Genomic DNA, 72,089 nt, shown 5'->3' with positions numbered 1-72,089 from the left:
GCTAGACCAGGGCCTGATCCCAGACCTTCACACCCTAAAGGCTGAGCTTGACCTAGGAGGCTTGAAAGAATATGTTTTCTGAATAAATTTTTGTGACCCATGATCTGACACAGGATCTTTTTCTGTAGAACGGAATACTAAAAAATGGAACCAACCTAGAAAACTATAGATGTTGCATTATATATATATATATATATAAAACATATATTTTATATGTAAAATGCAACATATATAATATACATAATGTAATATCTATAGTTTGCATAATATATACACATATGTACTATATATACATTATATAATAATTATATATTGCATATATAATGCATATATAAATTATATATTTATATAATTTATTTATATATAAAATACATTGCACATATATATAAAATGTATATCTATAGTTTTCTAGGTTGGTTCCAATTTCTAGTATTCTGTTCTACAGACAGAGATCACGTGTCAGATCATGGGTCACAAAAAATACATTTTATATATATAATATATTGCTATATATCATACACATACTATAATATACGTGTGTGTTTTTGTACCCTTTAACCAAAACTGTAGTTAGAAGGAATATGTTCTAGTATTCAATAGTGCAGTAGGGAAATTATAGTTAACAATAATTTATTGTATATTTCAAAATAATTACAAGAGAAGAACTGCAATGTTCCCAACACAAAGAAAAGATAAATGTTTGAGGTGAATATCCCAAATACCCTGATTTGATCATTACACATTGTATACATGTATCAAAATATCACATCTACTTCCAGAATATGTACAACTATTATGTATCAAGAAAAAATTTAAAATAGCCAGGTGTGGTGGCTCTCGTCTGTAATCTCAGCACTTTGGGAGGCCGAGGCAGGCAGATCAAGAGGTCAGGAGATCGAGGCCATCCTGGCTAACATGGTGAAACCCCATTTCTACTAAAAATACAAAAAATTAGACGGATATGGTGGCACACGCCTATAGTCCCAGCTACTCGGAAGGCCAAGGCAGGAGAATCTCTTGAATCTGGGAGCTGGAGGTTGCAATGAGTGGAGATCGCGCGACTGCACTCCAGCCTGGGTGACAGAGAGAGACTCTGTCTCAAAAAATTAAAAATATATATACATGTGTGCATGAGTGTGTGTGTGTGTGTGTGTGTGTGTTTTATCCTTCTTATCTACCATCTATTCACGGTCAGGTTTTTAGAATGGTAGTTCTGATATGATAAGGAGAAAATTTTAAACTGTTTAATGTTTAATATGACCAAATATTGGAAACATCTAAAATCTAAATATCAACAACTTTGGATATCTTAATATCATAATAGGTGCCAGGAAGATTTATTCAAAATTTGGATAGCCATGAAGACATATGGCTGCTTGCTACATTACTAAAATCTTCAATCTGGTTGCGTTCTAAGAATAACATAAAGTCTGTAATTCACCAGAATGTTTCCAAAATTATCCTGAGTGCCAAAATGAATGCCCTTTCCATTTTATTAATCTGAAGTCTTTTGTGATTCTTGATAATTTGTTATTACATTATTGCAATGATGGACTTCCTGTTATGGGTCTAGTCAGCTGATCATTCAATCTCTGAGTTTAAAACCAAACCGGTTGGAGATGAGAAGAGAGTGGGTAAAAGAGTACATAAACGGAGAGGGAAGAATGAAGACGCTGCTGGTTTTGACGAGATAATATTGGCTACCTCATGAAATGTTACTTCACGGTCATTTGGAGAGATATATCTATGCTCTTTGTGATGACTGAGCACTGATTTCACCTCAACAGACTCTTTAGGGCAAGAAATATATTAACAATCTTATCTTAGACAACTTTAGCTTTGTAGGCTGTCTGTTGCTATGATGACTCAGAAACACCTGCACTATGAGGGTTGCTCCCAACCTCCTTACTGTCTACAGAGAGCTCATTCTCCTAAGGGTGGGGAGCCATGGAGATCATCCATAGATTCTCTAAAGAATTCAGGCACCACTTTTGAATCTTACTGACTAAAATAACTACTGTGTGTTTCATTGTGAATCTGGTTGGGGCATGTTGCTTTTGTTTTGTGTTGGTGGTTGTGATAGGCTTAAAAAAAATCTAATCCGAATGAATCTTTTGTCTCTCTTCTACTAAATAGCATAATAGGCAAAATATTTATTTGTTGACTTTTTTTTTTAAATAATTAGGTGAGGTAAGGAGTCCCAGTAAGTTTGTAGTTATGAAGGCACGAAATCTGACCACATAGATAATCCACCCTTGCTTGGTCCCAGGAGGCCGATTCAGGTCACCTCACTGGCTGGGATGATTAGAAGGAAAGGGTGTATACAATGGCGTGGTACATTGCAAACTACCCACTTCCACGGCTCCAGGATGGCGAGCAAGCACCACCGAGAGGATCTGATATTAACAGCACAGGATGTAAGTCTCCTGCTACTTCCTGGCCCAAAATGGAAAACATAGGCTGGTCTTCATGGGTTCTTGCTGAAGGGCCACTCGTTCCTATTATTTTTCCATTGCTGGCTTAGCCTGGTAAAGAGAACATGGTAGAGAGAAGAGAAGGTGAACTATAAATGTATGCATGTGAGGCTACGAGAATGTATGTGTGTGTGTGTGTGTGTGTGTGTGTGTGTGTGTGTCAGAGAAAGAGAGAGAGATAGCGACCAGAAAAAGACCTTTGACAAAACGGTAATGTAAACATTATTTAAAACTTTTTTTTTTTTTCCCTGAGACGGAGTCTCGCTCTGCCACCCAGGCTGGAGTGCAGTGGTGCAATCTCGGCTCACTGCAACCTCCGCCTCCTTGGTTCAAGCAATTCTCCTGCCTCAGCCTCCTGAGTAGCTGAGATTTTTTAGTAGAGACTGGGTTTCACCATGTTAGCCAGCCTGGTTTTGAAATCCTGACCTCAAGTGATCCACCCGCCTCGGCCTCCCAAAGTGCTGGGATTACAGGCATGAGCCACCACACCCGGCCACCACTATTTACAAATTTCAAAATAAACTGTGTACAGTATCCTTAATCCAAAAATTTGAAATGTTCCAAAATTCAAACCTGTTAGGCACCGATATAAGATAGTGACACATTTGCTTTCTGATGGTTCAATTACACGAACTTTGTTTCACACATACAATTATTGAAAATATGGTATAAAATTGCCTTCAGGCTATGTGTTGAGAGTGTCTGTGAAACATAAATGAATTTTGTGTTTAGACTTGAGTCCCATCCCTAAGATACCTCATTATGTATACACAAATATTCAAAAATCTGAAAAAATCCAAAATCTAAAACACTTCTTGTCCTATGCATTCTGGAAAAGGGATACTCAACCTGTACGACTGAAGTGCCATCTGAAACTGTCTATATAGTAAAGGAATAAATAGGTACGCCTGTGTATTTCATTTGTTTTTATTCTTCATACTGGATATTGTTTTTCACTCTTTGGCAGCTAATGTCAACACCTCTGGAAACCATGTTTAAAAAATGTACCTAAGAAGCAAGTTTTAGGCCGGGTGTGGTGGCTCATGCCTGTAATTCCAGCACTTTGGGAGGCTGAAGTGCGTGGATCATGAGGTCAGGAGTTTGAGACCAGCCTGGCCAACATGGTGAAACCCTGTCTCTACTAACGATACAAAAAATTAGCCAGGCATGGTGGCGCAGGCCTGTAATCCCAGCTACAAGGGAGGCTGAGGCAGGAGAATCGCTTGAACCTGGAAGACAGAGGTTGCAGTGAGCCGAGATCAAGCCACAGCACTCTAGCCTAGGTGACAGGGTGAGACTCTGTCTCACACACACACACACACACACACACACACACACACACACAAAGCAAGTTTTAGTTTTACAAGACATTGGACACATCTACACACAGAGTGATGCGTCATGTATTAATGAGACTTCACTCTGTATATCACACCAAAAGCAATAGAATCTGTTTCTAGGATATTAACACAAACTGTGTGTGTGTTTGTGTTTGTGTGTATTTAAACAGATTTCCCCTTTAAAATGCCCACCGCTCTTCCCTTTAACTTAATTAATCTGGCAACCTGATAAGAAGACTAATAATAAGCAGAATCACAAATGATTTCTGGGAGGCTGGAAAAAGAATGATGGTAAAAACTTTTCAAGGAACTATTCAACTTAATGGTACCAGCAGTTAAAAAAAAAAAAAAAGTACAGGTATAATTATTAGACTGAAAATTTTCCAGTTGGTAAACATGGACCCTGAAGACTTAGTAGCAGGTTACTCAAGGTTAACTGGCCCATTTACCTGTAACCAGTGCCCCACAGGGCTCTGTCCTTTACCCTAGAGCCCCTGAAGCCATCCTGCTGGAAGACTCCTTTTCTAATCCCTCACCTTTACAAAATACCCTAAAGCAGGGCCCCTAAAGCAGGACTGGCTACAAAATTTGTGGGACCCAGTGCAAAATGAAAACAAGAAGTCCCTTATTTTAAAAATATTAAAAATTCCAAGATGACAGCAGAAAATTAAACCAAGTATGAGGCCGTGTGTGTGTGTGTGTGTGTGTGTGTGTGTGTGAGAGAGAGGCCCGGTACAACACAGAGTCTTGCCCCACAAAGGGTGTACACCCACGAAGCCTGTTTTACCTGGATGGTTTTACTGTTTTTCCATTGGATTATGTTCCATTTAGCTCTCAACTCTTTTTGGCTATTGGTCACAACCCATACCTCATTTTTGTTAGTATGCCTTGACTATTCTGCCTTATCTCTTTTAATAAGATTCAATTCAGTCTTTGAATTATACTTGCTAATGGGTAGCTCTAGATCAATGTCTACAGCCAATCTGTTTGGCCTCCCAAGATCCAAATTTAATTCTAATGGACCAACCCACCAACACATCTCTCTCTTACCCACTCAATAGAAAAAAGACCCCCCAAAATTTTCACTTATATGTGCTTTGTCATATCTCTCAATCAATTTCCAGTCACATGCAAATCATGAAGGAAGCAGAGAACTTAGAGTTTAAAAAAAAAACTGTGCAGATTGCTTTGGCTGTTTGAATTTGTCTGAATCTTATTTTAAGTGAAAAGATTTTCGTCAGTTCAATGATCTCAACTTCAAAAATATTTTGGGGTTATCAAGTAGATACCAGTCTGGAAGTTTCTTTTCATCAATTTGAAATAAAAATGGTATTTAATGAGCTCTAAATATATGCTGGAAATTTTTACATCATATCTTGTTTTCTCACAACAATACTGTGAGTTAAGATTTCAAATTGTCCATCAGCCTGGAAAAGTATAATACAGAGCTTGCAGACAGTTCCACTGTTGGCAACAAAACCAAGTTTGTTAGGGAGCTCTTACTGGAAAGTGTCAGGTGAATGACCGGCTCTCCTTCCAAGCCTCTCTCTTCCAGGCCATGGGAATGTGGCCACCACTGCCCTCATTGCTGCTACATTTGGTACTGCTTACATCGTTGTCAACACTTTCTGTTCCTGCTATCTTGACCTTGAAACTGCCTTTGCAAAATTATGACAGTAAGAGAAATCTGACATAGTTGACTCCTTCTGGCTTCTGACCTCCAAGCTGCTTTTGGTCATTCCTGGGCATGGGCCAAACTAACTGTGGGAGGAATTTATAGTTTAACCTTTGTGAACCCCAAATATCAGAGACAGTTCTCAGTCAATTTAGGAAGTTTATTTTGCCGAAGTTAAGGACACATGCCCGTGACACAGCCTCAGGATGTCCTGACAACACGTGCCCAAGGTGGTCTGGGCACAGCTTGGTTTTATACATTTTAGGGAGGCATGAGGCATCAATCAATATATGTAAGATGAACATTGATTCAGTCCAGAAAGTCAGGACATCTGGAAGCGAGGAGGGGGCTTCCAGGTCATAGGTAGATGAGAGACAAATGGTTGCTTTCTTTTGACTTTCTGATTAGCCTTTCCAAAGATGGCAATCAGATATGCATTTATCTCAGTGAGCAGAGGGATGACTCTGGATAGAATGGGGAGCCGGTTTGCCCTTGGCAGTTCCCAGCTTGACCTTTCCCTTTAGCTTAGTGATTTGGGGGTCCAAAGATTTACTCCCCTTTCACACCTTAAAGCAAGGATGATCCAGGTAAAACAGGCTACACTGCTGTTATAAAACTAATGAAAGGCCACAAGGTTAGGATTATGGGAGGGGGCTGAAATCTGTTAAAATGAAGGTCTGGTTTCTATAATCTCTTACTACTCAGGAGTCACGTAGCCAGAGGTCACAAGATCTGTGACTTCCCCAATTACTTCTAAAGAAAATATCTCTATTGTCAAACCTAAGATTTTTTTTTTTTTTTTTTGAGATGGAGTCTCACTCTATTGCCAGGCTGGAGTGCAGTGGCATGATCTCGACTCACTGAAAGCTCCGCTTCCCAGGCTCAAGCCATCCTCTCCCCTCAGTCTCCTAAGTAGCTGGGACAACAGGCTCATGCCACCATGCCCAGCTAATTTTTGTATTTTCAGTAGAGACAGGGTTTCACCATGTTGGCAAGCATGGCCTCGATCTCTTGACCTCGTGATCCACCCGCCTCAGCCTCCCAAAGTGCTGGGATTACAGGCATGAGCCATCGTGACCAGCCAGTTGTTCTTTCCTTTGGGATGTTTTTCAGGCTGACTTCACTCTGACCCATAACTCATGACTCACCTGTCATATGGCCCCACCCAGAGGCCCACTTTGTGCACAAGGATCATTTTCCACATCTCCAACCAGTCAGCAGCATCCATTTCCTAGCCCCCTGCCCACCAAATTGTCCATAAAAACATTAACTTTCAAGCCTTCTTCAGGGAGACTGATTTGAGTGATAACTCCAGTTCTCCTGCCTTGGCCAGCCTTGTCTGTGCAGAGGACAAGAAGAACACCTTGGGTGATTACAACCTCCACCTCCCAGCTGAGGTGTCCTGAGATGGGCAACTTCACATTCTGGCCTGAGTCTGCTCTGGAACTACAGTGCAAGTACAGATTCCTTTTTTACCCTAGGCTGGGTAAGAAGCAAGGGAACAAATTTCCATGATCCTTAAAAGCTGAGAACGTGTTATAATTTACCCTCTTCCCTTTCCTGCAACTCAAACTCCTTTGGCTTCTTAGCATCCATCTCTGTATTCTGAGGCCTGAGGGTACCAATGGCACTTTCATTTTCGGTAGAAAGGGTGAGTCCCTCTTCCTGCCTTGTCGCTGCGATCTCTACAGCTTCCCAGGGGAATGATTCACTCCATCTTCCTGCTATATCACCCTTATCTTCATCTATAAATTCCTGCATTCACACAGATAATCACCAGATCACCCCCATAGGGGCTCCAGATTTGGCTCCTCTCCTTTGGAGATCCCCTTGCCATACTGAAAAATGCCTATGGTTATATAGATATAAGCTGAAGGCCCAGAATATAACTTCATGGTTGTGTTGAAGGCCAAGGCCTTGTCCATCACTCTACAGTTTCTCACTTAATGGGCTAGAGGATGTAGCAGACAGACTTGAAGGTGAGTCTCAAGATTCCTGGTGCCCTGATGTTCACACCCTTGTATAATCTTTAACCAAAGAATGTGGGTGAGGTCTGGGACCTGCATCTAGTTAATAGAATATGGCCAAGGAGATCTGACGTCGCTCTCTTATACACTTCTGTATGTAAGATGACTCCGTCTTGGTCGCTGTCTGGCTCTAGAGTCCCTCTGTTTAGTCAGGGTCTTCCAGAGAAACAGAACCAGTAGGATTTGTATACATACAGAAATAAATTTATTGTAAGAAATTGGCTCATGTGGTTATGGAGGTTGGTGAGTCAAAATCTACAGTGTGGACTAGGAGACTGGAGACACAGGAGAGCTGGTGGTGTGGTTGAGGTCTGAAAGCCATCTGCTGGAGAATCCTTTCTCACTTGGGAAGGTGGGGTTTTTGTTCTCATCTGATGGGATGAGGCACACCCACATTAAGGAAGGCAATGTACTTTACTCAAAGTCCACCAATTTAAATGTCAATCTCATCCCAAAACACCCTCCAAATTGACACGTAAAATCAACCATTACACTTTCCTATGTCACTTTGAAGAAGCAAGCTGCTGAGTCCTACAGCCACAAGGAAATTAAGTCTGCCAATCACCAAGTGAGTTTTGGGTGGGTCCTTCCCTAGCTGGGCCTTTGGATCAGAACCTAACCCCTGGCCAACACCTTGATTGCAGCAACGAGAAGGACGTGGCTAAACCATGCCTGGACTCCCTGTCCACAGAAATGATGAGAAAAGTGGGTGTTGTTTAAAGCAGCTAAATTTGTGGTCAATTTTTATACAGCACAGAAAATAATACAGCATATAATTTATTAATTAGAAACTAATTGTCTTTAAAGAATCTCCCATCTCCATTCTAGAAATAATTTTGATATTCTGCTTATCAAAAGTGTATGCCCATTGGTCTCAAATAACCTATGGTATGTCATAACTATTAGTATAACCAGTGCATTTATTTTGTCAATTTTGCTGATCCTAAAGTATAATCATAGTGTTACAGTTCTCAATGTAACATTAATAAAACACATACACCAGTGTTTGATTGTGTGTTTTCCGACTTTTCTCATCTATATCATGAGACAACAATGAGGAAAAGACACCCAAGATGGCACAGAATTCAACCCGGTGATTGTGAAATGCCTTCTCATCCTTGTGTCTATCATCAGAGGGCTGGACCAGAGGAGCCCTGCATATTCATTCTCTTTGGCTTTGACTCCTGGGATAAGCATTTCGTTTCTACCTCATCCTGCACCCCAACAAATAAATTAATTCTGAAAATCAATCCCAGGCAAGTACAATAATACAATACTAGATAGTCTCTCCATGTCAAAAGGGTGGGGTTAGACCGAGTGGTGCTGTAGAAACTTGTAACACTATTTTACAAAAACACACCACCACTCTTGGGAAATACTCTTCTATGAGCCACAGCTCAACAGAATTCCTTGAGATATTTTGAAGCCTTATGTCATTGCACTCTAAGCCAAACTTTCCAACTGATAAAATCAGATTATCCCACTGATAAGTATTGTGAATCTTCTTTAGTTGTTAATGATTCTAAAGCTCTGGGCATATAATTTACTGTCTTTCATAATCTTAGACAAATATGCAATCTAGGAGCTTGCTTATCCATTCAACCCACGGGTTGGCTCTGTTGATTTTGAAATAGAATTTGTCTGTGAGTCTGCCTTTTTTCCTTACATTATGCACAAATTCAGGTGACAGGAGTAGATTTATCTCATACTGTCTATGCTTTTAACCATGCTGGTTAATTCATGTACCAAGTAACAAATAAAAATGGACTATGGGATTTTCAACTCTTTGAAAGCCATCACCGGGTAACCATCTCACTTTATCTTAACATTGTACACCTTTGTCCTTCAAGGTTAGGAATCAGCAAGCATGTGCCTGGAGCACTAGCAGCATCTGCTTTAGGGGATATTGTCATTGAATTAGACTCCATGTTTCCAATGAAGACGGGGCTGGAAGTGAGAGATGCCATGTGACAACACACAACCATCAGAGAAGGTAGATGTAGTTTCTGTGTTTGACACCAAGACCAAAGTGATCACCACATTTTAACCTTCAGAATTTGTGGCAATGATTACATGAATTATAAATTCTTAAAAGTGAATTAGATATTAAGTAGCCTTAGGTCTCAATTTATCTCAGTAACTGCGACTATAAAACCTCTAAATCTACTTAATGAAGGTAATATTTGAATCATAATGACAGAGAGGCCTAACCCCATACCTAATTTCCAGATTTATACTTCAGAACTCATCCGGAGACTAGTTATGGATTACAGTCTCCATACTTCATGAATAAAAAGAAGCTTGATACCCTCAAGGACCCTGTGACACAGCCACAAGTATGCACTATTGATCTTTCTTCTGGTCTTTCCCAAAGATACCTAGAACTATTTATCAGGGTGAATATACAGCAGTAAAGATAAATACCCATAACTTTGGTGATTTCTAGTATGTGGTTCTGAACTAAGGCCAATCTCCATAAATCCACACCCTGCCATAGTCCAGTAGAGTTGCAGTTTATGAGCATTCTGACCAAGTCCATCTTACACTGGGGCCAGGAGTTCGGTGAATTTGCTCATTTCATTCCATAGGAAGAAGTACTTAGCTCCTGAATGCACAGAGGAAAATAAAATTCCTAGTCTCCACTGGCTCCTTGAAACATGGAGTGGCAGTCGTTATGGTGGGAGGGCTCACAGAATTCTATTCCACTCCACAAGATAAATAACGTAGAAGCAATACTACATTCTTGAAAGTCTTGAGAGATGAAGCTATACTAATTCCTCTACATTCTCACTTAACTTGCTTGGAAGGCATACACAGTTGAGAGTTGTGACTTGAAAGATGAAAGCAGATTTACTTTAAATGAAGTTAAATAGTGACTTCAGCTGCAATATCCAGATTTTGTCCTTTTACTGTAATAAATCAACAGTATATAACTCTTCCTATGCAATTATTGTTTCTCTGTATCTGTCAGATATAACATCTAAGTCACCAGAGTGATTTCTTTTCATTTGTCCACAATGGCAATGCATCTTCCCTATTCTGGACAAGGTTACATCAGTTTTTGACTCTTACTATTTATTTCACAAGAATCTTATTGTCTCATATCCACAGGACATAGGCCAATAAGCTGTTTCACTCTATTGGATGAAAGTGGGCCAAAAGTGCCTGATGATCAAGAAGTAACGAGTTTCATGGCTCTGGTAAGACAAACATACACGGAGAATAATCTCACACATAAAAAAATTAGATGTGTGCTACTTTAGGAAAGTGTTAAAAAGTCCGAGGGTCTGGGGAATAGAAAAATATCCCAATACAATGGGAAATCAAATTTATTCTATCTTGTACTCCTTTCCACTAAGAAAGAGGAATAATGTTCTTTTTTGTATTTAGCAGGCAAATAATTTTGGGTAAGCCCTTTTGACCCATTTACCAAGCATCCTGTAAGAATGGCAGCTTTCACTGTAGGCCATATCAAGAAAAGACTTCTAGCTGGTTCAGGCTAAAGTGCAAACTGTTCTGCCATTTGGGCTTCATAACCTAGCAGATAAAACAGTGTTCAAGGTGTCTATGGCAGCTTAAGATTCTGTGTGGAGCTTGGGGCAAGCCGGGATGAGAGTCACAGTGTAAAACCCTAGGGATTTTGGAGAATCCATGCTCTTTTCTGCAAATACTCACACACAGCTCCTGGCTTACTACTGAGTCCTTGAAGAGCCTGAATGCCTCACCGTAGGATTTACATGACCATGTGACCTGTTCTCCCCATCATGACCTGGCTCTTATCTGGTCCTCTAAGTCACAAAATTGAGTGTGATATAGCAGCATTCCATCATGAAGGAGCAAAGTTATAAACAAGATCAGGACAAAACCAGCTCCAAACGCACGAGTAATTTTTATGAGCAGATTGTTCATACTTCTACAACTCCCACATCCACTACTAGAACATCTCTCCCTAATTCCTAACTTACAGCTGCATGGTGCATTCTCCGTGACCAGTTAACTGTTCTCCATGACCAGTTAACATTTCAGGAAGAAAAAAATTGGAATCTAGTTCATAAATAGTCCAACACTGAGAAAGATAGGGACTTCTGTGGAATCATAGCTATCGTTGAGGAGACAGGGCAGACAGAATAGGATTCCCAAGGGTTCCTATAGTTGTATACATTGAAGAAAAGATGGTCGAAATTATACATCTATACTGATTCAGGGACAGTAAGTAATGGTTTGACCGAATAGTTAGAAACTTGGAAGAAAATCAAGATTATATTTGTTACAAAAATGTCTGAGATGTAAGGGGGTATGGACTTTTAAGAATCTGCCCAAGGGAGAGTAATGGTGTCTCATGTAAATGCTCCCCACAGCACACTGACTACAAAAGAACTCAGTGCAGTGTTGCACAAGATGACCTGTTCAGTGGATATAAATTAATCCCTTTCCCAAGCTGGCCAGTGCTTGTTTAATAAGTTATGAACAAAGTATCAATGATGCCGAGCCAGAGGTTACACATGGGCACAACCATATGTATTTCCTCTTTAAAAAGCAGATATGACTACCACCAGTTCTCATTGTCCAAGTGACCGGTAAGAGAGACCAAAGTTAATTTTTAAAACTGGCACCATAAGGAAAAGGCAGCAACCAGTTAACTAGTGGAAGCTTGACGACATTGGATCTCTTTCATCATGGAGGAGGCTTCAGTTTGTTCCCATATTAACAGACTCGTTCTGGATGTGGATTTTCCTCCCCACCCTCTGTGCTACTTTCATCAAGACCATCTGTGAACTTAGTCAATGCCTCATTCATTATCACATAGCTGAGCTCACCTCACAATGCTTCTGGTCAACATTCTTTTTACAGCAAAAAGGACCCAGTCAATGCACTTATGTCTATGGAATTTTTGTACCCAGAAGCAACTGTCTGAAATGAGATTGAATGACATTGCAGTATTCAATACTAGCATGCATAAAGTTACTATAATAACAAAAATAATAAAGAATAAAATAACAAAAATAATTAAAAAGTGCTATAGAGATGCTGGACAAATGTTCTCCCATCATCAAGCTCCAAAATAGAAAATTCAAAGTTTAAATTCCCTTGCAAATTAAAGCACAAAGATGTTAAGATCTAAAGAAGCTAAAATCCAAAATCGAAAAATCTTAGTCACACAGGTTAAATTTCCGTGTTCAAAATTTCAATTTAAAAATCAATAATTAGCCTCTCAAATTTCTTATCTTTCTCAGTTTCAGGCACAGCAGTTTTGTTGTTGTTGTTGTTGTTGTTTGTATCCTGTGGGGTGGTGAAATACCTTTCTCAGTGGAATGTGTGCAAACTTTTTAAGAGCTTCACAGTCTGGGTTAGTTCAATGCCAGACATATCCCATGAGCCTCATTTATTAAGGATTTAAAGATTTAATAAGAGACACAAGATTATCCCAGCATTAACCCCACACAAGCAACATTTAGAAAACAAGCTATCCCTAGTTCCTCAGTTACTATCCTAGCCAAAATTATCTTCCTATTGTCGAGTACTTAACGTTGCCAACAATAGCAAATGCACAGAATGTCAGTGGAAAAGAGAAAAAGATATTGGCTTCAGGTTCAATGAGATGCCAGTTGGTCATTGCCAGTGGTCAAGAATACAGAAGCTGAGAATTTACATTCAAGAAGAAAATAATTTTTCCAGCTTGAGATTAATTCATAGAACATTTACAAATTTGGTGTTTTTTTTTTGTATATTGGCCATGTCTGGAGGGAGAAAAGCTCCTTGTGCATGCAATACTTCTCTAAGTCATATTTGATTCATTGCTTCTTTTGGTCCAAGATGAGAAATTTGCTATGGTGACCACCTGTGTTACCAGTTCCACACTTTCCCTTCAGCGTATGTTTTCAGTTCTGGGCCTTGTGTCTGATTTTACCATCTCTTTATAAGAAATTGCTTAGGTCTAAGAAACTTGATTTCTAAGGAAGATTTTTTCCTCCTGTGCATACATTTGTTCAACCTCAAGTGCATATGGTATATCGCTAGAGCTCGTGGGCAAGCCATATAACTCCAAGGCCAGCCCTTCCAGTGTCCACTTTGGACCTTAACACAAATCCAGAATTTGTATTTGTGGCAGGCAATGAACATACCACTGTCCCACCCCGGGCCAGGGCCTGATAATATAAAGCTAGTATATTGCTGTAACACCATAGCACATTAAAATCATGTAACTTGAAATTGCAACTCAGAAGTGCCAAATATTATTCTTTCTAATAATATCTAAAAAATTGTAGAGACTTTCTAATCTACAAGTGCATGCCACAGCTGTGCCTGTGGAATGAGTTAAGCAGCCAGCAGCTGCCTTTTGAAGCAAATCGTACTTTCTAATGGCCATTTTCTTTTTTCCAGACCCTCAGAGGTGAAGTCCCCTGAAGCATGTTGCAAGCCCATGTTTGTTTGCCAGACCACTTGTCTCTTTGCTGAGTCCTAATCTTTGCATAACTCTCAGCCTCTACAGAAATAGTCATTTCATAATTTCATATTTACACACACATACATATATGCATACATATAGACACACACAGCTTTGAAAAATGATAATAAACAACTTCTTCAATTCAAAGCATGGTGTCTACCTTCTAAACAGCTAAAGATAACAATGAGCAAAAGCATTTACATAGTAAAAGCAGAAAAATCACAAACATTAAAACCCAGGAAGTATAAAGCAAAATGGCAGAAGTAAAATCTACCATATAGTTGTGATAGCACATTTGGGTTGCAGAACATGTTGCCATTTAAAGGAGTAAAACTTGAGAATGAGATTTTTTAAATCTAATTAAATGTTTCTTAAAATCATATGCATTAAAAATTATACACACATAATTCAGAAATAAAGTAAGAAGCAAAATATCTACAAGGAAACCACTAACAAAGGAAAGCAATGCTAAAATTAATAACGGAAATAACATTTTAAGTAAGAAATCATTAAAGGGAGTAAGGTGAGTCATTTTTATATTGTTAAAAGGTTAAATCCATAATAAAACCATTATTGTAAAAAATCTTTTACGTACCAAGTAGTGAAATTTGACAATACCCCATGCAAACAGCAGTAACAGACAAAAAATTCTTTGCGTGCCTAGAATATTTGTGGGAAGCCATTCTTCACCTATTCTAATTTGTATAATTCACAACAAATGGGAAAAAAATATAGAAAATAATACAGTTAAATTTTAAACTAAACTAATAATACAAAATCTTTATATCTTCTACTCAGACCAAGAAACTGAATATTGCTATAGCTTAGTGACTCTCTATTTGTCCCTCCAATAGGTTTTAACTGGCTGGGCCTGGAGGTGACATACATCACTTTTCTTCATGGCCCATTGGTCAGAACTAGTCACATGGTTCCAGCCTAAGTGAAGGGATCTGTTGTGTGGCAGCACATGGATACGCAGTGCATATTAACATCCCTACCACACAAGCAACATTGCTATGTCTAGATCTATGCATAGAGTGTTTCTGAGTTCATTATTTGTTCTGTTGATCTATGTGCCTATCCTTGTTCTATGACTGTACTGCATTTATTACTATAGCTTTAAAATAAGTCTACATATTTGGCAGAACACACGTCTTTCCAATTTGTTATTCTTCAGGATTCTCTTACCTATTGGTAGATCTTGGAACTTACATTAAAATTTTTAAATCAGCTGGACAAGTTCCACTAAAAATCTTAAAATTTGGAATAAGCATGAATTGACTCCATAAATCATTTTGAGGAGAACTGACTTTTACAGTTCATGAATACAATATATCTCATTTAATTCTTTTAAAAGTTGTATAACTTTCTCCATAAAGGTTTCACACATATTTTTTAGAATTTTATTGACTATTTTTATTTTGTATATATTTGATATTAATAAATGAATAGAATATAAACTCATGTGGTACAAAAATCAAAATAATATACAAAAACATGCATTGAGAAGTCTCTCACCTATCCAGTCTACTTCTAAGCTCTTCCCTTTTTTTCCACCTTTAGAGACTACTTTTCTTATTTTCTTATTTTTTTCAATGTTTCTTTATGAAATTACAAGAAAATACAATATATTTATTTTTAATTTTTCCCTTTTGCACAAAAAATGGCTTGTTATATTCACTATTCTGCATTTTGGTTTATTCACTTAACAATATACCTTGGATTTGATGTTATCAGGAAGCATTGCCATGTTTTTCTTTAGCTACATATTATTCAACAGTAATAATAATTTCATTACTAATGCACACTTCCAGTATTTCACGTTATAAACAATTTCATAATGTTATATGTAGAGTATAGATATCTATAGGATAGATTTCCAGAAGCAGAAATGCTGAGTCAATCATAATTAATGATTTTTTGCATTGAAGATTTTTATATTAATGTAGTTAAAGTTAATTTATTTGCTGCCTTGGATTTTAAAACAGTTTAAAAAGCCTTGTTCACTCTGAGGTTATAAACGAATTGCCTCATGAATTTTCAGAATTTTTATTTTTGTTTAAATATTTAAGTATTTGTTCAATTTGCAATTTATTTAGATATAAGTAATAGAGTGGGTAACTTAAATTTTAGAAAAAAAGGAATGTAAGCTGAAAGAAAGATAAAAGAAAGAAGCAGAAGCATAGTCACCAACTATACAACAGAAAAAATCAACAATGACAAAAGTATGTTCTTTTTACTATCCTACATATATTAAGAAGTTTGCACAAAAAGCAGCTGTAAAAGACAAATGATAATATAAAATAGAAATTTATGGATAAGGAAAATTGAAGCAGCATAGTTTTAATATATGGAATAGTGAACAAAAAAGCAATACTTAAGAAAAGAAAAGATTCCTGGAAATTCAAAAAATATGATGGCAAGAATAAAAAAAGTCAATGAAAGGAATGAATAATAAAATCAGGTAAATTTTCCTTAAGATAAAACATAAATAAAAAGAGATGCAAAATTGTAAAGAAAAGTTAACAAAATTAGATGACCAGTCCAGGGAGTCAAATGTCCAGTTCAAGATAGGGAGAAGACAGAAAAAAAATACACTAGAAAACAATATAAGTAAAAGTTTTGGAACTAAAAAAAACATGAAACTTCAGACTTAAAGAGTCCATCAAAAAGCAAAGTACAATATAGAAAAGAGTAATCTCACTAAGGCATATTGTGAAATATCAGAACCCTGGAATAAGGTCATATAAAAAGGATGAAAAATTATGACATAGAACTTTCAATAGCAACGCTGAAATCAAGAAGTGAAGATCATGATATCTTCACAACTTAGAGAAAAAATATTTCAAACTAAATTTGATATCCAATCAAACCATTAAGTATAAGTATGAATTAAAGCCATTTTTAGACAAAAATATTCTAAAACATTACTGTGTTTGCATCCTTTCTCTGTAATCTTTCTCGATGAGCCCCCAGAAGATCTGATCCAGCAAAACAAACAAGTAAAACCAAAAAAGAGAGCAACGTGGGGTCCAGGAAATAAATAATCCTACATAGAAAAGTAGGGAAGGGAATTTCCCAAATGATACATGTACTTATTCCATATCACTGGACATCGAAGTTATTCCCAGTTTTTGTCAAATACTAAGAATTCTAGGCTGGGGACCGTGGTTCACGCCTATAATCCCAGCACTTCGGGAGGCAAAGGTGGGAGGATTGCTTGAGCCCAGAAATTTGAGACCAGCCTGGGCAACATAGTGAGCCTTCGTCGCTAAAATAAATAAAAATAAAAAAAAGAATTCTACTATAACACATTTTGCATATAATTTTATATAGATTCCTAGAAGCAGAATTATTTAGACAAAACAGAAATAGTATTGACAGTCTTTGTATTGTTTAATGGCTTCTCATAGTTTCCACTTCTGAGTGGCTAAGGGTTTGTCCACTTCCTCTTAATATTCTGCATGTTCCTGAAATTGATTGCTTAGTAGAAGATAAGCTTTCTAGACAGTGTGGTATAATTTTTCTCTCAGGAAGGTCACAAGACTGTCTTTTTTTTTTAATTTTTTATTTTAGGTACAGGGGTACATGTGCAGGTTCGTTATCTCGGTAAACTTGTGTCATGGGGTTTATTGTACAGATTATTTCATCACCCAAGTATTAAGCCTATTACCCAATAGTAATTTTTTTCTGATTCCCTCCCTCCTCCCACCTTCTACCCTCAAGTAGACTCCAGGGTCTGTTATTTCCTTCTCTGTGCCTATGTGTTCTCATTAATTAGCTCCCACTTTTAAGTGAGAACATGTGGCATTTGATTTTCTGTTCTTGTGTCACTTTGCTACAAATAACGGCCTCCAGCTCCATCCATGTTCCCGCAAAATACATGATTTTATTTTTTTTTATGGCTGCATAGCATTCCATGGTGTATATGTACCACATTTTCTTTCCCCAATCTGCCGTTGATGGGCATTTAGGTTGATTCCATGTCCCTGCTATTGTGAATAGCGTTAAAATGAACTACACGTGAGTGTGTCTTTATGGTAGAATGATTTATATTCCTTTGGGTATATACCCAGTAATTGGATTAAAGAAGCTTTATTTCTAAGCAAGAATCTTTGTGCAAGCCCTTCGGGCTTGCTCAATGATAACAAGCTCAAGAGCAAGGAGAACTCTCAGTTCCTCCACCATATTTCAGTTCATTCGCTCCTTTCATATGTTTGCAGTATCATTGGGAATGCAACCAAACTGTCACCAAAAAACATTATATGAATTAAGTTCAGATGTGGCTCCAGATTTAGTGGCACATATTTAAATTTAATAATTCGGGGCTAAAATGGTACATTAATTCTTCTAAATTAAATATGACCCAAAACCCCACTGATTACAATTTATAAGAGATCTAAGCATCTGGCATCAAAGCCTGTGACAATTATCAGGACAATTTTCTCTTATGCCTATTTTATTGTCATGTATAGTAGGGCTTGATTGATTGGTTCTGAAAATAAACTCTCTCTCTAGCTTTCTATTTTAAAAAATCGCACCACCTGGCAACTAGCTAGTCTGTTGAGAAGGGCTCAAAACACATCTGTGAGTCAGGAATTGTCACAGCGAATAAGCCTTCAAAGATGGTATAAAGAGAAGGCAGAATACAGATGTCAAGCTGAGAACAGCATCGGCCTCAATTTTTGGTTGCATCCACCTGAGGTCTTCTCCATCATCTCGGGTCTTTTGCTTTATATTGGGTTTTCTACAAGTGTTAATCCTAATGGCAATGTCAACGCAGGGAAGCTCCACATTGAAATGCCCTGAATCCTACAAAGACAGTTCTGACCAATTATTCATGTATTCTTCCTTTCACATTTTGGATACTTCAGGAAAATGTCAAATGAATTGCTATAGATGACAAATTATAAAAGAATGCCTGTATTAGACCAACCCTAACAAATGAAGCAAATCATTGTGAAGAGGTTAAAAGGGAAAAAAAAAACTGACTATATTTATAAATTCATCCTAGCCTAATTCTTTTTTGTTTTGTATGAAGCTAATTTTTTTTGTCAGAAATGAAGTATACAAAACATACTGAAATATTAAAAATATGGAGAAGAACATCTAAAGCTAACTATGTTTAATCTATCTTAGAGATAAAGTTTAGTTAAATTACCAAACTGAAATTTTCTATGCCCTACTCATAAGTCCACAGAAATAATATCAAGGTGTATGTCAAAGTTTTGTGTAGAGTTGAGCATAACATCACAAGCCTTTTGACCGTTGTAACTGCCTTTAGATTTCACGAAATTTCATGTATTATTGAAAGGAGGAAAGAGACCATCATCATGTTTTTATATCTCTTACAAACAAGACTTTTTAGCATCTGGAAATGTCTGTGAGGGGGATTGCAGTGGCCTGCTCTCTATTGCCCAGGTTAGATGGCTGCTGATTTCTCTCTTTCATGAGAGGGACCTATGGCGTTGAAATTTTAGAAGACAGAAAAATTTTTTAGGTTTATACAGTTCTCATTTTTAATGTTCATTTAAAAGAAAACAAATTGGCTGGAAGCAGTGGCTCACGCCTGTAATCCCAACATTTTGGGAGGCCAAGGCGTGTTGATCACTTGAGGTCGCAAGTTCAAGACTAGCCTGGCCAACATGGCAAAACCCTGTTTCTACTAAAAATACAAAAAATTAGCTGGGCGTGGTGGCAGGTGCCTGTAATCCCAGCTACTTAGGAGGTTGAGACAGGAGAATTGCTTGAACTGGGGAGGTAGAGGTTGCAGTGAGCCAAACTGGAGCCAACACACTCCAGCCTGGGTGACAAGAGTGAGGCTCTGTCTCGAAAAAAAATACATGTATATATATCATAAATTTGTTCTTTTCCACTGTAAAACAAAAGGATATAAAGGGAGTTATTGGAAAAAAGAAGCACGATAAAAACAACAACATAGAAAAGGAAGAAAACAAAATAAAAAGGAGAAAAGCAAATATACTACACCTTAAGTTAGCATCGATACAAGCCGTAACTATACATCCTAGAATCCAAAGTGAAGGGGAAAATGTGACACCTCATTCTCGCTTTACCTGAGAGAAGAAATACATCAGTTCCTCGAACCATACAAAGGCTCTGGTGTTCCAAATGTTTAGATACATTTTCTTCTGGGACATGAGGTTGGAGCTATAGAGTGATGCAATGCACGATGTTCATAAAAGTGGTGTTAATAACAAATCCAGTTCCTCAATTTGTTTGGCTTTGATAAAAACCCCAAGGTGCACATTAGAATACAGTCCAGTGAAGGTAAATTTATTGCATGCTGAGGTGCTGCGATTGACTTTTGCAGCCATCATATGATATTTTAATCCAAAGATTACATTTAAATTACTTAGAAGAGTGGCCATAGAGCGTGTCTCCTAAATCACCCTCTGGAAATGTCTTTTCTTTTTAACCAGAACTTTGATAGAAGCTTTATGCCAGACTAAGCAGCAGGATGATTTTATCCAAGGCTGGAAAAATAAGTATATTCTACTGCTAATCAGAGATAGCAGCACAAATTCCTTACCTTTGGAGACCAAGCATGCACTGTCTGAAATGCCAAAACAGGTGAACTGCAGGAGTGCCCGGGGGCGCAACCAGCCTCTGAGAAAGTAAATTATGTCTCTTCCAGCTCCTGTACTTAACACTTGTATGAAGACTCAAAGTTCCTCACCATGGACCGTGATAAACACAGCTTTATTCTGAAAAAGGTTCATTGCAGCTGTTGCCAGATGCACACCAGGACAGTGGAAACACCTGTCATGCAACAAACAAGAGCCGAGTTCTAAGAACATCATCCTCCTCGTGTGCCTTCCAGGTGGATTTACTATGAAAGAAATTTTTATGAAACTGACCAAATAAATTTGCTAGAAAGAGTGATCTGATATCGCCTACTTAAATGAGTACCGTTCAGTATGCACATAAAACGTCTTTCCAAGACAAATTTTCAAAAATGTTTGGAAACGAAAAGATAGCAAAATCATTGTTTCTTCCAGCTGTTCCTTTTTTATAATGAACACAGCAAACAGGAAAATTCTTTTCCTTATCTCTATTTTAAGAGAATCAAACATCAAATTAACCTACAACTCGTGTCAAGAAATTAAGATATATAAGGTAAAATAAAAAAGGAGGGACAAAGTCCATCCTTGCTTTCGACTGCGGAATTTTACAAAATTTACAGACACACTAATTAAACTTTTTACCTCTTATTTATTTATTTATTTATTTATTTACCAGAGCTCCAATACTTAAAATGTCTTAAAAAGTAAAGTCTTTAAGGAGTCAGAAGAAAATGTGCTGTATTAGCGCAGGCTGCCATAACACAATACCAATAGACTGGGTGGCTTGAACAACAGAAATTTATTTCTCATGGTTAAGGAAGCTGGAAGTCTGAAATCAAGGTCCAGAAGGGTGATTTCTAATAAGGGTTTTGCTTGCAGATGGCCACATTCTTGCTGGGTCCTGACAGGAGTTGTGGGGAACTCTCTGGTATCTTTTTTTACGAGGGCACTAATCCCATCATGAGGGCTCTGTTCTCCTGACCCCATCAAACTCTTCTGACCTTCCCAAAGCCCCATCTCCAAATACTGTAACAAGGGATTAGGGCTCCTAAGATAAATTCTGGAGGACACAAACATCTAGTGCATACCAAACTGAGATTCTGGAAAGAAGAACACTGGAGTAAAAACCAAGTAATGGCAAGCAGAGAAATGGAAGCAGAGGTGACTAGATAGGGAGGAGTATTTAAGAATGCTTCTGGCCGGGTGCAGTAGCTCATGTCTCTAATCCCAGCACTTTGGGAGGCCAAGGTGGGAGGGTCCCTTGAGTCCAGGAGTTCAAGACCAGCCTGGGAAACACAACAAGACCCTATCTCTATAAAAAATAAAAAATTAGCTGGGCATGGTGGCACATGCTTGTAGTCCCAGCTACTCTGGAGGCTGAGGTGGGAGGATCACTTGAATCTGGGAGTTCCAGGTTGTAGTGAGCTGTGATGGGTGCCACTCCAGATCCCATCTTGAAAAAAAAAAAATTAACAGGAGGATCAATGAATTGGGGGGTAGCTGGGTCCCTTAAGACCATTCTCAGAGGAGAATAAAATGTACTTCTGGGTCCCAAAGAGCCTTTATGCCTGTGCCCCAGGATGTCCTCCTATTCTACCTACCTGGTTTGCACGACGTGAATTGCAGAGCTGGTTCTATCTTTTGCTGCATATTCTCAGTGCTTGTTCATATTTGTAATGTGAATTTGCTGTCAGTCACACATTGTTCCAGAAACATCCTTAAGTATTTTTGAACCTGTCTTTGTTTAGTGTCCCCAGGTAGCATGAAGCCTCTTGAGGACAGGAACTGTGTTGCTTATTTTTTATGTACACATGTTAAGGACCGCATTAGCAGCCTACTGCATCCTATAATGCAGAGTTTTTCAATTATTTACCAAAATTGTTGCTCTTCCCTCGTATTCTTTCTCATAGGAAACATTTTTCCAGCTTCATCCTCTAAAAATTAATCTTTCTTTCCTTCTCTACAAGTTCTTGTAGCTTTCAACATTTTCTTTGCAAAAGTTATAAGTATTTTGCATTTAGAGTTTTTACATAGCACTTGAGATATTCTTAAATTATGTTTTAAAGAAGATTTTTAGATTTTTTAACCTAAAGGTTTTTTTTTTTTAAATTCTGGGGAGTCATAAATGCAGTGGCAAGCATTTTATCCTGTCTTCTTTAAAGATATATCAGTGTTGAGTTATGAAAAATTAAGATTTTGTCTTTGATTCTGCTGGTAATTTTACTCCAGTGCTATAACCAAATGCCATCAGAAAGTGTCAGTCTTATCTAGAACTAGAAATAACATTTGACCCAGCCATCCCATTACTGGGTATACACCCAAAGGATTATAAATCATGCTGCTATAAAGACACATGCACATATATGTTTATTACGGCACTATTCACAATAGCAAAGACTTGGAACCAACCCAAATGTCCATCAGTGAGGGACTGGATTAAGAAAATGTGGCACATATACACCATGGAATACTATGCAGCCATAAAAAAGGATGAGTTCATGTCCTTTGTAGGGACATGGTTGAAGCTGGAAACCATCATTCTGAGCAAATTATCGCAAGAACAGAAAACCAAACACCGCATATTCTCACTTTTAGGTGGCAATTGGACAATGAGAACACTTGGACACAGGATGGGGAATATCACACACTGGGACCTGTCATAGGGTGAGGGATGGGGGGAGGGGTAGCATTAGGAGATAACCTAGTGTAAATGACGAGTTAACAGTTGCAGCACACCAACATGGCACATGTATACAAATGTAACAAACCTGCAAGTTGTGCACATGTACCCTAGAACTTAAAGTATAATAATAAAAAAAAAGAAGGTGTCAATCTCTGACATACTATTCTCTTGTGAAGGTGATCATTATGTGTCAAAAAAGACACCCTTTTCATAATCATTAATGTGTATATGTATAATATATATTTCCTGTGTCCTCTGTAAAGTATGATTACTTTGAAAGAACCCAAAAGTTTTTTTCTATTTAACAATAAAACTATGTCACAAAAAATTATAATACTTAGAATATTTTTGTAACGTATTTCTGACTATAAGTAATATCTTCTCATCATGGAATACTTGGAAAATAGGAAAACTGTGTAATTAAAAATAAAAATCACTTGAAATGCAGCTAAAATAGCATTAACATTTTAAGGCATTTTATTTTAAACCTCTCTGTCTGTCTATAAATATACTTCACATCACATTGTGTAGTCACTTCTGTGTCTTCATATTTTGCACAACTTTATATTAATAATGTGCTTTCATGTCACTAAAAATATCAAAAGTACATCTCTAGTAGATACAAAATGCTGTATTGATGGTTATTTTGGGGGTAATAGTCTTATTGAATTACATGTATATAAGGATACAAATTATACATATAATTATATGTACATAAGGATATAAATTATACATATAAATTCATACAAATAATTATATGAATTATATACATATAATTCACCCATTTAAATTGTATGATTTATGGGTTTTAGCATGTTCACAAAGTTGTACAACCATCACCACAAAAAATTCTAGAATATTTTCATTACCCCACAAAAAATTCATGCCCTTTAGCTATCACATCCAATCCTTTTATCCCCCAGCCCTAGGCAGCCACTAAACAACTTTCTGTACAGATTTTCCTTTTCTGGACATTTCACATAAATAGAATCATATATCAAATGGTCTCTTGTGACTAGCTTTTTTCACTTAGTATAATGTTTTCAAGATTCATCTCTGTTGTATCAGGTATCAGTACATACTTCATTCCTTTTTATGGTCAAATAATATTCCATTGTAGTGGTTATGCTTTTAAGGTAAGTCTTTATAAAGTAAGGATGTTGATTCTAGGCTTGTCAAACTTTGGCATAACTGGTTTATACAGTATTACATAGAAAAGAAGATCATTTTAAAAAATTTTCAAGTCAAATATATTGTGTTTTTCCTATTCTCAGATTTCCTTTAATCCCCATTCATTCTACAAGTATTTGTTAACAGATTTCAATATACCAGGCTTTGCAAATGCAAAGTGAATGAAATCAACACAATTCTTGCTGTTATCATCTGTAAGTAACCCAATGTTAACAAATAACTAAAAAAAAGAAAGATATAATTAAAATTAAGAATTGAGATAAGAACTATCAATGTCCTCTAGTCAGAGTCTACTAGAAACAAACTGGTAGTCAAACAAAGGTGAGTTTAATTGCTTCTTGCTGTGAGGAAGAACACATGGTGAGCCATGGGGCATCTCTGTGTTGAGGGTGGTAGCGGGAGGTTAGAGAACTGGAGCTTATGTTCGATGATTTTGTAGAAGATTTGAGAACACGTGGCTTTGCTCTGAATTAAGTGCTGTCAAAGTAAGGGCTGTTCTATGTTTGAAGTGTATTAATTATTTTTATATAAAGGCAGGAGAAATAAAGTAGAGCCATGCTAGAATTGGTAAGGAAGTACCAGTTACTCGTATTAGCTAAGGGAGAGGGATGTCTGGTTATTTCTTAGTTTGCACTGTGTTCTTGATTTTGGCTGTGCTCAGTCAGATATAAATATGGAGTGGTTTGTTTTTGTCTTGTGCTATCATAGGCAGAGTGGCCTTGTCTGATGCAGTGTTATGTGACATTCTTTATGTTCAGCAGAACACCGTGGCCTAATTGTTAGAGCCAGGCCAGCTCAGCTGATAGCCATCAAGAGTACTTTTGTCTCTCTCAACACTCTCTTTTGGCCAAGGGTAGAGACAATCACTGTGAAGAATACGAATGTACAATATCCAGGTCATTAGCATCCGCATAATTTTGCCAATCAAGAGTTTGTCTAGAGAAAATTGCAATTGGATTTGGGTTAGTCCTTTTTGCTCCTTTTGTTAGAGAAGAAATTGTTGAATCGTCTGATGTGACAGTGGTCGTGCAACAGCACTTAAGACCCTGGAAATCATCCCCTGGCCAAATGTAACTCAGGCAATCACCAGGTAAAAAAAGGTAGTTATTAGTTCTTGAAAGAGTACCTCAAGACAAGAGTCTAAATTACCAAAGCGAAGCAATGAAAATATATCTCAACATTGAACATCTTGGTTCTTTCCAGAGATCTGGTTGGCTTTTCCCCTCAGTCATGAATTTTTTACTTGAACTATCATATGCAATATTTATTTAGGCACAGTCAGATGTGTTCATTATAAACTGCCCTGTAGCTAAAGGAAATAAAACACTATGCAATTGACCATGACAACCCCGGCTAATGAATTTAAACTGTTTTGTTGCAGAAGTTGTGTTCTTATAAACAAGCAGTGATTTAAAGGGGGATAGAAGTCACTGGGAATATAAGCATTGAACATCTCGATAGAAATGAGCTGATAATTTGTTTCTTAAAATGAGAAATATTTTGGAGTGGACTTAAATAGCAGTCGCAAAGCTGGCTGGAAAATCTCTAAAGAGAACAAACTGAATTATTTCAGCAGTGATAATCCTAATATTTGTCCTCATTCTTGATGGGTTAGGTTTTGCTGGTAGGATTGACAGGTCTGACTATAGAATTTGTGGGGCCCAGGAAAAAATAAAATAGTGGGGCCATTCATTAAAAAAATTATTCAGGGCCGGGCGTGGTGGCTCACACCTGTAATCCCAGCACTTTGGGAGGCCAAGGCGGGTGGATCATGAGGTCAGGAGATGGAGATCATCCTGGCTAACACGGTGAAACCCCATCTCTACTAAAAATACAAAAAATTAGCCGGGCGTGGTGGCAGGCACCTGTAGTCCCAGCTACTCATGAGGCTGAGGCAGGAGAATGGTGTGAACCCAGGAGGTGGAGCTTGCAGTGAGCCGACACCGTGCTACTGCACTCCAGCCTGGGTGACAGAGCGAGACTCCGTCTCTAAAAAAAAAAAAAAAAAAAAATTATTCAGAATTTTAAGATGGCAACAGCACAGTATTAAACCCAACGCATTTAACCCAAAGCATTAAACCTCAAGTACGGAGCCCTTGTAAGAGCAGGGCTATGTGAGACTGCACAAGTCACATACCAATGAATGGTTGAATAACTTGGGTAGAAGTGTTTATTGATACTGCACCCAGGCTCTTTTTTTTTTTTTTTTTTGACAGAGTCTTGCTCTGTTGCCCAGGCTGGAGTGCGGTGGCATGATCTCAGCTCACTGCAACCTCCACCTCCTGGGTTCAAGCAATTCTCCTGCCTCAGCTTCCCAAGTAGCTGGGATTACAGGCGCACGCCACCACTCCCAGCTAATTTTTGTATTTTTATTAGAGACATTTTTGTTGGCCAGGATGGTCTCAATCTCCTGACCTCATGATCTACCTGCCTTGGCCTCCCAAGTAGCTGGGATTACAGGCATGAGCCACCACACCTGGCCCAGGCTCATTTTTATAAGACTGAAATCTTGGTTAATTATATGAGGCAATCATCAGGCAGAACCTATATAAGGATATTTTGGTGACCATGAGAATCCACCTTGCAGAACTCTAACTAGAGGCAGTGGAACTGACTGAGGTCCCTGGCTGTTCTTTGAAATCCATCACCATGTTTGAGCCAACACCATGCTTCCCATAGACTCAGTGATGCTAAGGCAGTTTTGACCCTAGGATACAGGGAACTCCTTCTGGCAACTCTGCCTCATGGGCTCCCCAGTGGTCTCTTGCTGGACTTCCATTAGACTGCACACTGGTCTGTGATGCTTCCATCCAACCTTCCTTTTCTCTTTCCTTCCTTCAGGCTCTGACTTGCATGGGGTATGATGACTCTCCCAGCCTCCCTGCTCTTCTTCCGTATGTTTTATCATAGGCATTTCCCCTAGTAAAATCTTCGAGGGGGCTTGTTGGAGGGCCTGAACTAACTATCACAAGTGGTACCAGCTGTGATCTGAGTAAACAGGTGGTAAGAGGGACACTTAGGACTGGCTTGCAGTCATGGTTCTATGAAGAGTACCATTCCAACAGCTGAAAGATGAGGAAAAAGTGGCTGATGGAGGGGTTGGCTCAGTACATGGGCCAACGTGGATAGTGACTGCACTACAGACACATAGGAGTGGCCACGCAAAAGAGCAAAAGGGGAAATTCTTTCCAATGGGCAGAGCTGTGAGTAGTGCTCTTAGTCATTCACTTTGTATGGAAGGAGAAGTGGCCCAAGGTGAGAATATGTATAGATTTCCCTGAAGTGGCCACAGGCCTGGATGTCCGGCCAAGGACTTGGAAGGAAAAGAACTGGAAGAACAAAGACAAGAAATTCTAAGGTAGAGGTCCATGGTTGACACATGAGAGTGACATTGTCATATAACATGTGAATTCAGTGTTAACATCATCTAAAACATTCACCATGGAAAAGGCACTGAGCAACCAAACACATACAACACCTTAGCCAGGAGATATCAGCCTGCCTTTGTCATTGGCCGCTCCAGTACAGTATGATGGCCAGAGTGGTCATAGTGACAAACATATAGGCTGCCTTTGGGGCCTACAACATGGATTTTCATTGACCAACACAGATGTAGCTACTGCTGCATCTGAGAGTCCAACTCATCAGCAAAGGAAACCAACAAAAAGCCTCGAGATAGCATTGTTCCTCAAAGGAAATCAACAAGTCACTTTCCATCATGGAGGATCAGTATTTGTTCTCACCAAGATAGGCACCTGTGGGTTATGGGTTTGCCTTTCCTGAGCAGAAGTTCAGCCAGAGCTCCTATTTGGGGGCTTATAGAATGCCTGACTTACAGCTGTGAAATTCCATACAGCACAGACACCAATCAGGAAACACTTTTCATAGTGAAGGAGTCCAGAAGTAGCCCATGACATTTCTTTGCCCATTCAGAAGCAACTGGCCTTGTGCAATACTGGAATGGCCTTCCAAAAGGGCAACAGAAGCCCCAGCTCAGAAGTCACTCTTTTTGCCATCCTTTAGGACAAAGTGTGCCTATTATATCAGAGACTGCAGGAAAAGCCTCAATCCATCCTGAAAATAAACAATTACCAGAACATACTCATAGCCCACGTGGTTCCTACTCATTTCTTACATCTACCATCTTGTAAGAATTATGTTGTTGGTAGGTAGGTGCAATGGACTGCACATTTATTGTCCTCCCAAAATTCAGATGTTGAAATCCTAACCTTTGTTTTGATGGTAGCTAGGAGGTAGGGCTTTTTGGAGGTGATTATGTCATGAGGGTGAAGCCCTCTTGAATGGGATTAGTGCTCTTGTATAAAGCACCCCAGAGAGCTCACTCACCCTCTTTTCACCATATGAGGATACAAGAAGACAACAGTGAAACTCAGAGGAAGGCCCTCACCAGAATCCGACTATGCTGGCAGCCTGATTTCACACTTTCAGACTCTAGGACTGTAAGAAACAAGTTTCTGTTGGTTAGAAGCCACCTAGTCTTTGATGTTTTATTGTAGCAGCCCACATTGACTAAGATAGCAAAACATGCAAACATCCTTGGAAATACTCTTTAAATTACCCACTAATGTTGAATCAATATCACTGCCAATTTATCTCTGCTATTGTGGATAAAATCCTGAAACATTTTTGTTAAACTCCATTACTGTTGTGTCTATCCCCTTAGGTAATAGCGAAGCATATACAAAATTTTTCATTTGTTTTCATAGGATTTTCTGTGGCAGTTAGGAAGTGCTATGGTGTTTGAAGTCATGTACTAGTTAAAAATCATATGTACTTTTAGTACAAACATTTGATCTTTTATCTTTTGCTAGCTGGCAGATATGGGCAAGAACAATTAATTTTTCTACTTGAACTGATTTCATTTCTGGGTGTGGCTTACATATTTCAAGAGCCTATTCAGGTTTGTTATAACTTGCTTGGAAAATCTCTTTTTCTTTTGAGGTTGAGCCATCAACAAACAAATTTTGTGAATAGCCAAGGAAATTTCTAATAGCTCCTGGTAGGGCTTAGGGCTTGGATAGTTTCCTAAGAGAGGTAAGCAATTACAGTCTTCTAGAGAGTGGCTGGCTCTAAAGAGTGTTGTGCAATGGATAGTAATGTGTGTGAAGGGGAAGGAATGCGATTAGCTGAGAAATACTGAGTGCTTGTCAGTAGAAGAGTCTGCATGGGAAATCATTAACTTTAAAAGAGACCCTAGAAATAAATGAGTTGCAACTTTCATAAGATATGCTACTGCTTCTATAGCTTCTTGATGAGGTGGCTTTGCATTGACTGCTGGATCAAATGAAAGACTGAAATGGGCAATGGGCCTCAGATGATTTCTGTGTATTGAGTCAGTACCCCAGTGACCTGTCTGGGCTTCCCACAAATAAAAATGAAGGGAGTTTTATAAGTCAAAAATCCTAGAACAAAATCTTCTTATATTCATTTATTATACCACTCTTAAACACAAGCATTAACAGAAGATTTAGAAAACACAAGGAACCCCTGCTAACCTGGGTATAAATTAATTTAGTCATTGTATTGAAAAAAACAAATTTGAATTTTATGCCTTTTGTACATTATTCACTTAACGATTTGTGGTAAAAATTTATTTATATACATTTATATGCTTTAGGCATACACAAACATATAAACATAGAAATAGGTGGTGCATTTAAAGCATTTACCTTTAAAATGTAGCCAACATATCAGGATGTTAAATAAAGTATATATTGTATATAATTTGCCATCTTACTATTAGGTTGCTGCAAAAGTAATTGCAGGTTTTGCCATTAAAACCTTTTGCGGTCTTTGCAATTACTTTTAATGGCAAAAACTGCAATTGCTGTTGTGCCAACCTAATACATGGTAATAAATGAGTGGTTTGCCTTTCCTGAGCAGCAGTTCAGCCAGCACTCCTATCTGGGGGCTTATAGGATACCTGATTTACAGCCATGAAAGTCTACACTCCAAAGACATTAATCAGAAAAACATTTTCACAGTGAAGAAGTATAGGAGTGACCCACGACATTCCTTTGCCCATTCAGAAGCAACTGGCCTCATGTACTGCTGATGACTCCCTAAAACCTGCCCAAATGTAGTATTTTATACATATGTACATTTATATAATGATTAACCATTATTATCCATAATGTTCAAGTTCATATATACCAGTTTCATTCCTTCATTTACTCACATACTCAATAAATATTAATCATCTAATATATGCCAGTTCTGGATGCTCAAGATAGAATGATGACTGAAAACAGATGCTGTACCTGCCCCAAGGAGCTTATGGTCACATACAGAAGACAGCTATAGGCCGGGTGCCATGGCTCACACCTGTAATCCCAGAACTTTGGGAGGCCGAGGCAGAAAGACCATTTGAGGTCAGGAGCTCGAGACCAGCCTGGCCAACACGGTGAAATTCTGTCCCTACTGAAAACATAAAAATTAGCTGGGCATGATGGCATGTGCCTGTAATCCCAGATACTCGGGAGGCTGAAGCAGGAGAATTGTTTGAGCCTGGGAGGTGGAGGTTGCAGTGAGCTGAGATCTCACCATTGCACTCCAGCCTGGGCGACAGAGTGAGACTCCATCTTGAAACAAAACAAACAAACAAAAAGAAAACAGATAAAATCAAGTCATCACACGAGCAAATGTGGACATACCACTGAGAAAGGGCTACAAGGGAGAGAGCGTGGTGCTCCTGGTAGCAGGGAAGATGCATTCAATTGAGTTATCAAAATCAAGGAAGTGATGCATGAATTGGGATCTGTCAGAGGAAGTGGGTGTAGCTAAGCAATGAGGGGAAAGAAGCATATCTCAGGCCTCCACAAAAGCAAGTGTAAATCCCTGCTCTGGGAAGGGAATGGGAAATGTAAGTGGAAGCCACAGTTTGCTGAAGCAGTTGTTAAGGTTGGCATAAAGCCATGCAGCAGAAAGGATAAAATGTGGGTGGGGGTACCAAGGGACTGGTAGACCATACTAGTGAACTTCATTTTTTTAATCATAAAAGCAATTTAAAACAAATCCTACAGGAGAAAGGGAGGGAGTTGGAGAGAGCAATAGTAACAGGATCACATTTACATTTTGAAAACCCCATGCTGGCTGCATCGAGAGGGGCACAGAGTGGATTATAGCAATTTAGTTTAGGAGCTATAGCAGTAGCCTAAGCAAGACACAGTGGCTGCTTGTATGTTGATTGGAGGTGGCTGAACAGAACGTGTCCAGTACCCAGATCAATTTAATCAAATCTATACCCAGCAGAATAGAAAGTTGCCTTTTCTACGAACCCAAGAAAGAACACATTCACTTGGGGTCAAATAAAAATAAGAAGCAGCTCACAACTTCTTAACTGAAAGCTCTGGAGAACAATCTGTCAACCGAAGAATCACAAGATCCATAAATTTGGAGAAGAGAGATTTATTCCTCATAAAGGGTTGAAGCCTGCAGGATGGTCATCCTACAGGCTGGGAAGTGTAGCCTCCATTAGAGACCAAAAACAGGTACTTTGAAGGAAGAAGGGTGAGACAGAAATTTATGCTGAATGAGTTGGCTAAGTATACATATTTAACAGGTTGTAGAAGGAGCTATGAATATTCTCACAGGTGGACACTAAACAAGCATGCATGTTCCATATTTCCCATGTTCACTTTGGGGCAGAGACTTAATGTGTAAATGCATTAAAATTGGGCTCTATGTGTCAAAATATGAAATAGAGGACAAAGAGGAAACCTGTGCTCTGTCAACTGGCCAGAACCAGTCTGTGGTCAGTAGTCAAAAGTCAGGAAGGGATGTGTTGTTAAACTGATCAGCTGCTTGTGGAAACCACAAGGAGGAAGGCAGGTCTGGCTGCAGTACCAGTCAGTTGATTGAAATCAGTGGCGGAGCAAGGCTGTCAACTGGGTTTGCTTCTGTTTAGCCCTTAAGGAAGAAAGTCCAATGGTAGTTATTGAGAGAAGGGTTGTAATGAGATGTGTCATACCTCTCATCCTGTTTTGGCAGGAGATGTAGCTTTTAAGGTTTCTCAGCAGTCCCCTTGGCAAAGAGGGGTTTCATTCAGTTATTTTGGGGGTTTAGGGTCTCATTTTCATCACACATATCAAATGAATATTGACAAAGAAAAAATCAAGCTTTTAAAAATTAAAGAAAAATGCTCAACATCATTAATCATTAGATAAATGAGTGAAATAAAGAAAATGAGAAAAAGAATGAGATCATGTCCTTTGCAGCAACATGGATGGAGCTGGAGGCCATTATCCTACGCGAACTAGTGCAGGAACAGAAAACTAAATAACACATGTTCTTATTTATAAGTGGGAGCTAAACACTGAATACACATGGAAACAAAGAAGGGAACAACAGACACCAGGGACTACTAGAGGGTGTAGGCGGGGAGGAAGTTGAGGATTGAAAAACTACCCGTTGGGTACTATGCTTATTATCTCGGTGATGAAATAATATGTACATCAAACCCCCACGACATGCAATTTTTCTATAGAACAAACCTGCGCACGTAACCCTGAAACTAAAATAAAAGTTGAGAAAAACCTACAGTCTTACTGAGGACTATAGAGTACATCTCCTTATAGATTCTAGAGGTCAGTGGCATGATCTTGGTTCACTGCAACCTCCACCTCCTGGGTTCAAGTGTTTCTCCTGCCTCAGCCTCCCAAGTAGCTGGGATTACAGGCACCCGTCACTGCACCAGGCTAATTTTTCTATTTTTAGTAGAGATGGGGGTTTCACCATCTTGGCCAGGCTGAACTTGAACTCCTGACCTTGTGATCCACCCGACTTGGCCTCCCAAAGTGCTGGGATTACAGGCGTGAGCCACCGTGCGTGGCTCATTTATTTTTAAGGAATATAGTGACTCAGGCAAGAGACATGAAAGTCTTTGCACTCTATCCTATTTTATCTACAAAGAATCCCTCCAAAAAACTACATATCAACACATAGGGGCTTATGAAATCATGCTGCCAAACAGAAATGAGGAAGCATGGCTTATGTTGTTACTTTGTCTCACACAGGTAAACACACCAAACAACAACAACAACAACAACAAAACATTTTTTAGACTTGGGGTGTCTTGTAGGTTCTATAACTGGCTAAGAATTACTCATTCAAGAAATGGCCTTAGTCACTAATTGTTATCAGAGTCAGTAGATAAACTTCCTCTCTTCCTCAAAGGAAGGACTTTGGGATTGTATTTGGATTCAGATTTCATTCTTACTATTTACTGTGTGAGAAGACAGGCAATTACTCTTCCTTCTCAGCCTCTCTTTTCTCATTGTAAAATGGTGATAATAGCACCTATCCTCCAGGACTGGTATAATGATGAAAATTAACATGCGTTAAACGTCAAGCATATTCTACGCTGTCAGTTGACGGCAACTATTAATATTATATTCCATTGTCTTCATCAATAGTCTTCTAAATTTCTTATATCCTGGTTCTGGACTTTTCATGATTTGCAAAGTATCTGGAAAATACTTTTGTATAAGCCACTAAGAATGTAAGCCTGCATTAGCGTGAAATAAGGTCTAGTAAAAATGCAGATTCCGAGTCCCACCCTAAGCCCATACAGAACTGGAATCCTTAGAGCTGAGGCCCAGATACATGCGTTCCTAATAAACTGCCCCAGTGATTCCTATGTACATTAAAATTTGTGATGTCATCTCCATATGGGATGAAGGGATGGGGAGGATGATGGGGCAGGAAGGAAGGATAGAGAAGGAAGAATTTGAATAGAAACTAACATGACTGTGACCAAAAAAAAAAAAAAAAGATTCTTATTGGGAAATTTCAAGTGCCTGTTGTCAGGCCTCTGAGCCCAAGCTAAGCCATCATATCCCCTGTGACCTGCACATACACATCCAGATGGCCTGTTCCTGCCTTAACGGATGACATTCCACCACAAAAGAAGTGAAAATGGCCTGTTCCTGCCTTAACTGATGACATTACCTTGTGAAATTCCTTCTCCTGGCTCATCCTGGCTCAAAAAGCTCCCCTACTGAGCACCTTGTGACCCCCGCCCCTACCGGCCAGAGAACAACCCCCTTTGACTGTAATTTTCCTTTACCTACCCAAATCCTATAAAACGGCCCCACCCCTATCTCCCTTCACTGACTCTCTTTTTGGACTCAGCCTGCCTGCACCCAGGTGAAATAAACAGCCTTGTTGCTCACACAAAACCTGTTTGGTGGTCTCTTCACACAGACACGCGTGAAACCTGTGATTCAGATATTATTGAGAAAGAGGGGCTTCACACCTTCCCTCAAACCCTACCACAGAGTTACCAGCTCTGGTTGGCATCCCTAATAAGTGCTCTACTGTCAAGACTTTAATAAAGATTAAATTCAACTTATATTTTTTTAAAAAGAAGTAACACCCAAAGGAAGAATATATTCTGTTGTCCTATTTCACAGTAGGGTGACTATGGTTCTCAATAAGGCATTGTATATATCAATAGCCAGAAGAAAGGGTTTTGTATGTTTACACCAAAAAGAAGTGATAAATATCGGAAGTGATGAACAGTCAAATACCCTGGTTTGATAACTACACAATGTATACATGTGTTGAAATATAACATTGCTCCCCATAAATATGTACAATTATGTGTTCATTAAAAATTTTAAAAATAGTTTTCTCCCCCCCATAGCAAATTGGAGGCATTGTTAGCCTGCCTCCATGCTTCATCCCATATGGAGATGACATCACAAATTTTAAGACAGCCCATGTGGACAGACAAAATATAGAGATTCACGCTGTGAACTTTTCTCCAAGAAGCAACACGGGAACTTAGAAAAGCTGAATAAAATCACAGACCGTTTGAAAGAAGTGCTGGGCAGCAGCCTATACCATGGTCCAGGTGGAAAACTGTGAGCCTCCAGAGTGTGAAGGGGGAGAGAATGCCACCATGACAAACACTGCCATGGAAGATCCCAGCAATCCAGGCCACGGGGGGAGGCCTTAATTCTATCTAGAATTGGAACTGATTTAGTGGGTGGTGGGGAACATATGAGAAGGAGCAGCATTTGCACAGCTTTGCATGTTCTCCCAGGCCCCAGCAGGGACAGAGGGAAGCCATTCCTCATCCTATCTCACAGGGAAGATCGCAGAAGTCTGCCAGCTAACTCAGGTGGCAGTCACAGTTTGAGAGAAGCTCCCAACTGAGATTTGCGATATAATCTTCAGCGGAGATGAACCCCATTGGCCAGAACTGAGGGGTAACTGGGAAGTGTGCTGTAGCCACAGGCACAGAAGCTGAGGGCCTCTGCTTCATGAATGTGGCCTGAAAGCCCAGTTTCTGTCTTGGTCAGGAAAGCTTATGGCCTGGGGCAATCTGAAGTTCTGACTGCAGGCTGCCTGGAACCCAGCAAGCTGCTGCTAGCAGAACACTGCTGGTGTGAGACCTGCCTTGCCAAGTGTGTGGGAACAGAGTGGGGCTTACCGCCACCTGCTACACTTCACTCCCCATGTGGATTCTTCTGTGCAACAGAAGCAGCTGTGCTGCTCTGTGGAACATTACCCCAGGGGCCAGGGAACTGACCTCTGATTTCCACTGGGGCAGCTGCTTGTGACTTCACATGGGAAGCCAGAGCACAGACGGCCTGACCCACCCCCGCCGGGCTTTGCTTCTCCACCTGTCCTTGTAGGGTAACACAATGGACAGAGACATTTGAAAGTTCCATGGCCCCACACATTGCTTCAAACACCAGAGCACCTCCTTGGGTAACAAAAGGCAAGCAAAAGCAAAAATTCCACTGCTGCTATCACAGCTTGTGGTCTTTTGCAAGCGCCACCTCCTGGCTAGAGGTTAAATGACACAACCCAATACAATATCAGCCGGTTCCCTAACATCTTGCTCACAAAGGAGAAAACTTCTGTGCAACCCCAGTTTGAATAGAGACTAACATGACTGTGGTCACACTGGCTAACCAGGAGGTGTTGAATCTGTCTACATGACCAGTACAGCTGGCATTTGTGAAGGCCACAACACTAAGGCTATTTATAACCAAGCAATCTCACAGAATCTACATGACTCCTCTCTCACCCCTATCAGATCTGGTGCTGGGAGACTTGAAGGACAGGTCACATCACTCGATCCCTTGTAGACATTCCCAGCATCAAAGTATGGCAGCCCCACTGGGTGGTTAGACCCAGAGGAGCAGCAGGAGTCACAGTAGGCTGGTGCTCAGGGACTGTTACTCCTAGAAAAAGAGGGAATGTACCACATCAAGGGAGCATTCCATGGGACAAAAGAAACCAGACTTCAGGCCTTGAGTCCCTACCTTTTCACTGTGGAAAGTTTCTTTCAGCAGAGTCACAGCAGCAGTGCTGGACTCAGTGTGGAAAGTTTGTGGGGTCTACCTCAATGGTTAGGCAGCCCTGGTGCTCATGAACAGTCTTGGAGAAGGGGACTTTGTGATGGTTAATACTGTGTGTCAACATGATTGGACTGAAGGATGCAAATTATTGCTCCTGGGTGTGTCTGTGAGGGTGTTGCCATAAGAGATTAACCTTTGAGTTAGTGGACTGGGAGAGGCAGACCCACCCTCAATCTAGGGGGGCTCCATCTAATCAGCCGCCAATGCAGCTAGAATAAAGCAGGCAGGAGAAGGTGGAAGGAGCTGACTTGCTGAGTCTTCCGGTCTTCATCTTTCTCCTGTGCTGGATGCTTCCTGCCCTCAAACATTAGACTGCAAGTTCTGCTTTTGGACTCTTAGACTTACACTAGTGGTTTGCCAGGGCCCGTAGGCCTTCAACAACAGACTGAAGGCCACACTGTCAGCTTCCCTACTTTTGAGGTTTTGGGACTTGGACTGATCCACCACTGGCTTCCTTGCTCCTTAACTTGCAGATGACCTATCATGGGACTTTACCTTGTGATCATGTGGGTCAATTCTCCCTAATAAACTCCCTTTCTTATATACATATATCCTATTAGTTCTGCTTCTTTAGAGAACCCTGACTAATACTGATTTCTTCTCCCCTGCATCTGCCACTCCAGACATAGCTGAATGTCTCCCATGGGAGCTTAGCATGGGTGCATCCGTAGACAGCCTTTCTGGAACACTGCAGGATGCATCCCCACAGTAGGAGCGCCCTCGATTCAGGCTTGGCTTGCACAAGACGTAGAGTCACCATCCCTGTCTACATAAAGCAGATAAAGAGGTGCTTGTCTCATCTGAGTAGCTGGAACATGCGGTCAAGAGTGTAACTGGGATGAATCTCCTGAAGGGGAGGTATTGTGGCTTTCTCCCTTCCTTCTGAAAAGACCTCAGTGCATTTCACTGAGAGATTCCCCAGCTGGGACCTCTGGTCACACTGGGGTATTGAACTTACCCACCTGCTTTATCCTTGGCCAGTTTTTCCTCATGGGCACCTCCTAATGGCCCAAAGCCTGAACTGTTCAACCCAGTGAGTAAAACAGCGGGGAAAACATTTATAAAAGTGCACACCACTGGGAAATGAGATAAGCTTCCTGAGACCTCTGCCACTTCAGCCCAACAGGAGACAGTGAATCTGCTCACACATCCAGCATATCATTACTAAATCCTCATCAGAGCAATTCATCACACAAAGATTTTCTACAACTGAAAACTCACACAAAGTCTTCACCACTGAAAACACCCACAGCCAAAGGTAGATGACAACAACTTATAAATGTTAGTCTCATCCTCAAGGGGGAACAAAAATTTAAAACCCAGTCAAATAAAAAGTAAATTCAAAAATAATTAGAAAAAAAGTACGTAAATGAGAAGGAACAAGAAAAATGATTCTGGCAATATGAAAAAATCAGGTTCTATATGAGCCCCAAATATCACATTTACTCCCAACAGTGGAGCCAAACCAAGATGATATCTTTGAAATTTGTGACACAGAATTCAAAAGGTTGATTATTAAGTTATTCAAGGGAATACAAGAGAATGGTGAAAACCAACATAAATAAATTTAAAAATACAATTCAGGATATGAATGAAAAATGTTCTAAAGAGATATTTTAAGAAAAACCAATTATAATTTCTGGAAATGAAAGATACATTTAGGGAACTATGAAATGCAGTGGAAAATTTTAGCTATAGACTACACCAAGTAGAAGAAAAGATTTCAGAACTCAAAGGGAAGACTTTTCAATTAACATAATCAGACAAAAATAAGAAGAAAAGAATCAGAAGTGAAAAATGTCTCCAAGAAATATAGGATTATGTAACATAGCCAAACCTAAGAATCACTGGTTTCCTGAAGGAGAATAAAAAGCAAAATGTTTGGAAATCCTATTTGAAGGAATAATTGAGGGAAACTTCCCTGACCTTGCTAGAGATTTAGACATCCAAATACAAAAAGCTCAAAGAACTCCTGGGACATTCATGGCAAAAAGGACACCACCAATGCATATATTCATCAGACTATCTAAATTCAACATGAAGGAAAGAATTCTAAGAGCAGTGAGACAAAGCATCAGGTAACCTGTAAAGGAAAATCTATCAGACTAACAGCAGATTTCTCTGAGAAACCTTACAAGCAAAAAGGAACTGGGGTCTTATCTTTAGTCTCCATGAACAGAATAACTATCAGCTTAGAATTTTGTACCCAACAAAACTGAGTTTCACAATAGATACTGGGGCCTTCTTGAGGGTAGATGGTGGAGAGGGAGGATTGAAAAACTGCCTCTTGGGTACTATGCTTATTACCTGGATGATGAAATAATATATACACCAAACCTCCACAACATGCAATTTATGTATAGAAAAAACCTGCACATGTACACTTGAAACTGAAATAAAACTTTAAAAAAATTTTAAAAACTAAGTTTCATAAGTAAAGGAGAAAGAGACTTTCTCAGATTAGCAAATGATGTGAAAATGTGTCAATACTAGACCAGCCCAACGGGAAATGCTAAAATTAGTTCTAAGTCTTCAAACAAAAGGTTGATGCTCACCAGAATAGAAACTCCTGAAAGCATAAAACTCACAGGGCTTATAAAACAATAACACAAAAAATAAAACAAAGTCACTAGGTAATAATCAATGTGATGACTGGAACAGTATGTCACATCTCAATATTAGTGTTGAAAGTAAATGGTCTAAATGCTCTGCTTAAAAGATACAAATTGGCAGAATGGATAGAAAAAATTACAAACCAAATATCTGCTGTCTTCAGGAGACACACCTAACATGTAAGGATTCTTGTAGACTTAAGGTAATAGATTGGAAAAAGATATTTCCCACAAATGGAAACTAAAAATGAGCAGGAATAGCTATTCTTACATCATATAAAACAAACCTTAAAGCAATAACAGTTAAAAGAAGACAAAGAAAGTTATAATGATAAAAAGATCAATTCAACAAGGAGATATGACAGTCCTAAAAATATGTTCACCTTACTCTGGAGCTCCCAGATTCATAATATTACTACTAGACCTAAGAAAAGAGATAGACAGCAACACAGTAATAGTGGGGTACTTCAACACTCCACTGACAGCACTAGACAGATCATCAATGCAGAAACTTAACAAAGAAACACAGGACTTAAACTGAACTCTAGAACAAGTGAATGTAAGAATCATTTACAGAACATTCTACCCAAGAACTACAGAATACACATCCTTCTCATCAGCACATGGACCTTTCTCCAAGATAGACCATATAGTGGCCCATTAAAAAAGTCTCAATATATCTTAAAAATCAAAATCATGTCAAGTATCTTCTTATACCCCAGCAGAATAAAATTAGAAATCAATTCAAAAAGTAACCCACAAAACTATACAAATACATGGAATTGAAAAAATCCATTCTTGAATGATTGTTAGGTTAACAATGAAATGAATATGGGAATGTAAATAATTTTCAAAATGAATGATAAGTGACACATTATCAAAATCTTTCAAATAAAGCAAAAGAAGTGATAAGAGGAAAGTTTGTAGCACTAAATGTCTGCGTCAAAAAGTCGAAAAGATCACAAACTGACAACCTAATGTCACACCACAAGGAAATAGAGAAACAAGAATAAACCAAACCCAAAGCTAGCAGAAGAAAAGAAATAACAAAGAGCAGAGCAAAACCAAACAAAATTGAAACAAAAAAATACAAAAGATTATAGAAACAAAAAGTTCGTTCTCTAAAAAAATAAAGTTAATAGACCACTAGCTAGATTAACGAAGAAAATAAAGCAAAGATTCAAATAAGCTCAATTAGAAATGAAAATGGAGGCATTACAATTGACACTACAGAAATACAAAAGGTCATTTGTGTCTATTATGAACACCTCTATGCACACAAACTAGAAAACCTAGAGGAAATGGATAAATTCCTAAAAACATATAACCCCTCTAGGTTGAATCAGAAATAAATCAAAATCCTGAACAGACCAATAACAAGCAGTGAGATTGAATCAATAATGAAAAAACTGCCAACAAAAAAATAAGCTTGGCTGGGCACGGTGGCTCACGCCTGTAATCCCAGCACTTTGGGAGGCCGAGGTGGGTGGATTACCTGAGGTCAGGAGTTGGAGACCAGCCTGACCAACATGTTGAAACCCCGTCTCTACTAAAAATACAAAAATTAGCCAGGCATGGTGGTGTGCGCCTGTAGTCCCCGCTACTCGGAAGGCTGAGACAAGAGAATTGCTTGAACCCAGGAGGCAGAGGTTGCAGTGAGCCGAGATCACGCCACTGAATTCTAGCTTGGGTGACAGAGCGAGACTCCATCTCAAAAAAAAAAAAAAAAGTCCCAGGGCAAGATGGATTCACAACCGAATTCTACAACACAGTCAAAGAAGAATTAGTGCCAATTTTACTGAAAATATTCCAAAATATTGAGAAAGAAAATATCCTCCCTAACTTATTCTATGAAGTCAATATTGCCCTGATACAAAAGTCAGGACATAACAAAAAAAAAAAAAAGGGAAAATTGCAAACCAATGTCCTTGATGAATATAGATGCAAAATTTCTCAATAAAATACTAGCAAACCAAATCCAAAAGCACATCCTAAAAAGTAATCATCATGATCAAGTGGATTTCATTCCAGGGATGCAGGGGTGAGTCAACGTACACAAGTCAATAAATGTAATTCATCACAAATAGAACTAAAACAAAAACAACATGGTAATTTCAATAGAGGCAGAAAAAGCGTTAGTTAAAATCCAGCATCCCTTTTCAATAAAAACCCTCAAAACCTAGGCATACAAGCAACATACCTAAAAATAATAAAAGCTATATATGACAAACCCACAGCCAACATCATACTATGTGGGGAAAATTGAAAGCATTCCCCCTAAGAACTGGAACAAGACAAGAATGCTCACTTTCACCACTTCTAATCAACATTGTACTGGAAGTCCTAGCCAGAACAATTAGACAAGAGAAAGAAATAAAAGGAATCCAAATTGGAAAAGAGGAAGTCAGACTGTCTCTGTTTACTGATAATATTGTCTTATACCTAGAAAACTCTAAAGATACCTCCAGAAGACTGCTAGATCTGAATAACAAATTCAGAAATGTCTCATATTACAAAATCAATGTACCCAAATCAGCAGCACTGCTATGTACCAGCAAGACCAAGCAGAGAATTAAATCAAGAATTCAGTCCCCTTCACAATAGCTAAAAAAAATTAAATCAAATACCTAGGAATACGCTTAACTGAGGAGGTGAAAGATTGCTACAAGGAGAACTACAAAACATTGCTGAAAGTAATCATAGGTGACACAAACAAATGGAAATACCTTCCATGCTCATGAATTAGAAGAATCTATATCATGAAAATGACAATACTTCTCAAAGCAATCTACAGATCTAATGCAGAATTAGACAAAACAATCCTAAAATTCACAGGGAACCAAATAAGAGCCCAAATAGTCAAAGCAATCTGAAGCCAAAGGAACAAATCCAGAGGCATGACATTACCTGACTGCAAATTATACAAGGCTATCCTAACCAAAATAGCATGGTATTGATGTAAAAGTGGATACATAGACCAGTGGAACAGAATAGAGAATGCAAAAATTAAGCCAAATACTTAAAATCAACTAATTTTTGACAAAGCATACAAAAGCATAAATTGGGGAAAAGATACCCTATTCAATAAATGGTGTTGGGAAAATTGGATGGCCACATGTAGACAATTGAAGCTGAATCTCTGTCTATCTTTCACCATACACAATAATTAGCTCAAGCTGGATTAAAGATTTTAACCTAAGTCCTGAAACCATAAAAATTATAGAAGATAACCTAGGAAAAATTCCTTTGAACGTTGACCTAAGCAAAGAATTCATGACTGTGGCCCAATAACAAATGCAACAAAAACAACAAGAAGTGAGTGAGACCTAACTAAACTAAAAAGCTTCTGCACAGCAAAAGAAATAATCTACAGACAACCTGTAGAATGGGAGAAAATATTTGTAATTATGCATCCGACAAAGGACTAACATCCAGAATCTATAAGGAATTCAAACAAATCAGCAAGAAAAAAAACAAATAATCCCATTTAAAAATGGGCAAATAACATGAATGTACATTTCTAAAAAGAAGAAATACAGATGGCCAACAAATGTATGAAAAAAAAATCACTAATTATCAGGAAAATGCAAATTAAAACCACAATGAGACTCCACCTTACCCCAGCCAGAACGGCCATTACTAAAAAGTCAAAAGCAATAGATTTTGGCATGGATGTGATGAAAAAGGAATTCTTTTTTTTTTTCTTTTTTTTTTTTTTCTCGAGATGGAGTCTTGCTCTGCCGCCCAGGCTGGAGTGCAGTGATACAATCTCAGCTCACTGCAAGCTCCGCCTGCCGGGTTCATGTCATTCTCATGCCTCAGCCTCCCCAGTAGCTGGGACTACAGGTGCCCGCCATCATGCCTAGCTAATTTTTTCTATTTTTAGTAGAGACGAGGTTTCACCATGTTAGTCAGGATGGTCTTGATCTCCTGACCTTGTGATCTGCCCGCCTCGGCCTCCCAAACTGCTGGGATTACAGGCATGAGCCACCGCACCCAGCCGCAAAAAGGAATTCTTATACACTGCTGGTGGGAATGTAAATTAGTACAACCTCTATGGAAAAAAGTATGGAGATTTCTCAGAGAACTAAAGTAGATCTATCGTTTGATCCAGCACTCCCAGTGCTGGGTATTTACCCAAAGGAAAAGAAGTCACTATATCCAAAAGACACCTGTATGTGTATGCTTCTCACAGCACAATTCACAGTTTCTAAGATATGGGAACATCCTAAGTGCCTATCAACCAATGAGTGGATAAAGAAAATGTGTTATACATATATACCATGGAATACTAGTCAGCCATAAAAAGGAATGAAATAATGTCTTTTGCAGCAACTTTGAATGGAACTGGGGGCCATTATTCTAAGTAAAGTAACTCAGCAATAAAAAACCAAATACTGCATGTTCTCATGTATAAGTGGGAGCTAAGCTATGGATACACAAAGGCATTCAGAGTGGTATAACGGACAATGGAGACTTAGAAGTGGCGAGGACTAGAGGGAGGTGAGGGATGAAAAACTACCTGTTGGGTACAACGTGCACTACTCATGTGACAGGTGCACTAAAATTCTTAGACTTTACTACTATTCAATTCAACCATGTAACCAAAACCACTAGTACCCCTAAAGCTATTGCAATAAATTAAAAAATATATATTATCCATTGGCTCTCCAAAAAAATAAATAAATAAAAAGTAAGAAAACAAAAAAAAAATTAAAAAGAAAAGAAAAGACCAAAAGGCAAAAACAAAAAAAAACACCTAAACCTCTGAGGGAACATGTGAATAAACTAGAAGATAGCAAAGGGAGAATATTTCATTAAAATTCTTACTATTGGATTGAATGATTACAAGCAAGTAGGAAACTAAGCATGAATATCGTATAGTCTGTTTTCAAACTGCTACAAAGGTACCACCTGAGACTGGGTAATTTATAAAGAAAGGAGGTTTAATTGACTCACAGATCTGCATGGCTGGGGAGACCTCAGAAAACTTAGAATCATGGCATACGCGGAAGCAAGGCACATCTTACATGGTGGCAAGAGAGAGAGACTGGGCCAAGAGAGAAACTGCCAAACACCTTTAAAGCATAAGATCTTGTGAAAACTCGCTCACTATCATGAGAACCCCCGTGATCCACTCACCTCCCACCAGGTCCCTCCTTCAACACATGGGGATTACAATTCAAGATGAGATTTGTGTGGGGACACAGAGCCAAATCATACCAAATATGAAATATGTAACAAAGGTAGCAGATGTTCCATTCATTGGAATCCATATATTGGTTTTGCTGTTTTTTCCATCTTTTGAAAGAATCACAAATACAAGATGGTATTAATCAAAACCAGACATATTTAAAAGCACATGCAAACATGAACTTAACTCGGGCTTCTAAGGGTAATGTAGTGCCTATCCCCCAGGCATCTGAAGTGGTGCTGCCAATATACATTATAGCATATAGGTGAATTTTATAAAAGTGCATCCTGAAAAAACAAGACTTACTTTAAGTCAACTCTGGACTATGAGGCTGAAGAGGGCCTACAGGAGGCCATATTATAACTTCTGTGGGCCCTAGGCACCTTGTCTTTGTGATCTCCTTCCTCCATAACAAAATACCAGAAATTGTACTTTATGAATGTGTTGGTTATGTAGATGAATATAATATGGGCTAGATTCATTATACATGACACATTTTACATATATACGCATATATGTTATATTACATATGTGCATGTGCTATTATATTTATATTTCTTATATAATTTGGAAAGAAATTAAATATTTCTTGGGCCCCTTAAAGTATCATGGGCCCTAGACGCTGTGTCTACTGCACCTATTGGTTGAGCCAGCCCTGACCAAGAAATAGTAGCGGTCAGAAAAGAAATTACAGTGAGGGTAGGCTCAAAGTCCCTGGTGAAAAGTCTTGCAGCTCAGGGAGAACAGAAGAAAGATTATTTTTAGGAGAGAACAGGAAGTAAACTATAATGAGCATATAAGCCATCCCAGAAGGGGAAGGGGAAAAAAGCCCTGACTTAGAGCTTTTGCCAATTTCTGTGGTGTAAATGTTCTCCCTATAGTTCCCTTCAGCTACCAGTTGTGTAACAACTGGATTTTTAAATTCTTGGATATATCACAATCAGCTCTTGCTAGCCTACATGAATATACCACGGGAAGAGGACCGTTGTCACTCTTTAGAATATTTTGCATCTTTTGAGCAAAACCACCAAAGTACTCTAAAAATGACATGAGCAGACTTCAGGACCAGTCTTATGCCCAACATCACCACATGAAGGTCTCCAGCTTTCTTCTATTGCTAATCACAGCCTCAAAATACTCCATAATTAAGAATTATAAATGCAAATTAAAGTTTAACCTATTCTCTCATTATCAATTAGTTTCTGTATGAATGCAAATATAATATCATACTCTCCATTTTAACAGAAAAGGAGTTGCATATTAGAACCAAGAAATGTGCAGGCCTTGTTCTTAAAAGATATGTAGAGAAAAGGTGTCTGGGAGGGTCCTGCAGACAAACCTTGTCAACTTTCAATTTGCCCTGAGAGTTGCCTATCCTCGTTTTGTGTGCTGGCAGAAAGAATCCAGGACCCAGCCACTTTATGGTGACATTAGCAGCCTTCTTTACAATTGTAGATTGAGTAACTGCTTGCTTGTGTCTACATTCTTTTACACCAATATTACCCTAAATAAGTAAACTCCCCTTCTCCCAGTGAAAAACAATTCCAGATGGTCTCTAAAGTAGAGTAATGGTGGAAGATTCAGCAAATAATAATGTCCTTGAGAAAAAGAGCTGACCCTTGTTTTGTTTAGAGTTTTATAGAAACCATACTATGGGCTGGGAGCGGTGGCTCACGCCTATAATCCCAGCACTTTGGGAGGCTGAGGCGGGCGGATCACGAGGTCAGGAGTTCAAGACCATCCTGGCTAACACGGTGACACCCCGTCTCTACTAAAAACAAAAAAAATTAGCCGGGCGTGGTAGCACACGCCTGTAATCCCAGCTACTCAGGAGGCTGAGGTAGGAGAATTGCTTGAACCCCAGAGGCGGAAGTTGCAGTGAGCTGAGACCCAGCTACTGCACTCCAGCCTGGGTGACAGAGGGAGACCCCATCTCAAAAAAGAAAAAAAAAGAAACCATACTACAGTATGTCAAAATGCCTTTAAAAAAAATGAATCGTTGAAAAAAACCTGACTTTGAATTCAATCAAAGGGACAGGTGATCTGATTCACCTTATTATCTGAGACATCATTGAGTATATGAATGTATACACACACACACAATGAGTTTCTTGGGGCTCTGTATAACAAATTGCCACCAACTTAGTGGCTTAAGACAGCACAGATTTATTTTCTTATATTTCTGGATGTCGGAAGTTCACAATCAGTCTCCCTGGATGAAGGTCAAGGTGCAATCAGGGCTGTTTCCTCTTACAGGTTCTAGGGGAGAAGATATTCCTCTCTCTTGTTCAGTTTCCAGCGGCTGCCTGCATTCCTTGGCTCATGACCCCTTCTTAACATTACTGCAACCTCTTGCTTCCATGGTGCTGCCTGCTGCAGACTCTAATTCTCGCTCTTATGAAGACCCCTGTGATTACACTGGGCCCACTGGAATAATTCAAAATAATATTTGCATCTCAAGATCTGTAACTTAATCACATCTGCAAAATCCCTATTGCCATAAGGTAACTTATACAGGGATACAGGGTCTAAGAGCTGAATATCTTTGCGGGGCATAAGTCGTCCTACACACACACACACACACACACACACACAAGCAAACATTAACAAATAAATTTTCTTTATCTTTTGTGTTACAAATGTAACTATTAAAATTACAACAGAAACCAAATAACTTCCAAGTTTTCACAATTAAAAAATAAATGCCATGGGCACTTAATAGATTGCTTTAGCTTCTAATAACAATGAAATATTTATCTAAAATATCTATAATAAGGGCCTCAGAAGACTTCATGAATATTATCTTAATTTTATTCTTGCAACATCCAAACGGAAGTGCAGTTGTCAGGTATTTTTTGATAAATACATGGCAAAGCATAAGCTTTTGAAATAAAGGAGGTGACTTATTAAAATGTTCTAAGAATATCTGATTTACAGATGACTTTTCTTTTTTTTTTGAGATGGAGTCTGGCTCTGTTGCCCAGGCTGGAGTGCAGTGCCATGATCTTGGCTCACTGCAACCTCTGCCTCCCAGATTTAAGCAATTCTCCTGCCTCAGCCTGCCGAGTAGCTGGGATTACAGCCACACACCACCATGCCTGGCTAATTTTTGTACTTTTAGTAGAGACAGGGTTTCACCATGTTGATCAGGCTGGTCTCGAACTCCTGACCTCAGGTGATCCACCCACCTCAGCCTCCCAAAGTGCTGGAATTACAGGCGTGAAACACCACGCCTGGCCTACAGATAACTTTTGATGTGGAGAAAATGAATAGGTATCTGATAATCAGCTCATGGCTTAATTGCAAGTACCTAGATTAAGTAAGCAATTGTGATTGCCTCCTAACTTTAAAAAAAAGTTGCATAATATAAATCATATACACTATCTTTGTGTTTAGCTTCTCATTACGAGTCATGTTTCTATGTCTTATTATTTCTTAAAGTCCCACTGAGATCCTAACAGACTGTAACAGAAATGCATGTTACATGTAGCTGAGCATTTAAATTCAATATCAGTTATACATTTGAAAGAAAATTAGCATCCATTAGTTCACATAAAAATGAGCGTCTTTCCACTAAAACTTTAGACATTTCTTAATGATTTGCCCTGTTATACTATAAATTCCTGCAATCAAGTGACCTTATCTCATTCCTCTTGGTGTCTTCCTACAATATTCCTGCCAATACTTACATTAGATCAATTCTGCCGATAACTTCAGAATCTAGAAAGGTCAACTTTATTTCTTTACATGCTTCTTCTAAATCTGCTCCTTTTCCTTTAGCATTTTCATGATGTCTCCTAACCAACTGTTAACCTGTAACTGAGATGGTCTTTCTTTTATTTTTACTTCTAATTCTTACCTACCCATTTGAAATGAACCTGTTAAAATGGTCTTCCCTGAAGTAGCATCTCCCTTTACATCCTACAAAGATCCACAGCTTCTACTAGAATTATCGGAGTGTTTGTGCATGTATGTATGTGTGTCTGTGCATGCGTGTATGTGTGTATATGTGCAAATCATCTTTCCAGTTTGGAAGGCTGGTGGTTGCATGTAGGCATATATTTTCATAGGCTCTCATTTCCTGAGGCTTTACCATTTGCTTTAGAGATTAGGGAATGCCCATTCCAAAAATAGCCAAGTTCTTGGTGCATAAAGGATGTTTTTATCTGCCAGCCACCACTGCCCAGGCTGCAGTTCAGGCTTTCTCTTCTTCCTGTCCTCCCGCTCCTCATGTCTTTGCCAGTGTGCCAGAGCTCTGTGGGTGGCCCGCTGTCATCACTCTGCACCTGTCCCAATTAGCAGGCCTGAGACGCCGCCAAGGCAGCTTGCGTGCTGTGGACTAGTGCGTTGTGTGACCTCATGGCTGGCAAGGCAGCGGCTCTATGGTATGTGGTGTCTAGACGCCATTTGTTGGGCCTGCCCGGTGGGCGAAAGCTGTGTGTGGTATTGGAGGTTTCCCACAGCTGTGTTCACAGGCTGAAAAAGACTCACCAGAAGCTGGACAGCTGGGACCAGGTCATCCATCTCAGTGCCCTCAGAGTTCATCACGGGCCTGACACATGATAGGTGTTCAGAGATCTTTGTTGAAATTACAGTGGTTTAGGGCAATATTGATTTTCAACTGTTGCCACAAAATCTGGGAGAGTGTTGAGATGAAGAACATGAATGCTGGAGGCAGAAGGACCCTGGGTTCAAATTCTGACTTTGCCACTTTCCAGCCATATGACATTAGGGAGGTGTGACAATGACCCCATGTCTCAGTTTCCTTATATTTTATGGGGACACTAGTAGCCCCATCTTATAGAGTTGTGATTATTAGAACAGCTTATTCTTGAATAGCTCTTAACACATAACCAGGCATGTGCCTAAGGCACTAGAGATGCTACACTTTTCATAATCACCACATTTCATCTGCAGTTGCCCGCCAGCCTGCCCACCGTCATCATTTTCTCAATCTGATGTTCTACATATGTGACATACCTTAAACACTACCTTTTTTTTTTTTGAAACAGAGTCTCTCCCTGTCGCCCAGGCTGGAGTACAGCAGCGCGATCTCGGCTCACTGCAACCTATGCCTCCTGGGTTCAAGCGATTCTCCTGCCTCAGCCTCCTGAGTAGCTGGGATTACAGGCGCGTGCCACCACACCTGGCTAATTTTTTCTTTTTTTTCTTTTTTTTTTTTTTGTATTTTTAGTAGAGACGGGGTTTCACCATGTTGGTCAGGCTGGTCTCAAACTCCTGACCTTGTGATCTGCCCACCTCAGCCTCCCAAAGTGCTGGGATTACAGGCATGAGCCACCATGCCTGGTCTAAACACTGCTTTTAAAATATTACTAGTAAATGAATTCAGCAAAACTATTTCTTTCTCTTTCTGTGTTAAAGGTTTTAAACTGGCTGTTAGGAACGTGTTCCCTGAGATGGGGCATTACCGTCTTCATCCTCTTTGCAAAGACAGGGGGAAGGGACTAGGAGGCCTGGGACTTCCTTCTGAATCTTCTACTTTCAAGGAAAGGACAACAAAATACACAAATGTTAATAGACCACACACCTTTCTCCTTAAATTCAGGAGGTCTAGTGTGACTCATTTTGCTGTCAGAAGCTATTTTACTGAAGGTAGAAAACAATAAAATGGCAATGGTGATATAATTTGGGTATTTGTTCCCTCCCAAATCTCATGTTGAATTGTAATCCCCAGTGTTGGAGGTGGGGCCTCGTGGGAGGTGTTTGGATCATGGGTGTGGATTTCTCATGAATGGCTTAGCACCAGCCCCTTGGTGCTCTTGTCGAGATACTGAGTGAGTTCTTGTGAAATCTAGTTGTTTAAAGGTATGTGGCACCTCACCCCCGACTCTCTCTCTCTCCTGTTCTGGCCATGTGCCTGCTCCTGCTTTGCCTTCTGCCATGACTGTAAGTTTCCTGAGGCCTCCACAGAAGCCAAGCAGATGCCAGCACCATACTTCCTGTACTGCCTACAAAACCATGAGCCAATTAAACCTCTTTTATAAATTACCCAGTCTCAGGTATTTTTTTATAGCAATGCAAGAATGGCCAATTGAAAACCAGAACAGATATTATTTCGGAAGCAATAAGTATTAGCTAAAATTTAATGTGCCCTAAAATGTACCTACAAAGTTCTGTGACAAAAAGAAAAATAAGCTTATGGAAGTAAAAACAGATATGAGGGTAGCATTTCTTTAGGATGAAAAGAAAGGAGAAAGCATCTGTAGGGCCCATCTCGATGAAAGAACTCTGGTTGGCTGAGATGGCTCCAGGTTCTGCAGAAAGCTGATGAGAATGGAATTTTCCATTTTCCAAAGCAAGTGATAGTGAGCTTTCCTTAGGTATTGATGGGATCCAGCCTCCTTCCTGCATACTGCAAGAGAAGTGGGAGTGGAGATTTGAGGCTTCTGAAAATAGAACTAAATTAGTTTCACCCTCAGAGCTGTAATTTCCTATCCCCTTACCCCACCTACACACACACACACATACACACACACACACACACACACACACACACAGGCGCGCACACAGGCACCTGTCCATTTCATTTCCTTCTGGACTATATGTGCAGGTATTAATTGTGTAGTATTAATTTATTGTGTAGAATGACTTAGGAAACGTTTCTACACAAAGGGTAAAACCTTCAGGGTACTAACTTGGGGTTCATTTTGGTCACGTTTTACCAGATGGCACCAATGTCAATTGCTGAGTCTCTGGTGTACCCCAAAATCTGGCTTCTGAAGCCACCAAATCATGTCTTCTTGGTGAATCTATATACAGATTATGGATAATTTCACCATCAGCAGCAGCAGCAGTCTCTTTGTCTTCCAAGGACAAAAAGAGAAGACAACTTTCATATTAACATCATTAAATAAAAAGTTAAAAAGTAAACTTCCTTATTCAACCACAAGGTGGAGCATTTAACCCAGAATCAGCTGCCACTAAATCTGTTCATAATATTTTATTTTTATGCGAGCATTTTTGCTGTTTGGGGAAGGAATCTAAAGCTGAAATAAAAGAGAATATTGTGTCTTAAAAATCTTAATTTTAAATAAAACCCAGCAATCTATGCTTGAATACAATTTTCTAAAAAATGAGCTGCATTAAAAAAGATCTTAATGGTGAAATTGTAAGCAATCCCAGATTATTTGATGTACCAAGTGACAGATTTATGTAAGCCCACAGCTTCAAATGGACAGATTTGTAAAATGCAGGAGTTATAAATAAGAAACCTAGATTTTTTTTTGTTACATTTAAATTGACTCGAGAAACCTAATTCATCTGTCTCCTTAGACCTAAATTTTTACCACTACATTAATACAAACCAATTTTCATTATTATATTTGTTTGAAGACTACCTTTAAAGGCAAGGCATAATATGTAACACAAGTGAGAAAACTCCTTCCAAATCAAAGGTCTTTAAAAAGGATGACTTTCACCTAAGTTGATGACAGTTAAATGAAAACAAATTATAATGTATTTTGAATGTGTTTAAAACACAGGTTGCAGTTGACCTGTTCTCTTGTATATAAAAAGAAACGATAAATTTAAGTAAGAGTTATTGCCTTATACCATGAAAACTACACAGGGCTTTGATCATGTGGTCAGCAGTAAGTTCCAGGAAGGATCTTACCAACTCAATGTACAGTTCATGTGTTTCCAGAAATACAAGGAAGGATGGGGATCGCAGAAGTCACATTTTGTGAGATGGAGCCAGCCGCACTGGGTGCCTCCTGGTGATGTCTAAAGTGAGTATTAACAGCATCCTCAGAAGAACAACAGGCATTCTCAAGGGACTTTTGTAGAAAGGGTTCAATTGGACATACAAAAGTGGGGGAGGGCAGGGAAAGTGGCAGGGCTGCCTTAGCTAGGGAGGCGGTGGGGACATCGTGAAGTGACTCAAAGCACAGGTATTGGTGCTTTCTTTTTTACTCAACTTTTCATCCAGGTGTCTTTGCTTTCACCTGCTTCTACAGGATCATGATTCTCTAGGAATTATGAGCCCATTCTAAGGCTGAACCCTGCCTTAGTCCACAGGTAGGCATCACTTCTGTTTGAAAGGAAAGGTGTAGGTTACTGAAAGCAAGAGGCACGCACAGATGAAGGAGAATGCCTATAACTTCCTAGCACAGGGATGCGTGGCACTCCTTGGAGACTGGGGCGTCTGCAGGCTTTGCTGTGGTGCCACCTAGTGTTTACAACTATCATTGCAGTTTTTTGATGGTACTGGTTCTGATGCTGACCACTGGCTGCTAGTCCCCCAACTGCCAAGCCCTCCTTCATCTCTGCAATTTCTCTTAGATCAGAGAAAGTGGAATGACCCAGCTTCCTGGGCAGTAGAGAGGACCACAGGCACATAACAGAAAGTGAGACAGGGTTTGTTGAAGAAAAGATGTATTGCTTAGTTTTACAAACCTTTTATCTTCTACAAATACTTTGTTGTAACAAACAGCCCACCTGATCACCAATTCCACTCCCATTATCGTAAGAACATGCGGAGGGGCGGGGGGACACTCAGGTCTTTAATCTACTTGATTTTTGTGACTTCCATGGAGTTACTTGAGGCACCACCGCAAGGGCCTAAAGCTACACTCTCAGGCCCTAGGTCGCTGGCTCCATGGCAGGGATTCTCCTCCAACCCCAAGAGAAAAGAGAAGCAAATAAGTAAAAACAGCTTTCCCTTTTGCATGTTTGACTTGCAGCCATTTCTATGTGTTTCCTAGAACTCCTGTAACAATGTACCACAAACTGGGTGGTTTAAAACAACAGAAATTTACTTTTGCACAGTTCTGAAGACTAGAAGTCCAAACTTAAGGCACTCATAGGGGCACACTCCCTCTGAGTCTTTGGATAGAAATATCAGAGGCTTTTGAACCAAAGCGACTCTATCTTGAATAGGGGCTGGGTAAAGTGAAGCTGAGACCTACTGGGCTGCATTCCCAGGAGGTTGGGCATTCCAAAGTCACAGGATGAGATAGGAGGTCGGCACAAGATACAGGCCACAAAGGCCTTGCTGATAAAGCAGTTTGCAGTAAAGAAGCCAGCTAAAATCCATCAAAACCAAGACGGTGATGAGAGTGACCTCTGGCCATCGTCACTGCTACACTCCCATCAACGCCATGATAGTTAACAAATGCCATGGCAATGTCAGGAAGATACCTTAAATGGCCTAAAGAGGGGAGGCATGAACAATCCACTCCTTGTTTAGCGTGTAATCAAGAAATAACCATAAAAATGGACAACCAGCAGCCCTCGGGACTGTTCTGCCTATGGAATGGCCATTCTTTATTCTTTCACTCTCTTAATAAACTTGTTTTCACTTTACTCTGTGGACTTGTCCTGAATTCTTTCTTGCAAGAGATCCAAGAACCCTCTTTGGGGGTCTGGATCTGGACCCCTTTCCAGTAACAGAATATTTCCTTGCCTCTTCCTAGCTTCTGATGGGGACCGTCAATCCTGTCCAATCCTTGGCTTACAGCTGCATGGTTTCAGTCTCTACATCTGTGCCCACCTGGTGCTCTCTCCTTGTGTGTTTCTCTTGATATAGTCTTCCCTCTTCTTATAAGGCATCAGTCATATTGGATTAGGGCCCATCCTAATGACCTCATCATAACTTGATTACATCTGCAAAGACCCTATTTCCAAATAAGGTCACATTCTCACGTACATAGGATAGGTCTTCAAACGTATCTTTTTGGGGGTCACAATTCAACTCCTGACCATTCTACCATTTTGGCTGAGAGGTGTCCAGTGCAAAATCAGATGTTTTTAGACAATTCTTTGTAGAATTTATATAAATTTTCAAAACACTTTTTGCTCCAGTAAACTAATTTTGTTTTCTCTGGAGCTGAGGCACACAAGTCAATATAGTTATCTCATGCTTGCCAACAAAGCATCCTACAAGACATTTAACAATTTTTGAAAAGCTCTACAGCAAGTTAGGGACAAAAGTGCTCTCTTTATCATACTCCCTTCCAAACAAAACAAAACAAAACAAAACAAAGCAAAAACTTCAGAGCAACCCTATAAATCATAACAGAGAACAATGCTGTTCACTGATAATTATTTCAAAACTTACATCATGAATTTGGGCTTATCAAATACCATGATACTTTGAACAATTTCACTAAAAGAGAGAACAGGGACATAGTGCTTATTTGATTTTTACCTCAACATTTGGTTTCATTTCTGATTATCCTTTCTTGGTGCCAAAAATTTTGAGAATATTAAGGAGTTGGGACATTCCATATAATTCCTAGGTGAAGGAGAATGGTTCCATATAACATTTACATATGAAGTTATTTAAAAAATATTTCCAACTAAATGTAAGAACTCAACATTTGCACCAATATAGAAATTGTGTAGAGCTATCATCAAAATGAAAAAACAGATTTTTAATTTACCACCTTAGTTAGTCCTAAGTCGTGGTAAAATATCAACATAGCTTATGAAAAAAAGCGATAGATGATTAATTCAGAATTGGAAGTGCCTCATGTGGATGGCCCAATTATCCATGTAGATAAGACAGCTGTAATTTCGCTTAATTTAGTCATCACTAAGGGAAGTTATATTTAACTCTGAGTCTAAATTCCACAAAGCAAAATTTTAAAAAGCTCAAATTGTCCAATAATTAATTATCCCTGATGCAGTTAAAACAAATAATTTGTTTTCATCTGATTTATGGACACTCAAAATCATTTACTCGAAGCCAATGACTCAGAAAATAAAATATGCAAGAAGTAGGTATGCTGGTTTATTTTAGAAAAATACTTAAGCAATCATTTAAAATCTAAAGGAAATCCATGCATGTTTTCCTTATTAGTTGCAATGTGTTACAACAATATAGACCACTGGTATAATGAACATTGATTTGTTCAAGAAAGAGTGGGAGACTGTATTGTGTAGTAGGTAAGGATGTGTCTTCTGAGAATCTTAGCTCAACAATTTACCTACCATGAAGAAGTCATTTTATCTTTTTAAGCCTTGACTTTCTCAAATATAAATTGAAAATATTAATAATAAAAACAGCACCTAATTTTATTTATGTGGCAGAGAAAATACTATGAGTTTTCCAAATAATTTTATTTTCTATTTGGGCACACAGGTGGACTACACTTCCCAGCTTAACTTGAACCACATGGATGCTGTTATTAATTCAGGTCAATGGCATGTGAGCAGAACAGGTGCATGTCATTTCCAGACCTGGCCTCTAAAATGTTCCATGAGCCCTTTGGCTCCATTGGTCCAAAGGAAGAAGAAGCCTGGATCCCTGAATCACTGCTTAAAGAAAAGGGACTGCGAGATGAGTAAGAAACAAATCTCTCTTTGTTAAGCTGCTGAGATTTTGCGATGCTTGTTACAGTCATTCACATGGTCCAAATGATAAACTACATCAAAAGGTTGTCATAATATTAAAAGAGACAGTAATCATAGAGTGCCTAGCATGGACTAAGCATCCAATAATTGATGGATATTATTAATGTTAGTACTTAAAAATCAAAGAAATGTATAATGTCCTGTTGAACATCTAGCCTTTGATAATAGTTAAAATATCTTGAGAAAAAATATAGATATTGATTATACATATACATACTCTATTCTATAATGCATAAAATTATATTACTTAATGTAGTATAATCTCTCTCCATATCTTCTGAAGCAGTGCTTTAACATTGGTATTAAGGATTGAATAAATGAATTATAGTTTCAGTGCATAAATTAGTGCATGAATACAGTGTAATGGAGGAATATTTCCTGTTTAATTGCACTGGGTAGAGTTATTATGTACCCTATACATATAGACATTTTTGAAGACTCAAGAATGACAAATTTACTTAACCCTAAAGGGGAGGAGGAACACAAAGGTAGCTTCAACAAATATTATATGCTAGTTCTTACCTGGTACGGTGAATGCATGAGTGTTTGATTACTACACTTCCTGACTTCCATACACTTTTATCTATTCTGTTTGTGGACAACTATAATATAATGACGGTTTAAAAAATAAAACTAATATTCAGCATACCTGATTTCTGATTATGTAGAAGACTTGAAAGGTATTTGTCATCAGAGTTTATTACATGAACAATCACTGTGACTAACAAGATAAAGGACTGAGACATTAAAATGCTTTTGACATTCACATTATACAAAAAAGACACTTGTACATGCATGTTTATGGCAGCACAATTTGCAATTGCAAAAATATAGAACCAGCCCAAATGCCCATCAATCAACCAGTGGATAAAGAAAATGTGATATATGTATATACATATATATACCCTGGAATACTACTCAACCATGTAAGGGAATGAAATAATGGCATTTGCAGCAATCTGGATGGAATTGGAGACCATTATTCTAAGTGAAGTAAGTCAGGAATAGAAAATCAAACATTTTATGCTCTCATTCATAAGTGGCAGTTAAGCTATGAGGACACAAAGACATAAAAATGATACAATGGACTTTGGGGACTCAGGGGAAATGGTGGGAGTGGGCTGAGGGATAAAAGACTATACGTTGGGTACAGTGTACACTGCTCAGGTGATAGGTGAACCAAAATCTCAGAAATCACCACTAAAGAACTTATTCATGTAACCAAACACCACCTGTTCCCCAAAAAGGTATTGAAATGTAAATTTTAAACATTTAAAATTTTAAAAAGTGCTTTTGACATTAGAAAACCACAGAGGGCGGGGCACGCTGGCTACACCTGTAATCTCAGCACTTTGGGAGGCTGAAGTGGGCGGATCACTAGGTCAAGAGATGGAGATCATCCTGGCCAACATGGTGAAACCCCATCTCTACCAAAAATACAAAAATTAGCCGGGCATGGTGGCGCACACCTGTAGTCCCAGCTACTTGGGAGGCTGAGGCAGGAGAATCACTTGAATCCGGGAGGTGGAGGTTGCAGTGAGCCAACATGGCACCACTGCATTCCAGCCTGATGACAGAGTGAGATTCTGTCTCAAAAAAACAAAACAAAACAAACAAACAAAAAAACCACAGAGAGATCATTTTCTGGCACTGACAGATCTGTACGTTTAGAATCAACAAATTTGCAGATGGAAGGAAATTTCAGGCAAGGGGATAAGATGGTGAGTTCATTGGCATGGGTATCAGAAAATTCCAATTCCAGTCCCAGAGCCATCACTAACCATGACATCTGGGGGCAGATCATCTGTCAGAGGCTCAGTTCTCAGGTACATAAAATTATGGGATTGTATTAATTCACTAATTTTGTGATAATTCCTTGTTTTTCAATACCATCATTATAAATACTAGTTTTCATTGCACTACATGTGGGAGAAATTATCAGTTAGAAGAGTTCCAGCTGATAGAGTGCTAGATAAACAACTTTTTAACTCTGTACTCTCCCATGACACACAAATAGTTGTTTTCCATAGAAGCCAAGTCATGTCAGATAATGAATTGAAAGGCAAATGAAACTGTAATATTTTATTCATACTTAATTGGGCATACACAGTTTGTACTTATTCCAAACAAACAAATTCAGAATAGGAATGTATTTTAATGAACCTTCATAACAATAGAAGCAGTATGAAAAAAAAAAAATTGATCCAGCAAAAAAAAAAAAAAAAAAAAAAAAGAGCTGATTCGAGCATGTATTTATGGCATACCTATCACCCCAGTTCCTAGGCAACAAGCCATTGTTCAAACAGAAAGAAAGGTAGATAATTATAGATCATGGTATATTTGGTCTTCTGTGCCCAAGGAAGGATATCGGTAAGAAATAAAATTTTATGTGAGTCCTAAAGGTGTCTTTGCATGTGTCTGATGTTTAAATGGAATTTCTTAACTAAATCGCGGCTCGTTTTATTTGATGTTCAGCCTATTGATAGTTTCTTCCTTCCAGCCAGACCTGCATGCCAGCCTCTCGCTTGAACACCCACCTTTGCTCCGCCTCGGGGCCTGCAGTCTGCGGTGCTCTTAGCCACAGATGGCAACTATTTTTAGGAGAGCCTGCTGAGAAGAAGAATCATGGAAATGGGTAAGGAAACCACGCTTTCCTGGGGATTTCTTGAAAAAGGCCTCTTTTTCGACCCAGAAAATCCTTTCGCATTTAAAGAGAGTTCGCTCCAGTGCTTCTCTTGTTTTATTTTACTTTCTAAAGGTATCAAATGCAAGAGTTCATGAAAAGCACCCAGGCAAAAGAGCAAAGCATGCTGCTTAGGCAACCTGAAGGCAAATGAAATCCTGCCTCAGGTCGGTGAGAAAAATGCCATCCAGTTTGGGCACAATTATGAACTATTCTCCAGTGTGTTCAATTTCAAATCCAAACTAATTATTTATTAATGTGCTTGAAAAAATAAACGTTAAGAATCCCTCTATTGTTGCATTTAACATGTATTCCCGAATATTGATGGAGCATCTTCTGTGTCAGACACTGCTGGGGACACAGGATACAGTGGGAAACAGACCCATCCCGAGTCCAAATTCACAGAGCTCCCAAACTGGTGGAGAAAGACACTGAACCAATTAATTCATAAGTGAGTAGATAATTTCAAACTGTGATAACACTCGAGGAAGCAAAAGGTGCTCTAAAGCCGGTAACAAGCGGGTATACTTTGGTTTCAGTGATCAACTATTTGTGAGGGACCGGGCGCAGTGGCTCACAGCTGTAATCCCAGCACTTTGGGAGGCCGAGGCAGGTGGATCATTTGAGGTCAGGAGTTCGAGACCAGCCTGGACAGCATAGAGAAACCCCGTCTCTGCTAAAAAAAAAAAAAAAAAAAAAAAAAAAAAAATTTGCTGGGTGTGGTGGCACGTGCCAGTAGTTCCAGCTACTCAGGAGGTTCAGGCAGGAGAATCTCTTGAAACTGGTAGGTGGAGGTTTCAGTGAGCCGAGATCGCACCAGTGCACTTCAGCCTGGGTGACAGAGCGAGACTCCATCTCAAAAAAAAAAAAGAAAAAAAAAAGATATTTGTAAGGAGGTGACTCGAACTGAGGCCCAAAAGATGAATCACCTTCAGTTAGGACTCAGAGGCGAGTAGCATTTTAAGCAGAGGGCATCATATGTGCCAAGTAGAAAGTTTTCTACTTTTCAGAAGTAGAAAAGTGCTTGTCATTTTCAGTAGAAGAAAAAGTACCAGCAACAGCAGAGCTACCAAATACTGAACGGGGATGTGTGGTATAGACTGAGACTGAAAAGCTGTAGGTGAGCCTGTAATTCTTGTTAGGAATTCATGTTTCATTCTAAACGCAGCGAAAATCCAATAACATGAGCTATTTACAGTAATACGAGTAGATTGGAGAGTTGAGAATGAAAGCAAGGATACAAGTTGGAAGGCTCCCTGGCAATAATCCGGGGCGGGGGAAAATATATTGTACCAGTTAGAGTCTAACCAAAAAAGCAGAATCCACTCTAAGTAACTTAAAATGAGAAAATTTAATACAAAGAATTGGTTTTCCCTACAATGGAATGGAAAAGAAGTTAAACATAGTTGGTGGTGACACAATGAAATAACATCAAGAAACCACCACCCTAAGGCTGGAGGACTAAAGGTAGGAAGTGATACTAGCAGAATCCAAGGCTGAGTCATCTGGTAGAAGTGGGAACTGTGATGGGCCAGTCCAGAGGGAGCTGAAGCCAGGGAGGTGATGAAGCTATTGCAAAGAATACCGCTCAAGACGAGATTTATAGGTCTCTCCCACTGTCGATTACCCTATAGTGATTCCCACTGACAAAGTCCCACTGGAAGCCAGCTTACATTGAGGCCTGAAAAATTCAGACAGACCAGGAACCAGCATGTATGTTTTTAAGAAAGAATCTAGTACAACTGGTAATACATCAAGTATAGAGATAAGAAGTGTATAGTCAGAAAGACACTCATGTTTCTGGCCTAAACAACTAGGTAGATTATGACAACATTGACTCAGAAGTGACAAAGAAAAAGAGAAGCAAGATATCAGCTTGACTGGGCTAAGGGATATCCCAGAGAGCTGATACAACATTATTTCTCAGTGTATCTGTGATGATGTTTCCAGAAGAGATTAGCATTTGCATAAGTGGACTGAATAAAGAAGGCCTCACCAATATAGACAGGCATCATCCAATCTGTTGTGGGGCCCCAATAGAATGAGAAGACAGTGAAAGATCAATTCTCTCTCTCTCTTTTTGAGCTGGAACATCAATTCTCTTTTGCCCTTGGACTTTAGTGCTTCTGGTTCTTGGACCTTCAGACTTGGGAGGAACAGAACCACTGGCTTTCCTGGATCTCCAGCTTATAGACAGCATGTTGCGGGACCTCTCCTCCTCTACAATTACATAAGTCAATTTCCGTAATAAATCTCCATCTTTTTATCTATCTATCTATCTATCTATCTATCTATCTATCTATCTATCCATCCATCCATCCTTCCTATTAGTTCTGATTTCCTGGAGCATCCTAACTAGTACACACGTTATGAGAGCCAAGAGACAAACTGTGCATATGTTAAGCTTGACATGTTAAAAGAGTCTACTTTTGGATAAGTTAAACTCAACATGTTAAACTTTTCCACTTAGACAACACATTCTCTCATCTAAATGTGTAAGTCAGGTAGAGTTTAAAAGAGAAAGCTAGCTAGAGAGAAAAATTAGGACTTGACATCTTTTTTGATTGTATGTACTCTCTGACAATAGATGAGTCTACCTTGCGCTACAAAGTCTGTCATAGATGAATCTAACTTGTGCTACAAAATGCTGAATAAAATATTGCAAATATTGTTGAAAAGAAGGGCTAATTTCTGAGAAGGCCAGGGAAATATCTAGGAGGCAAACACAGATGCATCCTGTCGCTGCCCTGGCAGTGAGCTTGCCGGTTTCAGTAACAACAAGGCTTAGTCTGGAAAACCACACAGGAACAAAAGAGAAGGCTATGAAGATGGTAAAGTGAGTTGAAAATAAAACTCAAAATTGCATAATGCAATGATCCTCAAAAAGCTTCCCCTCATGGAACACATGGATTAGGAGAAAAATATGTAACAACAAGAAATCTTGCCTGTCTCTAATGGGTCTTGGGGGAGGGAGGGATCTCACCTGAGAATTTATAATCACTATATTGTGCATTTAGGGATATGAATTTACTAAACACTAAGAAATTTGAGAAATTAACATAAAAATTGTTTCTGGTGGATGATACACTTGAGTACCTGACACACCCTCCATTCTGGCAGCAGAGAATTCTCACTGATAAAGCCAGGATGAAGATAATTTCTCAATCCAGAATTAAAAATAGCAGGGGAAACATGGTGAGTTTTGTAGTCTCAAGGAAGACAATAACCTAAGTGTTTTCACCTTGGAAAGGTACTTTGCAATGTCATGTTAAGTTGATTAGTAAACTTGAATGCACACATATTCTACAACCTGTTAATTCTTCTCACTAGAGTAATGCCTAAGAAAATTTACAAGAACTTTTTTTGCAGCATGGTTTGTTTTCATACAGCAAAATTAATAACAACCTGTATATTATTCTAGAGGAGAAAGCATAAGTACATTATCACAAATTCAAACAATAGAAAACTATACAGCAGTGGAAAATGAGTAAGCCAGAGATAGATAGATAGATAGATAGATAGATAGATAGATAGATAGATAGATATCATCATCATGGAAAAAAATCACAAAAACATATTGTTAAGTGAACAAAGGAAGCTGCAGAAGAATGCCATTTACATGAGATTTAAGAACTGTGTAATATCCCTACAATATAGTTGATATAGTTTGGATATGTGTCCCCACCCAAATCTCATGTTGAATTGTAATCCCCAGTATTGGAGGTGAGGCCTGGTGGGAGGTGATTGGATCATGTGGGTGGATTTCTTGTAAGTGGTTTAGCACCAGCCCCTTGGTGCTCTCCTCACAATGGTGAGTGAGTTGTTGAGGGATCTGGTTGCTTAAAAGTGTAGAGCACCTCGCTCTAACTCTCTCTTGCTTCTTCTTTTGCCATGTGATGTGCCTGCTCCTGCTTCACCTTCTGCCATGAGTAAGTGCTCCCTGAGACCTCCCCAGAAGCCAAGTGATGTTGGTGCCATGCTTATACAGCCTACAGAACTACAAGCCAATTAAACCTCCTTTGTAAAAAATGTAAATTATCCAATCTCAGGTATTTCTTCATAGCAATGCAATAATGGCCTAATACACCCTATGTCTTATTTATTAATACCTTGATAATAAGCAGTAGATACAAATTCAGAATATCATGGATACCTTGGAATGGGATTTGGGGGCTAGAGAGGGGTTTATTTTAACCAGTTATTTTACTTTTAAAAATTGTGAAACAAATTTCCCAAAGTTTTGGGATTTGACAAAAGTGGATAGGAATTACAGAAGTTACTACTAAATTTTCTCTATATTTTTCTTATTGTCTAAAGTGTGTATAATAGTGACAAAGAAATGCTGAATGGAACAAAAGAGAGTAGACACTGGGTATAGACAATCCTTTGACAGCATTTGGCTATAAAGGAATGGAGAAAATTTGTATTGGAAAGATAGGCATCAAGGGAAAGTTTATCTTTTAGTTTTGTTTTAATTTTTAATGTTGGTGATAATGCAGGTTATGTGCCTCCTAAAGAAAATTATCCAGCTGAGAGGGAGAATTTAAAGATGCATGATCAAGACATAATAACTCAAGAGTTAAAGTCCCTGAGGAGAGGAGAGGCAGAGTGTCCCAGGACACTTGTGAAGATCTGGCCTTTAGTAGAAGAAGAGAAACTAGGTTAATTAGCCTGGGCAAGGCCCCAATCATAATTACAAAAATGTATAAAATTATCTTTGTGACTGAGGTCTGAAATGTAAGATTCAAAATCCATTGTTGTAACACAAAATGGAAACATAGAGTTATTTTCATACGTTACAACTACATCTCATTTAAATGATTTTACTAGAACATGAAATTTGGAGAGTACGGGTCTATGTACTGACCTCTTTTATTCAGAAAACCAGACTTTAGTAGGTAAATTTCATTCAATCATGGTTTAGCTACCCTGAAGGCAGAGGCATGACTACTTAGAATTTTATTATTGTGAAATGTCAGTGTACAAAGCATAATAGAAAATGACACCTCATAACAAAGGATTCTAGGTAATTTTATGCTTTATTTTTCCCCAAAAGCAGCATGAATACCATGTCTCTAAGTTAAAGCACAGCTGTACTGATGTAAGATGGTGGGCAGGATGCTGAAAGACATCATCTTGTCATGATTTCCCTGTAATGATCTTTCTTCTCAGAGATAATTCAATAGTTACAATCCCATTGTCTGTCAAGTAGAAATATATTCCCCCTAAGTAGCCATAATTTTATTATCTTCCCTGTTAATCAATTCTTCAGAATGTTGCTTCTCTCAGAAATGTTTTCTAGTAATCCTACCATTTCACAGCTCATTTGCACCTTTGCAAGAAACATGCATGTTGGAATTGAATGGAAAAGGAAATTAAAATTAATCCTTTTATGTTGGAATCAGTGTTGTGATGTGTTAGATTTGTGGAAGAAAGATTTGTTGGGATGGAGTTCAAAGATCTTGGTAAAATAGTATCATTCCTGTTCCCTGAATATCCAGTAATTAAGTTGGCTTACTCCCCTCCCCTAATATTGAAAAGAGAATTTCAAAGCAATAGGTAACAAAGGTCAAAATGGATATACAGCAGGGCCAGAAATAATACATCATTTCCACAATATCCATGTGTGGTAGGTAAAATAATGGTCCCCACAGACATCCATGTCACAATCCCCAGACATGGGAATATGTTACAAGAAAAAGAGGACTTCGGTATTAAGGTAGGGATCTTGAGATGGGGAAAGTATCCTGGATTATCTGGGTGAGTCCATTCAATTCACAAGACTTCAATGTGAATTATAAAATGGTCTCTGAATTGGACCCTCCCTTATAAAAGGGAGGCTGAAGGGTTGAATTCAGAGAATGAGGTGTGATGATTAAAGCAGAGGTCAGAGTGTGTAAGGGCCCATGAGCCATGGAATGGGGGTCACTTTGAGAGGCTGAAGAAGGCAAGAGAACAGATTCCCCCCTAGATCCTCCAGAAGGAACACAAGCCTGTAACCATTATAGACTTCTAGCCCCCAGAACTGTAAGATAATAAATTTGTGTCATTTTAAGCTATCAAATTTGTAGTGATTTGTTACACCAGCAATGGGAAACCCATACAACATGTATAAAGATCTCAACACAATGCATCACACATAGCACTGTTTTCATTATTGTTATTGTCTAGTATTTTTCTTACTCTTCTTTGGGCTTGCTCTATATATTTAGTTAATTTGCCATTATTTAATTCTAGGCATTGTGTGAAAATGAACTTTCTATTCTATTGTTATGATTTTCAGTTATGGAATCTGAAATAAAATCCTGAATACACTACCATGTTTCAGAAATTATTAGAAATAGAAGGCAACTGCATGCCTTGAAGATTGTCCTTGTGTTGCAAGTGAGAGTTTTTAGTGGCTGGTTAAAAAAAAGGCGCTAAATTATTGCATCCATTTGTATGAAGAATTGAACTGCTAACCTTGTGATGTCTTTGGCATATTCTACAGAATTGTGCTTCTTGGGAGCTGAGCTGACAACATACATATCAGTTCCCTCTTCCTCTTTTTCTAACTCCTAAAACAAGCCTGAATACTATGTAATATGGTTTGGCTGTGTCCCCACCCAAATCTCATTTTGAATTTTAGCTCCCATAATCCCCATGTGTTTTGGGGGGGACCCAGTGGGAGGTAATTGAATCACAGAGGCAGGTTTTTTCCATGCTGTTCTCATAATAGTAAATAAGTCTCATGAGATCTGCTGGTTTTATAAATGGCAGTTCCCCTGGACAAACTCTCTTGCATGCTGCCGTGTAAGCCTCTGCTCCTCCTTTGCCTTCTACCATGCTTGTGAGGTCTGCCCAGCCATGTGGAACTGTTAGTCCATTAAACCTCCTTTTCTGTATAAATTGCTCATCCTCGGGTATTTTTTCATAGCAGTATGAAAATGGACTAATACAGTAAATTGGTACTGGTAGTGGGCACTACTGTAAAGATACCCCAAAATGTGGAAGAGACTTTGGAACTGGGTAACAGGAAGAGGTTGGAACAGTTTGGAGGGCTCAGAAGAAGACAGGAAGATGCGGAAAAGTTTGAAGCTTGCTAGAGACTTGTTGAACGGCTTTGACCCAAAATTCCAGGCGGAAGTAGTCTCAGATTAAGATAAGGAACTTATTGGGAACTGGAGCTAAACTGGTTCTTGCTATGCTTTAGTAAAGAGACTGGCGGTATTTTGCCCCTCCCTGGAGATTGTGGGACTTTAAACTTGAGAGCGATGATTTAGAGTATCTGGCAGAAGAAAAGTCCAAGCAGCAAAGAGTTCAAGAGTGACTTGGGTGCTGGTAAAAAGGATTCAGTTTTATGTGTTCACGAAGACATGATTTAGAAATGGAACTTAACATTTAAAAGGGAAGCAGAGGATAAAAGTTTGGAAAATTTGCAGCCTGATGATGTGATAAAAAAGAAAAACCCACTTTCTGAGGAGAAATTCAAGCTGGCTGCAGAAATTTGCATAAGTTATGAGGAGCCAAATGTTAATTACCAAGACAATGGGGAAAATGTCTCAAGGGCATCTCAGACACCTTCACTGCAGCCTCTCCCATCACAGGCCCAGAGCCCTAGGAGAAAAAAAATGGTTTCCTGGGCTGGGCCCTGGGCCCCCCTGCTGTGTGCAGCCTAGGGACTTACTGCCCTGTGTCCTAGCCACTCCACCCATGGCTGAAATATGCCAAGGTACAGTTCAGGCCATTCCTTCAGAGGGTGCAAGCCCCACACCTTGGCAGCTTCCATGTGATGTTGAGCCTGCAGGTGCACAGAAGTTAAGAATTGAGATTTGGGAATCTCCACCTAGATTTCAGAGGACATATGAAAATGCCTGGATGTCCAGGCAGAAGTTTGCTGCAGGGGCAGGGCCCTTATGGAGAACCTCCGCTAGGGAAGTGCAGAAGGGAAATGTGGGATTGGAGCCCCCACAGAGAGTCCCCACTGGGGTACTGCCTAGTGGAGCTGTGAGAAGAGGACTACCCAGACCCTAGAATGGTAGATCCACTGACGTCTTGCACTGTGTGCCTGGAAAAGCCACAGACACTCAATGCCAGCCTATGAAAGCAGCCAAGAGGGGAGCTATACCCTGCAAAGCCACAGGGACAGAGCTGCCCAAGGCCATGGAAGCCTACCTCTTGTATCAGAATGACCCTGTATGTGAGACATGGAGTCAAAGAAGATCATTCTGGAACTTTAAGGTTTAATGACTGTCCTATTTGTTTTTGGACTTGCATGGGGCCTGTAACCCGTTTGTTTTGACCAATTTCTCCCATTTGGAAAGGGTGTATTTACCCAATGCCTGTACCCCCATTGTATCTAGGGAGTAACCAACTTGCTTTTGATTTTACAGGCTCATAGGTCGAAGGGATATGCCTTGTCTCAGATGAGACTGGACTATGGACTTTTGAGTTAATGCTAAAAATAAGTTAAGACTTTGGGGAACTGTTTGGAAGGCATGATTGGTTTTGAAATATGAGGACATGAGATTTGGGAGGGGCTAGAGGTGGAATTATATGGTTTGGCTCTGTCTCCACCCAAATCTCATCTTGAATTATAGCTCCCATAATCCCCATGTGTCATGAGAGGGGCCAGGTGGGAGGTAATTGAATCATGGGGGCAAGATATTCCCATGCTGTTCTCATGATAGTGAATAAGTCTCTTGAGATGTGATGGTTTTATAAAGGGCAGGTTCTCTGCACATGCTCTCTTGCCTGCTGCCATGTAAGCATTTGCTCCTCCCTTGCCTTCCACCATGACTGTGAGGCCTCCCCAGCCATGTGGAACTGTGAGTCCATTAAACTTCTTTTCTTTATAAATTACCCAGTCTTGAGTATTTCTTCACAGCAATACGAAAATGGACTAAAACATTATGATAATTTTTTGTTTGAAATATAAACCATTATGAGGAATGCTAAATTAAACTTGTGAAAAGGGTAATATTGCATTTTTAACTCTATAGCATATTCAAGACAAAAGACCTAAACTTTCCATGGAGTTTCTCTACTGTTTTCACCTCAAAATAAGTCCATGGAGAGCAACTAAAACTAGTCCCATGAAAGAGAATTTTGCTTTGATAATGGCCAAACCTCTCTAAGATATGAGTTTTGTAACCCATGCTGTCCATTTCCACAATGAGTTAAGCCACCAGGGTTCCTGTTAACATACTGTATTAGTCCATTCTCACACTGCTAAACGGACATACTTGAGACTGGGTAATTTATAATGGAAAGAGGTTTGATCGACTCACAGTTCTGCATGGCTGGGGAGGCCTCTGGAAACTTCCATTCATGGCAGAAGGGGAAGCAAACACATCCTTCTTCACATGGCAGCAGGAGAGAGATGTACTGAGAAAAGGGGGAAGCCCCTTATATTAATAAAACCATCAGATCTTATGAAAATTCATTCAGTATCACAAGAGCAGCATGAGGGAAACTAACCCCATGATTCAATTATTTGCACTTGATCCCGCCTTTCACATGTGGGGATTATTACAATTCAAGGTGATATTTCCGTGGGGACACAGAGCCAAACTATATCACATACATTGATTATTTTTTTCTATATCAGAATGTTCTGATTGTGCTACATGAAAGTCTGCATCTATAAAAATGACAGACTTTAGCAATCTCCAAGAATCTTCCCTATCAATTATCAGGTTTATAGATCAATATGCAGATAAATCAAGACAAATTTAACTTGCTTGGATGAAGAGATGGAAATTTTGTGCAATGAGATGTTGCAGATTATAAATTTTAAAAGAAGCTTCCAGAAAGAGAATACAATTCACCTAAATGATGTATTCTGAACTGCATTAATCTGTAAGATTTTTCTTTGCTCTCTACCTATACATATACACTGCTTACATTGGAAAAAAAAAGCCTGCTTTATATGAATATAAAGTGAATATAAAGCAAGATATGCAATAAAATATTCATAATGCCAAACTTCCAGGTCTCAATACATGCTCTTTCTAGAATATCAAATATAATGAACCCTCCAATTAGAATTAGGTTTGGTTCTTTTTCATCCATTCATATTTTACATTACCTGAGTGTGTGCATGCTATATATAGCTGCCCTTTCTTCATGTAACCTTCAGCTATCTTGGATGAATTTTAAAACTCCCTTTGCAAATTCTTATAGCCTTTTAGTATTAAATAAGTCCTCACTGACATTTACAAGTCATACCATTTACAAGAGTGCACTGTGGACTTCATGTTTATTCCCCATTCATTGCAATAAAATGTGATGTGTAATGCTCTATTGATTATTGCTGCAGTAACAAGTGACACTTTTAATGAGTTATTTTCTTCTCTTGGCTTCATCCTTGATACACATTACACAGTAAACTATACTGTACCTTAAAAACATGCTTATTTGCATCCAATAATAAGGTTAAACAACTCACTTTCTTAGATTGATGAAAAACTATAATACCAGTGCAAATAATGCTACAAATATTAAGATATAAAACAGACTGTTTTTCTAATGACACCATTTTTATGGTGATTAAGACATTTCCTTACTAGAGTTGAAATCATTAAAAGTTTATCCTTTACTTGGTGAATCTGTAAGTTGGAAGTTGACATATATTCTCTATTTATATGCAGGTTACATGAGCTATGGGGTGGATATTTTGGGTTTAGTTTTAATTAACTCCTTGCAGCAAGGAATAAAGAGAAAAAAATGTTTTAACGATAGTTTAGAATGTTGGAAATTGGACATTGTATGCTTTAATTGTAAAAGTTTTTTAGTTTTGTTTTTGCTGGAGATTATCTCTTTATTATGATAATTGAAGGAAAGGCACTAATAAAACAAAGATCTTTTTGGCTTTTTATTCATGTTTAATTAAATTCAAATTTCCTAAGAAACAGCTAAAGCTATATCTCTGTACACAATTAATGTGATCATAGCTGTCAAGTCACTCAAAAGAAATGAGTCACATAATTTTTAAAAATATTCACTCATTTTTATTTGATTTTTTTATCTGATTATCATAACAATTCACGGATGGTCTTAGATGGTAGCCTTCTTTATATCAGAAAACTCTATTTATCCCCCAAATCTACACTATCCTGTACCTTAGACCTTAAATACAGTCCTCAGATAACACTTGGTATCTACAGGTTCTGGCTCCACAGATACAACCAAGTATGGATCAAAAATATTTTAAAAAGAAATGAAAAAATAAATTAAAAAATAACGCAGCATAACAACAATTTACATGGCATTTACATTATATTCAGTATTATAATCTAGATGTTATTTAAAGTATATAGAATAATGTGCATAAGTTATATGCAAATATTATACCATTATATATAAGATACTTGAGCATCTGTGGATTTTGGCATCCATGGTGGTGGGGAGGGTGGGGAAAGAGGGGGATCCTGGTACTATTTTTTTTTTTTCAGTTTTCAAATAACTATTCCCAGAAGAAAATGCAAACTATCATTAGGGCTGGCACATTAAGCCTTATCAGATATTGACTCTTCAGCTAATGATTCATTATTTCCTTTCTAACTTGACAGCTTGCTGAGAGCAGCTCCCGTAGAATAGGGCCTCCAGAGAGCAGCAAGAAGCCTGCAGCACAAGAGCTCCAGCCCCAGATGCCAAGTATTAGAGGAATGCCAGTTTGAGAATTTGGCATAGCCAGCAGGCTGGCATATGGACAAGAATTGGGAATAGTAAGAGAAAGATGGGAAAGGTGACCAAAGACAATATAGAGGCAGAGGCCAAGTGAATGCATCCCAGCAGCAGACCACTTCAAAAGTAGTCCTGGTGCTGATTCCCTAGCAGGAGAGTTGAGTGCCACAGGCTAGGAATGAGTAAAGAGGAAAAAATCATGATGTCATGTATGCAGTAATTACTATGTCAGAAGAAAATATTTTAAAATATTGGATCACTCTTGTTCTACCATCCCTACCCACTCCTAAATCATGCCAACACATCTGAGACAAGTTCATGCTGCCTCTCACTTTAGTGACACTCTAGGATGGCTGGCATCCCTGATTTGGAGACTCCAGGAAACCTACAGATGTATACATGTATCCTTTAAACTTTTTAAAATAATAATCCAAAATATATTAGCTTCTGATTTTAGAAATCACTCAATTTTCCTATTTAAATGCAGAGTTCCTCTATAGCTTATAAAATGAACAATGTGAATAACAATTGCTTATACCTGCTGGTTTTTGGGGAAAATTGATAGCCATTATATGTTTTTTTTTTTGTCATCCTAATGATCTCTGAGATGGCATGAATATATTCATGTAATATGGGTGCATGTGAACCTAACTACAGAAAGGAATTGGGTAAATAAATTTTCAGAAGCCAAATCACATAATAGAAAATTAGGTCTGTTCTATACCATACAAATAGCTGTAATAATAATGGATTTTATCATTTCTTCAATTCGTTATAAGTAGAGTAGTGTCTAAAGACAATGATTCTATGCATTTGTTTAACAAACATGAACTGAATGCATAATAAGCACCAGGTATTATACTGCACATTATATACAACAACAAACCATACAGGCACAATTCCTGACCTCAAAAACATTACATTCTAGTGGGACATAACACAGTTAAGAGTGCAATACCATGGAGCTTCACAGGAAGAAGGCAAGTAAGCCAGATGCTTAAAGGTTGAACAGGAACATGCTAAGCAGGTGAATCACAAGTAATGACAAAGACATTTGAAAAACCCAAACATCCATGACAGCAAGAGGTAAAAAGATTTTGTTCCAATTATAGTTTTCGCTAATAGTGGTTAGATAAAATTGTCCATTTTAATTTCCACCCATGAATCTCATATCATAAGAATAGAACTCCTGAGTTGATGAAGAACATTCTATTCTGAATTGTGAATTGAGATTGCTTAGAATTTATGTGTTTTTAGAAACATTAATTTGGTGGCCATGACAATGCACCTTGCAGAATTCGAACTAGAGGAAGTGTAATTGACAGAGGCTCTGGCTGTTCTTTGAAATCCATCACCATGTTTAAGCTGACATCATGCTTCCCATAGGCACAGTGATGCTAAGGCAGTTTTGACATTAAGATACAGATATCTTCTCTTTTCATGCAACTCTGCCTCATGGACTCCCCAGTGGTCTCTTGCTGGACTTCCTTGAGACTGCATACTGGTCTATGATGCTTCCACCCAACCTTCCTTTTCTCTTTCCTTCCCTCATGGTCAGACTTGCATGGGGTATGATGACTCTCCCAGCCTCTCTGTTCTTCCTCCCCATTTTTTCTCACAGGGATTTTCCCTAGTAAAATCTGTGAAGGGGCTTCTTGGAGGACCTGAACTAACTAACACAAATGGTACTAGATGTGGTCTGATAAAACAGGTGATAAGAGGACCTGGGACTGCCTTGCA

Source organism: Pan troglodytes, chromosome 22, assembly GCF_028858775.2.
Source record: "Pan troglodytes isolate AG18354 chromosome 22, NHGRI_mPanTro3-v2.0_pri, whole genome shotgun sequence".
Classification (NCBI taxonomy): Eukaryota; Metazoa; Chordata; class Mammalia; order Primates; family Hominidae; genus Pan; species Pan troglodytes.
Note: the sequence above shows the minus strand (reverse complement) of the source record.